Genomic DNA, 69697 nt, shown 5'->3' with positions numbered 1-69697 from the left:
CCAGATCCGTCGGAGGCATTTCATGGTTCCTAGCGCCTGCCCCGTTATTTATTGTTGTTATAAACGCTGCTATTTTCGGCTGCCTCGCACACGAGCGCCGGGCTCAGAGTTCGCCCTGCAGGGATTGGTATTAATGAGAATGGGAGCAGCTCGGGGCGGGGGGAAGCGCTGCTCCGTCTCCTCCAATCCATTCACAAAAAATCAGTGTGGCAGCTCTTAAAGACCGACGGCAGAAATGAAAATTAATCAAACGGAGGGGCTATTAGGGCACAGCACATCAAAGAGAGCTCGAAAAGTCTTCACACCATCAGTGAAGAAAGCTTTTATCTCTTTCTAGCAAATGTTAGAATCCAGACACAGCCCTGATGGGCTCAAAAGATCCATTAGGAGGGTGTGAATAATTATAATTGCCACCCCTAATCACGTCTTTCCTCGATTTCGGGGTACTCCAGGAAGGAATGTCAATACCTGCAACTCTTTTGACACATGGGGAGACTGAGGCACCACAAGGCATCGCAGGGCCTTGATGACGGGTGGGGGAACATGTGCTTTAGTCCTTTTCCCCCCCAAAATTTCTGCTTCACCTTGGGAAATGGTCCCAGTTACCTTTTTTCATGGACTAAGGAGTGGTTTTGTGGACTTTGGAATGAATCTGTTTCCTGGGCTCAGGAATGATGGGCTAAACCTGTCCCAGACGTGGGCACTGACTCAGGGAATCCCCAATTTAAGGGGACCTTAAAGCCCCATCTCATTCCAGCCCCTGCCGTGGGCAGGGACACCTTCCACTGTCCCAGGCTGCTCCAGGCCCTGTCCAACCTGGCCTTGGACACTGCCAGGGGTTCAGGGGCAGCCACAGCTGCTCTGGGCACTCTGGGTCGTGCCTCCTGGCTTTTCCCTGACCCTGATCTGCAGTTCATCTATCTTTAAATGGTGAAGCAGTGTCCAAAATCCAGGTCCAGGACCTTCTGCTGTCCCTGCTCTGTGGCTTTACCGCTGTCCTTGAGTTGGGTGGGTGGAGGAGGTTGTTGCATTTTTGGTCACATCAATTTTGGGCCATTCCTGCAAACTCTGGGGCTCAACCCATCCTTTTACCTCTTTGTTTTAGATTCAGATGAGCAGAGCTCAGCCTCAGGTTCCAATTCCCTGTCTCCTCCACGCTGCAGACTCCAGCAGCCAGAAGCTTTTCTTCCAAGCTCCTGATGATGAAACATCAGCGCGAGGCAGCGCCGTGTCCGCGGTGCCGGGGCTGACACCAGGGCTGGGAGCTACCGTGAATCATCCTCATTAAAAGGCATTTCCAGTTCAGCTGCAGAGACACTTCTCACCCTCTCTGCTGCCATAGCAGAGCTATTAAAAGCTCCCGTGGCAGCAGACGATGGGCACAGGCAGGTACAGCTGCAGCCCTGTGCAGGAGGCAGCGGGTGAAAAACACATTCTCTGACTCATTCCCCGTGTCAGCAGCAGGAGCAGGAGGTGGATGGATCTGCTGGCAGCACCTTCACCTGAAAGGAGATGATTTCTCCACCTGAAAGGAGATGATTTCTCTACCTGAAAGGAGATGATTTCTCCGCCCGAAAGGAGGTTGTAGCAAGATGGGAGTCGGCTGCTTCTCCCAGGCAATGAGCGACAGGATGAGAGGACATGGCCTCAAGTTGTGCCAGAGGAGGCTCAGGTTGGACATCAGCAGGAATTTCCTCGTGGAAAGGGTGGTCAGGCCTTGGCAGGGGCTGCCCAGGGAGGTTTGGAGTCCCCATCCTTGGAGATGTCCAAGAAATGACTGGATGTGGCACTCAGTGCCCTGGGCTGGTGACAAGGTGGGCATCGGGCACAGGTCAGAGTTGATGACCTTGGAGGTTTTTTCCAACCTCAGTGGTTCTGGGATTCTGTGATACTGAAGGAGAACATCAGTGGAGCACATGAATTTCTAATAAAATGCAACAAGGCCAGGGCACGTGGGCTGTACCAGCCATGGTGTGTCCAGCAGGCCCAGGGCAGTGATTGTCCCTCTGCTCTTGGCACTGCTGAGGCCCCACCTCCAACCCTGGGGTCAGTTTTGGGTTTCTCATGACAAGAAGGACATTGAGGGGCTGGAGCATGTCCAGGGAAGGGAACGGAGCTGGGGAAGGGTCTGGAGCCCCAGGAGCTGCTGAGGGAGCTGGGAAAGGGGCTCAGGCTGGAGCAAAGGAGGCTCAGGGGGGACCTTGTGGCTCTGCACAAGTCCCTGACAGGAGGGGGCAGCCGGGGGGGTCGGGCTCTGCTGCCAGGGAACAGGGACAGGAGGAGAGGGAACAGCCTCAGGCTGGGCCAGGGGAGGCTCAGGGTGGACAGCAGCAGGAATTTCTGCATGGAAAGGGTGCTCAGGCCTTGGCAGGGGCTGCCCAGGGAGGTTTGGAGTGCCCATCCCTGGAGGTGCCCAAGGAAGGCGTGGAGGTGGCACTCAGAGCCCTGGGCTGGGGACAAGGCCAACTCACTGTGACTCTGGGATGACAGGGAGGCTCCTTGCTGGGAATGGATGGATCCTTTTGGCACCGGGCTCCCGGGGAAGTCTGTGTACAGGTGGTGGTTGTCACCTGAAAGAGGGTGAATTGGGAAGAAAAGTGTGTGTAGGATGTGTGTAGGGTGTGTGTAGGGTGTGTGTAGGGTGTGTGTAGGGTCTCTGTGGCCAGCAGAGCTTCTGCAGTATCCCAGCATATCTCCAGCCCCACATTATCCCCATGCCCTGGGCTCTGGCACTGCTGCATTCCTGCTGTGCCAGAGGTGGTTCCGTGTGCTGCAGGAGCAGGAGGATTTCGCAGGATTTCCCTGTTGAATCCTGGCTTATGACAACTGTTGAGCAAGGAGGGATTTTTGGGCTGATTTTCTCTAACAGGCTCTGCCACCCTCGTGCATTTCCCAGCCGTGAGTCACAACTCATCCTCTGCTTCTCCCCCTCCCTGGCATCTTCAGGCACCTCCTGAGGGTTTGGAAGATAATAACAATGATAATATCTTGTGCAGGGTTTTCTCTGGCTCGGTGCTGCATGAGGGCTGGGAATTCACCCTCTGAGTGAAAGTGAGGGTCTCCCATCCCTGCTGGGTGACAGGAGCTGGGGGCAGCACAGAGGGAACCCAGCCCACAGCTGGCCACATCTGGCAACAGCAGCATTGCCATGTGTCGGGGGGACCTGGGTGCTCCTCAGGAGGGACCAAATGGAGGAATCAAATGCAGAAATAAATCCTGGCAATTAAAAAGGCATCTCCCAGCTGACTGTTTAGTCACAGAGCTTTGCTGCCCAGAGAGAAGCTGCAGAAGCTTGTCCTGGTGGGGACTTCCACGATATCCCTCCTCCCAGCCACCCCGGGTCCCGCTCCCACCGGCATCTCCATCCTCTGCCTCCCATCACTCGCCGGCCAAAATGACATTACCAGGAGGAAAAGCTGTGAGAAAAAGGCAAAGTCAAGTGATTTCCTCCCTCTAGGCTGTTCTGGATCTCATTTGGTGCTTCCCCAGGAGAAGAAGGGGAACAAAGCTGCAGAGAAATCACCAGATTTACGCTGAGAAGGAAAGCAAGCAGCAAACAGACATAGGGTCAAAGGAAAGGGGACTTTTGGTCATTTTGGGGAAGGTTCCTGTTTTAAGAAGGCCCCTCAGGTTTCCTCCCCTCTCTTGCTGTCTCCTGGCTATTAATCATTCAGTGATTTATATTTGCAGCAAACCCTTCCATCTCAGAGTCCTTTCTGTGTGCAAAGACTCCAGTGAATTAATGGTGGGCACTGCCTCTGGAACCCAAACCCGTTCTGTAACGGAGTGAAACCTCTCCTAGATAGTGGCTGCTACTTTTTTTCCCCCTGGGTTTCCATTTATAATTAAGGTTTCTTAATTCTTTTTTTTTAATGGCAGGGTTAGAGGAAAGGAAGAGCAAGACTCCAGCAATGCTTTCTGTGGAGGGTGAGCTGCACAAGCAAAGCAGGCAGTGAGTCAGCATCCTCTCCTGCCTCTGCCGGCAGCCGAGCTGTTGCTGGGGTGACTGTCACAGGTGACAGAGCGGATCAGCCTTTCCGGTGTCCCCGAGCTGAGCCAGGACATGTTTTTCCGAATATATCAAGGCAAAACCAAAAGGCAGGCTGCAGAAATCCTCCATTCCACCCCCCAAAGCCCCCTAAATTGGTTATTTTGCCATTTGGGGCTTAGAGGAAAGGAAAAAAGGAACGTGGTGGTTTTGGAGGTTGTGTAAGAAAAGTAATGGAGAGAATCTCGTGATTATTGTTTCAGAATTAATTCGTTATTGCTGGCTCTTGTCGGAAAGGACGTGGGTCAGCAAAGAGAACCTGACCTGTGGCACCCATGGGTCACCTCCTGCCTGGACTGTCACCCATCACACCCCTGGTCCCCACAGGAGGATTAAGAAGGCAAAAAACGACTCCTCTGATCCCCCTCACCCCATTTTCAGCCTTGCAGACAGGGGATTTCTGAGCAGGGCTTCAGGGGGTTCCCCCAGAAGTGCTGCAGCTGCCAAGCAGGAAATCTGATTAAAAATAAATCACAGGGTTGAGCTGCAGAGCTTGGGTCTGTGAGTCCTTTGTAGACAAATTCCTTTGCTTCAAATTTTTGCTGGTTTGGGTTTTCCAGCTAGAAATGAAGCCTCTGCTGATGGCTGGGGAGTGTTTGGGAGCTCCAGCTTTACCTGCAGGCTCTGCAGCTCTACCACCATCCAGACGTTGCAGCTAAAGCTGAGGTCCCCACCTGTGTTTGCAAACAAATTCATCTCCCCTGCACAAAATGACCCTTCAATAACAACCTGACAGCTGAGGGAGGGCTTTTTATAACAAACCAGTTCCCAGCACTGGTGATGGAGGGTTAAACTGGCCGTGAAGATGGGGAGGACAGACAGAAGGGTCTTGAGGCAGAAGAGAATTTCCTCTGGATTTCCAGCTGGAAAGGGAATGATGTCAATATTAGACCTGTATTCAGGGTGTGTTTTTTTCTCTCAAAGCACTGCCCAAACATTAACTAATGAACAGAGGCCAGGAAGCTGGGGCTGCACTAATGAGTTTGGCCTGGTGACCTGTGCAGGTTTTAATTTTCTGTTTAGTCACTTCCTTTGAGCCTAAAAGCCCAAGGACAGAGTTGCTGGGGGATCCAGCCCTCAGGAGCATCCTGGTCTCTGTCGTGGCTTTCTCACTGCAGCCAGGCAGAGTCACTCTGTTTCTTGCCATGATTTCATCAAACTCTAATGGAAGTCTGATGGCTTCAGGGTAATTCTACACAGTGACTTTGCTCCTGTGTGTGTTAGAAGGCATAAAAATGTGAACTACAGAGGAGGATTTTCTGTCCCTTCTCGGTTTCCTCCCCCCTGTGTGTTTCCTGCTTTAACCAGCACCAGTTTCACATCGTGCAAAATCCAGTGTGTGATTCTGGTGAAAGGCAGAGTTCCCTTAGCTTGTTTTTTTGTGTTTTATAGTTGCAGGGGGGCTGGGGGTACCCAGAGCTGGGTTGGGCTGCCCAACCCTGTTCATCCTTTGAGATTTGGAGAACAAGCCTTGCTCTCCAAGGGCTGGTTTGTCCCCAGGCTGAAGGTGTTGATGCACAGGTTACCCAGAGAAGCTGTGGCTGTCCCATCCAGGCCAGGCTGGACGGGGCTTGGAGCAACTTGGGATAGTGGAAGGTGTCCCTGCCCATGGCAGGGGGTGGAACGGGATGGGATTTAAGGTCTCTTCCCACCCAAACCACTCTGGGATTCTATAATTCAATAAATGGTGGCTCTTTTCCATCACCACATCCTTGATGGACAAAGTGTCTCACTTGAACACACCACAATGGCAACACCTCATCCCTCATTATTTGCTCCTGGGCTGTGTCAATCAAACTCCTGCAGCCTCAGATCCCATCTCACTCCTCCCTAACACGATGTTCACTGAACGAGCAAACGAAAAGTCACAGAAAAATTGGGAGGATTGCGAAAAGGCTGAAAAATCCAAGAGAAAAACCATGGTTTGAAGGTCCTTGACAGCTGCCAGGCGGCCCCACGGCTGTCACCGGGATCTGTGCCTGGCTGAGACAGCTCCCTGCCCTCCAAAAGTCTCCTCCTCCCCAGCTCCTGTGGATCTCAGTGCTGGCAGGCTCCGGTGCCTGGTGCCAGGCAGAGGAGGGTCGAGGTTGGCTCCAGCCCAGCTGCCCAGCACAGGAAAAATTGCTTCATTTCTCTGATGCAATTTATTTTTCTGAATAAAACTGGCTAAAGAGGGGGGAAAAGGTGGAGAGGGCGTGTTTCAAAAATAAACATCTGAGCCTGCACAAGGGATGCTTTGTGGCACCACGGTGACTTACAGATTCCCCAGGTTTTTTATGGAAAGCAAAACCATTTTCCTTAAAAACAGAGTTGTTTGTGCAGCTGGAGTTAGGCACCAAATCACCCAGAGTGTCTTGAAAGTCCTCGGAGTATTTCAACTTAAAATACTGCTGGAAAGAGACTGAGCCCATATTTTAGGGAAAATTGTTGCAACCACATGGATTTAGAGGGAGATCAGTTGCTGGTTTTGGTTGCGGGGCTGACACCAAGAGCTTTCCCTGCTGTGGGATGGCATCGCTCTGCTAAGGGAGGCTGTGAGGGCTCGTGCCACCTCACTGAGTGACTGTCACCAGCCACAACCAGAAGCAACATCCACGGGATAAATTATTCAGGGGCCAAACAGTCCCCACTGGCCCACACGATGCTTTTTACTGCCAGAAATTGGGGGTTTCACATCTTTACGCTGAGGCTGCCTCTGGCTCAGCACCGATGCTCTTCCAGCATCACCCTGAGTCCCTGAGATGTCCCTGATTTTCCTGCTCCCCTCTCTCAACGCAGCTCATCTTCCCCTCCCGCGGACATTGGTAATGAAAACACCGTTGTCTCCCAGGATTTGTGGTTAAATTGCTTTGTCAATGTAATCTTAGACCTTAATGACCAGATAATGCCCTGCAACAGGAGTCGTTGGGTATCGTTTTGCTGTCATTGTGGAGGCCTTGGAATGTGATCCCCATTCCAGTGGAATTTGCGTTAACGTGGTTTGGCCACCATAATCCCACCCGGTTAATCACATTTTTAGGATATTGAAATAGGTCTAACGCCGTCCTGAGCTGTAACCCCTGGATCCCCAAAGGCTGGACGGGATTTAGCTCCCTTAAAGCCGACGGATGATGGTGATGCTGACTAACTTGGCTGGTCTTTTTTAGCCACCAGAACTTGTTCTTCACTTCCCAAGAAATGCTCTTGCTCAATCCTCAGCTTTCATGGGAAACAGCCCATGAAAAATAGCACTCTCGGTTATTTTGGGGTATCAGTCCAATTTTCACTTCCCCCCCAACATGAGCCTGTTCTCTGAAGGCGTCCAGCAGCCGGAGAGGATCCCAGGGTGTTTGGGGTCCTGCTGTGCCTGGTGCTAAATGTCCTCTTAGAGAGAGGCATCAGTTTTCCCTGTGGAGCTCCCAGTGATGCCTTCCACCTGTGCCGAGGGCTGAGCAAGCTGCAGGATTTGCACAGCACTGGATTTTCCTCCCTCTTCCAAATTTCAGTGTCTTTCTCAACAGAAAAAGAGAAACAACTCTGCAACTCTGAGTGCAGTGAAAAGCTTCTGGTGTAGGATTGAAATAGACTCCAGGTGGGAGGCAAGAAATACTCCCTCAATGTACAGATGAGAAACTGAGGCACGGAGGGATTGAAGGATTCACTCCACGACTGAGCTATACCTGGAGTCTGACTAAGACAGTGACAGGAATAGGAATGGTGTGCTCCAGAGTTAGAGCACGAAATCCATCCTGGGAAATTGGGATTCAGTTCTCATCCCTCCTGCTGCCTCCCTGGATGGCGTTGGTGGAGAATTTGTCTTACCCCAGAGAGGGAAACCTCATTGGATGCTTTTGTGGCTCGGTGAGGAGATGAGATAGGATCCCTGATTTCTGGGAGTGAGATGGCCCCATCTTGGTGTACATTGGGAATAGCATCCCAGTTCTTCTGGAAGGGTGTGAGCCTCAGGGACTGAGGGGATGCTCCCACCTCCTGTCTCTGCAAGGAAGAAGGTGAGGAGGGCAGGACTGGCCAGTGTGGAACCAAGGGTTGTGTTGCTCAGCTTATTCCCTGATTGCTGAGAGCCAGGACAAGGGGAAATGGCCTCAAGTCGTGCTGGGGAGGTCCAGGTTGGATATTAGGGAAAGTTTCTTTCCCAAGATATGGCACTATCACAGTCTCACCAGGGCAGTGGTGGAGTCCCCATCCCTGGAGGGATTTAAAAGACACGTGGATGTGGCACTTGGGGACATGGTTTAGAGTGGCCTTGGCAGTTAGACTCCATCACCTTAGAGGGCTTTTCCAACCTAAACAAGTCCATGGTTCTGAGATCCTGTGATTGCTCCAAGGTAATCTCAGAAGGTTGGGTTGATGCTGAACTGTGCTTGCTGCCAACAGTCCTGCCTGTGATTGGTGACCTGAGCGACAGCCTCGAGCCTTTCTCTGTGATGTTTGTCCATTCTGAGCAGCACAGGAGGGCTCGTGTTTCTGAGAGGAGAAACCTGGAGGGAGTTAAAGCTGCGCTGCCTGGCTGGAGCAGTTGGGGCTTTGCTGCAGGAGGACAGACAATGCATTTGCAGTGCATTAAGGTATTATTGTAACCGCCTTTGGCTGAGAGGTTTCTGATCCTGTGAAATAAAGACGAGCAGATTTGTCCCAGATTTATCAATGGAAGCAGAGTTCCCATCGAAATGGGAGGGAGGGGAGGGAAGGGTGGGTGAGATCCTGCACACAGCTGGGCTGGATTCTGTACGCTCTGCCTGTCTGCTGGTGCTACCAGGGGAGCTTTGGGGGTAGAAGGACAACCCCAAAACACTGCTTGAGAGGTGCTGGGATTCATCAAGAAGGAAGGAAAATTTCAAGGCAGAAGCAGGGTGCTAAGGCAGCCCCATGGCTGGGAATAACTGAGGGTGGGGGTGAAGGTCCCACATGTTTTGTGTAGCTTGTGTCCCCCAGGGGAGGGGTGCTGGGGGAATTGCCCTCGTGGTCTGGGTCTGGCTGTGGGAAGAGGGAAGTTGTTTGTCCCCTCTGCTTGGAAATTTGCCCTGAAAAGGCCATTAAGGGAGGCAAAGAGTGATGCTTGCTCTGCTTCCTCATAGAAACTGCATGTGCTGTTCCAGGGCAGACTGCAGATCATTGCACAGGGGGATTTCTTAAATGGCCGTTAGGAGAGAAATTAAATTTGTTGAGACCAGATGCAGCAGAAGAGATGGATGAAAAAGCAGAAGGAAATTTGCAGAGGGAACACTGGGACATCTCGCGTTAGACAGCAAACCACAGCCTAGAGGAGACGGTTTGGTGCTGCACCGAGTTCCCAGCTTACGGGAAATCTTTGGCCGGGTTGGACACCACGGGGATATCCCTTCCCCTGGGCTTTTATCCCCCTGCCCTTGTGCTCAGACCTCCTGGTTTTGAAGCCTGACCCAGACCACCTCTGTTTCTGCCTGACAAATGCTGGGCTTGCTGCAGCTCCCGGATGCAAACCCCTCCAGAGAACGCGTGTGGGGCTGCCGGGGGCTCACAGGGGAGGTGATGCTGCTGCTGCAACCCCGATGCTGCCCCAAAGCTCGGCTGGGGGACCCAGGGGAAGGCAGGAGCTGAGGGGAAGGGCTGGGGAGGATCTGCCCCTCGGCTGCTCTCTGCCTGCAGCGCTGCTGCTCGCCTGGCACAGCCTAATTGGCTTTGATAGGATTACAGGGAAGCAGCGGAGGAATAAACAGGGCCAGGAGGCCACGACGCGCTGGGGCCGCCGGCTCCCAGAGAAATCCCAGCGCGACTCCCGAGCGGAGCTGCCGGAGCTCAGGGGTTAATGTCTGCTGCTGTGCTGCAGCTATGGGGTAAGGGCTTAATCCTGCTGCTTCGGAAGGAAAGGCTTTTCCAAGCAGCATCCCAAAGGTCTGTGGCTCTCTCGAAAATTCCTGATGGGTTTGCCCCTGACAGATCCAGAGTAAATTATTGCAATTATGGAAGTTACACCTTGTGCCTCGAGCTTTGTGTCCTCAATAAATGTTTATGGTTTGAGGCAGCCTCATTTGTTTGCCTTAGACCAGACGACACTGATTTATTGGCAGAAATCCTAGCAGGGAAAAGGGATGAGCCAGACAAGTTTTTAACTGCTGCACACATACATGTGGTGAAGGCATGATGGTTATTTCGTTTTCATGAAAATAAAGCCTCAGACTTGGGTGTGAGCTGTTGCTTTCAGGGATTTTTCCCAACCTGCAAGCAACAAGGGGAGCTCAAGCGTTAATGGTGCTCCAGGGCTTTGCTTTCTGCCTTGTCTGGGTTTTGGCATGGCTGGGAGATGCTGTGGGGTGGAAGGGAGGAGTGGATGCTCTCACTGGGAGCATGTTGCTGGTCAGCACCATGAACTGCTGCAGGAATGGTGGAGGAGCAACTCCCCAACTCCCTCCTCCCAGGAGATCCACACCCTCAAGAAAAACAGGTCTCAAAAGTGGGGCTTTAAAGCCAAGGATGGAGGTGGCAACAAGGGGCTTGTGTCCAAGTCTGGGGTGGGGTGACGTGGCCTGGAGATGACTGTCCTTGTGGGGCGTGGGTGAACATCCACCTTCCCGTGCCACCTTGCTGTGGCTCGTTCCCTCAGGAATCCTCCTGGGTTTCTGGTGGCAGAGGGGGTTTCCCCTCTGTCAGCAAAGGGGTCGGTGGGCTCAGCTCATCCAGACCCCATCCTCACTCTTCATCTGCCACGCAGAGTCCGGAGCCAGCTCTTGCACCAACATTTATTGTTGTTCCCTCCCCAGATCTGGGTATTTTGGACAGCTTGTTTCTGATTTAAAGTATAAATAAGTTCGATCTTTTCCTCTGTTGTTCTCCCTACCTTCTGGGGGCTGTGCTGCTTAAAAATAAGCGGGATGATGAGCTCAAGTGGGGATGGTGGAGGGGTTTTAACCTCCATCACGGCGGGACCACCTGTCTGGCTCCGGAAGGGAATGTAGCCTCCCTGCTCTCCCCAACCCTCATGGTCGAGCTCTTGGTCCAGTGCAAGGTGTCCCTGCCCATGGTAGGGAGATGGAAGGAGATGAGCTTCAAAATCTCTTTCAACCCAACCCATTCCATTACTTTTCCCAAGCTGGGAGCTCCCTGAATTGCCTAAACCCCCCTTGGCACGTGGCTGGGGATTAAAGTGCTTCTGCTGTTGGAGGGAGTTGGAAAAATGGGGATCTGGGGCAGAGCTGGGGGTGCAGAGATCAGAGGTTGTCCCTGATGCACATCTCTGGGCATGGGGTGTTTTCCAGGGCTGGGCTCCTGCAGAGGAGGTTTTCGCCTGAAAATGTTGCTTTTACTCCCAATTGAACTATTTGCTTAAGAAGATCAATTGAAGGGAGAAATAAAGAAAAAGAAATTGAAGGGGTTTTCATGATGGAAAGTCTGAAATGCAGGTTTGGGTTCAGCCTGAAACCGCCTTGGTAGAGGGCTGGCTCAGCTTCGCTTCTGGGTTTATTTGGGGAGGGGGAAGCACACGGACACACGCAGACACAGACACACACGTGTGCACACACACCCATGCACACGCTCTCCTAGACAGAGAAAAACAATCCCCAGCCTAACCCAGACGCTGATTCAAAACAACTGTTGGTTCTGGCCACGCTGTCGGCTTCCCACTGCCCGCAGCCTCCCACCGCGTGAAACCGTGACTGAAAACCAACCGGCAAACCCCAAAATTCAGAGTCAAAATTGCATTTCACCTGGGGAAGGGCAGAACAACTCTTTCTAGGCAGAGGTTCTGCCAGGAAAAAAACCCTCTCCCTGCTTGCAGCCCGCTGAGCAGCAAAGGATGCTCCCGGGAGGAGACTGAAGCCCCTCGGCGCTGGCTGGGGGATGGATGGGGGTCCCCCAGGTAGGGGCAGGGGAGGGGGTGCCCGCAGCTGGCGGGGGGCTGCGGGCAGGGCCGGGGGGCTGGTGGGTGTCTCCGAGAGCGGTGACTGAGTGAGGCGGTGCCAGGGCTGGGGGCGGATTTTTTGAGAAGAGCCTCAGCTCTTCAGAGCAGCGGCAGCCGCTGGAGGAGTTGGGCGGCTGTTGCTCCCTCTCCGCCCGGAGGAGGAGGAAGAGGAGGAAGAAGAGGCTTCGGCTGCCGCCTCTCCGATCCTCCCTCCCTCCCCCCCCCTCCCCTTCCGCCCCACACCTTTATGGACGAGCGCCGGAGCTTGCTCTACTCTCCGGCCGCCTCCTCCGCCGGCCGGCAGCCGCGGGGCGGCTCGAGCAGCAGCCACCACAACCTGGGCTACACCGAGCAGCCGCCCCCCGCCGCCCCCCAGCCGGCGCCCGAGCAGCAGGAGGAAGAGGGCGAAGAAGGGGAGGAAGGCAGCATGACCGTGGTGGGAGGCGGCGGCGGCGGCGGCGACCCTTTGCTGGAGGAGCCCCAGCATCCCCCTGCGCTGCTCGGGGGGGACCGCTACGATCAGCCCCCGGCGCCGGCCGTGCCCGCCGGGCAGCCCGCGGGCGCGGGGGAGCACGAGTGCTGCGAGCGCGTGGTGATCAACATCTCGGGGCTGCGCTTCGAGACCCAGCTCAAGACCCTGGCACAGTTCCCCGAGACGCTGCTGGGGGACCCCCGGAAGAGGATGCGCTACTTCGACCCCCTGCGCAATGAGTATTTCTTCGACCGTAACCGGCCCAGCTTCGACGCCATCCTCTACTACTACCAGTCGGGCGGGCGCATCCGGCGTCCCGTCAACGTCCCCATCGACATCTTCTCCGAGGAGATCCGCTTCTACCAGCTGGGGGAGGAGGCCATGGAGAAGTTTCGGGAGGACGAGGGTTTCATTCGGGAGGAGCAGCGGCCGCTTCCCGAGAAGGAGTTTCAGCGCCAGGTGTGGCTCCTCTTTGAGTACCCCGAGAGCTCTGGGCCGGCCCGAGGCATTGCCATTGTCTCTGTCCTGGTCATCCTTATCTCTATCGTCATCTTCTGTCTGGAGACCCTGCCTGAATTCAGGGATGACCATGACTATGAGGGAACTGGAGGGACCTTTGGGACAGGCAGTGGCCCTCTCCCACCTGATGCCTTCACCAACTCCTCATCCTCGGCTGTTTCCATGGTGTCATCCTTCACCGACCCTTTCTTTGTGGTGGAGACTTTGTGCATCATCTGGTTCTCCTTTGAGCTGCTGGTCCGTTTCTTTGCCTGCCCCAGCAAGGCCACCTTCTCCAAGAACATCATGAACATCATTGACATTGTGGCCATCATCCCCTACTTCATCACGCTGGGCACGGAGCTGGCTGAGCGGCAAGGCAATGGCCAGCAAGCCATGTCCTTGGCTATCCTCAGAGTCATCCGCCTCGTCAGGGTCTTCCGCATCTTCAAGCTCTCCCGGCACTCCAAGGGGCTGCAGATCCTGGGGCAGACCCTCAAGGCCAGCATGCGGGAGCTGGGCTTGCTCATCTTCTTCCTCTTCATCGGCGTCATCCTCTTCTCCAGCGCCGTTTACTTCGCGGAAGCCGATGACCCCAGCTCGGGGTTCAGTAGCATCCCCGATGCCTTCTGGTGGGCCGTGGTGACCATGACCACCGTGGGCTATGGGGACATGCACCCCATCACCATTGGGGGCAAGATTGTGGGGTCTCTGTGCGCCATCGCGGGGGTGCTGACCATCGCTCTGCCCGTGCCCGTCATCGTCTCCAATTTCAACTATTTCTACCACCGGGAGACGGAAGGTGAGGAACAAGCCCAGTACATGCACGTCGGGAGCTGCCAGCACCTCTCGTCCAGCGAGGAGATGAAGAAGGCTCGCAGCAATTCCACCCTCAGCAAGTCCGAGTACATGGTGATTGAGGAAGGGGCGATCAACCACAGTGCATTCAAACAGGCTGCCTTTAAAGCAGGCAACTGCACAACCACAAACAATCCCAACTGTGTGAACATCAAAAAGATCTTTACGGATGTTTAAAACAAACCCAAACCAAACGAACAGCAGCAAAATCTGAGGATGCGGTGAAACAATACCAATGACAATACCAATAATAATGCAAAGTGACTGTGTGTCGGTGTTGTGTGGAACATGCACCATCGTCGGTCTGTGTGTGCCCTCGTTTTTATACCTTTATTTTTTTAGATCCTTCCTTTCTAAAGATCCAAAAGTAAAAGGATTTAAAATTCTCCGAGGAAGAGGACAGCCAAAGGGTAAAGAGAAGGAAGATGAAGACAAACCACACTCACTGTCAGAACAGGTGTTTGTTCTGCAACGTGTTGCAGGGCTGCTTTGCTTTTTGGGCTTTTGGGGAACCTCTTGCTTTGCTCCCGAATTTCCCCCTCTTTCCCTAAAGGCAGCTTGTAGCCGATCTCCCTTCCATCACGTAAGATCACTTGTTGGATTAACAAACCCGGATTGGGTGGAGGAAGGAGGAAAACATGAGGCAGAGTGTACTGGGAGGGGGCTGGGAGGAAATAACCATTTAATTCTGCAGAGAGTCTCTGTTACCACATCGTTAAATGATGCTTAATATTGAAACATGTGATGTGCCATTACGGGCACATCCCAGATTCCCTTTTTCTCCCCATTAGATCATTCATGAAATTCTAATCTGGTCAGAGACCGAGTGCAATCAATGCTGATTTAAATAGAAAAAAACTCCCTAAGCCCTCGTTTTCTATCCTGAATTCCCTTCCCCTGTAACCTGATGGAATTATTTCCTCCAATGTCAAGTTTGTGGCCGTGCAGCAGGGATGTGTGCGGGGGGAGGGAGGGGAGAGGCAGACTGGAATGGTTTTGGGAGCCGCTGGCTCAGGGAGCGATGTCGGCGTGGAGCAGGATCCGCAACGGGCTCCTGGCCATGGCTGGGAGCCTCCAGCCCACCCAGCCAGAGACAAAGGGATATTTCCTCCTCTTTTTGCAAAGCCTTTGGAAGAGATGCAGCCGCTTATCAGCAGAAGATTAAAGTGGCGAACACGCCTTCCAGCGGAAGTCACTAATTCCGACCGGAGTGATGCAGTTGCCATGGTGACGATGGTTTCCTGGGAAACCCCCAAAGGTTGTCATGGCATCCCTTCTCCCATCCCCCTTGGTCCTTGCTCTTCCCGCAAAAAAACCTTTCCAGATGGTTCCAGCTCCTCCATCCCACAAGACATCGTGGCTCGGCACCCCCTTCCTGGTCCCTGCCCCGCTGCTCCTCCCATGTGCCCAACAAAGCATCCACAGGCAATAAGCACCCCCGGATCCACCTGTCCCTCACCTTGGCACTAAAATCCGGGGATGGAGGTTCATCCTGCTCCACTGAGAACGACCCCAAACCCGGGGGAACTGGTGCCGATCAGCTGCCAGGAAGCTTGGCTGGGGAGCCTCGGCAGCTTTGTGAAACAAGGGGGACAATAAAAAACAGGATTGAAAAATAACCAAAAATCCCGCCGGGAAAAATCACCGGCTTCATCTTCACGTGTGCGCCAGGGACCATGGGACATCTGACAGGATCAGGTGAGCTTTGCACGGAGGAGAGTTCAATGGAGCCATAAAGTAATGTTGGTTTTTTTTGGACAAACCCCATGCTTTTCACTGCTTACTTTTATTCTCCAGCTTATCCTGCCGCTCTCGGGTATTTTTATACACGTTAGATAAAGTGGGATCACATCCTGTAGCTCCTCTGATTGTATTTGCTTTTTAGTACTGTGGGAGGAAGAAAACCCTGCTGCTTCTGTGCAGCTGGATTGCTTCACTTCTGTGCTAAAAAGGTGATTTCCGTGGTTTAGTGCTCCCATCCAGCCCCTGCCATCGGTGAAGGCCAAAGGCAGCTTGGCCTCAAGAGCTTTGACTCCAGCTCTGCTCAATTTTGCTGGATTTTGGGTTAAGAAAAGCCAAATTCCTCCGAGGTAGCACACGGAACAGGGATGCTGTTAAATACCTACAGCAAAGAGAGATTTGGCCCCAGCCTGTGCAAGTCACACCTTTCCCAAGGCTGTGGAGAGGGGGCTTGTCCTGAGAGATGCCAGCCGTGCCAAAATTGGAGTTTAGCTGGGATTTTTCCCAGACTCAGAAGGATCTGGATGGTTTGTAGCACTCTCCCTTAGCCACAGTCAATAAACCCAAGAAAAACAACAGAGCCCCTCCTTGGCTGCTGGGGTGGGATGGTTTTATAGGAGCTACCAGGGGTTTCATCAGCTGAGGGTCCAAGAGATGATCTTTATCAGGGAGATGCTCTGGAACATCATGGGAAGGTACCAACCTGAGATCCCTTGTCCAGGGTAACTGGGATTCCTTGTCTGGGATAACTGGGAACATCCCAGTGTGTCTTTTCCCTAGGCTGCTAGTGGGCTAAAATGTCATTTCTGCCTATGAGCTCTCACTTTTTATTGCTATTCTCTTTTATTGTTATTAAATTTTATTGTTGTTAAAGCTTTCCCACACACCTATTCCTAAAAGGAAGGTTTGAGTTTAAGAGCAGTGGAAACATCTCAGTCAGGAGAGTTGCAGATGAGTTCTGGGTTGGTGTTTTCCCCGTGGCAGCTGCACAGGGTACGGAAACCACATGTTCTCCTGGAAATGGCACAGAACAATTTTCAGTTTCTCTGTCATCTTAAATAAGCAGAGACCTTGCAGGTTGTTGGTTTGTTTTCCTGACTCCTCCCTGCCTGGTTTTGTAGGAGCAGAGTAATTTCAAAGGGATTTTACAAAGGATGCTTTATGGGAGAGGTGACAAGAAAACCACTTCATCCACTGGGGTAAAAGGCAGCTTTGCTCTGGTAGAATCCCAGAATGGTTTGGGTGGGAAGACCTTAAGGACGATCCAGTGCCACCCCTGCCGTGGGCAGGGACACCTTCCACTGTCCCAGGCTGCTCCAGGCCCTGTCCAACCTGGCCTTGGACACTTCCAGGGATCCAGGGGCAGCCACAGCTTCTCTGGGCACCCTGTGCCAGGACCTCCCCACCCTCACAGGGGAGGATTTCTTCCATATATCTGACCTAAATTTTCCCTTTTTGATGTTCAAAAAAATACTTTTCAGTACTGAGCGTTATCACTGAAAAACACAAATTCCCTGCTGCTCTGTCTTTTAGATACCCCTCAAAAATTGAAAGTGGAAAACTGGCAATATCCTTTGGATGTTCTGCCCTGTTTCTCTGCATCTTCCCTCTCTGCTGTCTCATGGGTACCATTCAGTGAGAGAAACTGAGCCACCTGAGCCACCTGCTCTCGAGGAAGGTGTCCCATGGCTGGGAGCTGGAACTGGATGATCTTTAAGATCCGCTCCAACCCAAACCGTTCAATGACTCTGATAAATACCTTCTGTTCCGTGGTCTGACGGCTTCTCTGGAACTGGCTGCTGCACGTGTTGTGCCAGGAATTGGAGAGATCCCTGAAACGCCGGGCTCTCCCCAGCCAGCTGTTACTTAAGTGGCTCTGCTCTCCTGCCGTGTGCCCCATTAGGACACGGCAGTGTCTCAGCAGCCACTGGGGAGTTACAGAGGAGCCTTGGACTCGCCTGTCCCTAATGTGCTTAGAGGGGCAGCATTAGGGGATTAGCATTAGTGGAGCTGCTGTCTGCGAGGCAAAGGGCTTGCCTAGACTCGGCTTATTCCATTAAACGGAGGAAAGGGCATTACCTCCAGCTCCTGCCTGACGGCTCCCAGTACCCCCAGAGCGAGCACAGGGTCCCCGCAGCGCTTGGCAATCCCCGTGTGGTCTCCACGTCCTCCCTGCCCCCCCCCCCGCCCCCGTCCCTTGTCCTTCGTCCCTGTCACCTGAGAGACACAGGGACACTGAAGGATGGCAGCAAGGATGGAAGAGGCAGCTCCCACCCCAGGGATGCAGCCCTGGGAGGCTGGAGCTGCCTCCACGGATGCCCTCAGTTTATCGCAGAAAGCTTTGGGTTGAAAAGAGCCTTAAAGAGCATCTTGTTCCAGCCTCCACCCAGGGGCACTGGGTGCCGTAGAGCCTTGTACCTCCTGTTTTCGGCTTCACAGCCCCCTATCAGGTTCCCTTTCCCTCTGCCTGTATTTTGGGACCTGTCCCCCTGTTTCAGCCCTCGGTGCCGCCTTGAAACACGTCCTTGGTGCTGGGGGTGCAGGGACACGCAGCGGCCGCAACCCTGGCCCCTCCACTCGGTACTTTGACACCGTCACCTTTTTCTCCTGCTCCTTTGCCCTCTTTTTTGTGTGTTTTCAGGCCTGAACTCCTTCAAAAGGTTCTGTTGTTCTCCAGCACAATAGATGCCCTTCGGGTGCTTGGGGTGGCCTGAGCGGAGCAGTATCCATCCCACCCCACGTGTGGACACAGACAAGGGCTGGAGATATCTCTTTCCTCCAGGAGGGTTAAATTTCTTCCCAGGCAATTGTTCCTGTTCTATCCCTTGACAAAAGGAGCCGTTTTTGGTTTTAATCCCCAGTTTATGGGCAATTAAGCAGCGGCAAAGGGCAGACAAGTGCTTTCCCCGGCAGAGTGGAAGGAGCCAGCCAGGGTCATTGCTCCAAAGGGGTCTCTCCTGCAGGGATGTAGCACAAGGAGAGGGTGTTTGGCCGTGGTTGGTGTGTACGGGGAGCGTTGTGTGTAAAATCCGTTTAATTGTGTAGTTTGGAGCCCTCTCCTGCCAAGCTTTTAAAATATGCATATCTTGGTGCGGGCACACGGAGGCTCCACCGCCGCCGGGTGGAAGCAGGGCTTGGTTTTCCCTATTTTTAAACGCTTTAACAAACGATCTCTGGGTAGGCTGCAAATCTGGCAGTGCAAACAGGCAGGCAGGGTTTAACTGCGACTTATTTTGCCCTCCAGTCTCAGTTCTGTGTGTGCCTGGAAGGAGAGCTCAATGCTCCGGCATCCTCGTGCAAGGGCAGTCGTATGGGAGCAGGGAAATAGGGGATTTCTGGAGGTTGTATGACCTTTGTCATAGATGATCGTTGAGGTCCCTTCCAATCCAAAGCATTTGATGATTCGGTGGTTACAGGGGGCTGTGGGCAGGGCCATATCCAAGGAACTGTCTCACTCCTCTGGAGCCGGCGCTGCTCCCCTGCACCGTCCCCGCTGTGGGTCCCACCCGCAGCAGGAATGGGGCTCTCGGCTCGGCTTTGGGAGTGCTGTACAGCTGCAGGATGTGTTAAGGACGGGATGTTGCTGCCTTTCCCCGTTTCCCTGGGTGCTGCTTGCATGGCTGAGGTCCAGGCAATCCCGGTGGGTGCAGGGTGGCATCAGCCCTCTGCCCGTGCCAGAGGTGGGAGTTGGGCGCGGAGCACGGAGGGATGGAGCCATGTGCTTCTTTTCCTTGGAAACAGTCCTGGGGCTGTGGCCGTCACCACTTTGACGAGGACGTTTGGGGGATATTTTGGGTGCCCTGAGGTGCTTTGTCCCATCTGGGAATCACTTGTCCAGCCGTGGAGGCTGCTTGATCCATTTCAAGGGTGGTGAAGACTTAGGTCAGACTGGCACCAGGAGGAGGGTCCAGCCCCAGCCGTGCCTTAGGGAAGAGCCAGCCCCTGGCAGGGACACATTCGCTGCCGGGGGATCCCTGCAGAACAGCCCCAGCCCCATCTCCCAGTCCCTCCCAGCTCTTGCTCCAGCCAAAGCTCTCCCAGCTCTGCTGTGCTTGAGCGTGGGATCCAACCGAGAGCTTTCACTCCCGTGCTTGGCTCCCCGAACAGGCCAGTGAGTGACGGTGTCCCTGTCCCAGGGATGTTTGTCCCCCCGATGGCCGCGTGTTGGCTGCTCCGCGCTGGGAAGGCGTCGGGGCTCCTGCTCTTTGTCACTCAGGGAATCCCAGTTTTTGCTCCTGAGAAGCACCCTGTGTGTGGAAGAGGGATATGTGCGGAGTCCCACACCACCCTCACAGCCGGAGCCCTTTTATCCCCGTTTCTGGCAAAACTCAGCCACAAACACAAGCCCCGTGAGCCTCTCTGTGCTTTTCCTCCCGGGATTCAGGTGCTGCTCTGACACCCGCGGGGTTCAGGGTCCGTCTGTGTCTCATCACCGCTCAGAGCCTGAATTTTCCGTGCTGAGGATGCTCGGCAGCCGGGCAGGGAAACCTCCCCGCATGAACCTCCCCGCAGGGCACCGTCACTTTTCTCCTCCTTATAAACCAAGACATGCTCAAATAAATTAGAACATGTCTCCCATCTCCTTCAGCTTCTCGCTGGAGTCAGGAGGAGCCGGGATGCTCCCTGATCACTGCTCTTCCCTGCTCAGAGCGGGAGCAGCCGTTCCCTGCTGGCTCTGCACACTCATTGCGAGACCCCCGGCTCAGCCGCGCCGACGGCAGCAGGCGCTGCTGGGTTTGTTTGGGAATGATTCATTTCCTTGAGACTCGTAATTCCGATGCTTTTCTGAGCGTGTTGAAGCTCTCTTGCTTTGCTCCAGTGGTTGCACTTCATTTTTAGCATCTCTGAACACCCTGGCTGGGCGGGCTGGGGTTGGATGTGTGGCTTGGGAGAGAAGATGAGCCCGTGGCCCCCTCCACTCGCCCCACCAAGGCTGCAAAGTGCAGTCAGGTTTATTTTGAGGCTGACCAGCACCAGCTGCTTTGCTTTGCTTCCCCCAAAGCACCACCATGCATAGAAAAGGAAAATCCTTTAGGGTTTTATCGTGGTCTGCTCTGCTTCGGTGGAAGCACCGAAGGCTCGGCCGTGGCAGCGGGATCGGGGCGGCTGCGGCAGGGTCTGTGCTTGGGGTGGAGCTAAAGGTTGGGATGGGGGATGGATGGGATGAACACACACTTTGCAAAGTGTTTCCTGCATTTGCAGAGAGCTGAGCTTGCCCTCGGGCTTGGTGCAAGGATGGAGCGGCGTGCAGAGTGGGTGGGGCGTGATGCTGAGCCATCCAGGGAGTTTGGGTTGGAAATCCAGGGAAATGTGTCCTTGCTCCCAGACCTGGGGGGTGCGAGCGCTCTGGGGTTTGCTCCCTGGCTTTGGGCAGGTTGGCTCCTCCGTGCCTCAGTTTCCCCTTCTGTACACGGCACTGAGCAGCCTCGGGAAGCGTTTGCAATGAAACTCCGTGGAAGGAAGGGGCAGTTTTGAAACGCAGAGCAAGAAGCGAGGACTCCTCCAAAGGTTTTATGGGATTCAGCTTTCTTGAAGCTGGACAAGCCTACAGACCCTGTCCTGGGTACCCCAATAATCCCAGTTAGTTCCCTTGGCTGGAGGGAAGCCTGAGTTTTCACACAGCTTCCCAAGCTGCCAGCTCTGCCTTCGGCTCCCCATCAATATCCTCCTTTCCTGTGATTTCTTCACTCTGCATCTTCCCTTTTCCATCCTTCCAGCCCATTTCTCCTGAAATCTCTGTGCACTCAGGGTTGAGAACCCTCTTCTCCCTCCTTGCTGGTCTCTGCTTGGAGCTGCCACTGTGTCTCCTGTGCAATTTAACCTCACGCTGTTGCAGCAGGTCAGAAACCAGACACAAGAAATTTGGGCTTAAAATGGCCCTGGCTGCTGGGAGTTTGAGTTTGCAGGAGGGATGAGGAAGGAGTCGCTGTGAACTGGATGTGGCACTGCAGGTTTGAGGGGTTCTCCACCTCTGCCCGTGCCTCGGTGGGTGCAGGGGCTTGAATGATATTCCACACTTTAAACCCCTTGGAATTAAGGCAGGAAATCTTCTTTGTGCAGCATCAGAAACAAGCCTGGGCTGTTCTGTCCTGGGGCTGGAAATTTTCAGGGATCTTTCTCCCGTCCTGGTTGGAAGATGCTCTAAAAAACCCCAGGGAGCCCGAGGAGGAGCGAGTGGGGAACACGCCCTGGGTCCAGCTGGGTTTCACTTGGGAGATCTCCTGGGAATTTGGCTTTATTGGTTTTCTTAACCCAACAGCCACACAATTCCCTTGAGGAGAGCTTTACACAACACCTTTATCAGCCAAGCGTGGCACTCAGTCAGAGATATCAGTTAATTTGATAAGATCTGTTTTCCCTAACGCTGCATTGATTGGCATCAATTAAATCTTCCTCTTTAATTCTGTCTGAAGACTTCCAGCCATTCCAGCAGTGTTTCAGATCAGTGACAGATGGCCAGACCCGTTGTTTTTGTAGGTCACTTTGTTTGTCCCTTAAGAAACTGTCCCAAACAGGAGCTGTTTCCCAGTCCTCTGGAAGGACTCAGGAGATGCTCAGTACTTGCACTCCCAGGAGCTGCTTTGCCAGCTCTGAGTGTTTAGATAGAAGTTATTTGGCTCAGCCAATTTAAAAACATCTAATTTTTGTGGCTGCTGTTTAATATCCTCTATTTCTCTTGGGATGAGAGGATTTCCTCTCCCCACTACGATGGAAAGACATCTGGATCCCTTCAGGAGCTGGAGCAGTGATAGCTCCTGAGTGCTCCTGACTTCTCACTCCTACTGCTGCTCTCGCTGGATTCAGAGAAATGACAGCGTTGTTAGGCTGAGGAGTTGGCATTTCTTTCTTCACCAGCAAGGATACAGCTTGGAAAGGCTCCAGGTTGCCCCCCCCCCCAAAAAAAATAAAATAAATAAAAAAATAAAATAAAATAAAATAAAATAAAAAAATAAAAAATAAAGCACTGCATTATTTGCCTGGTGGCAATTAAAATCGTTATTTACCACTTCATCTGGCGAGTCCCAACTCCACCATCACCTTCTTGCCCAGCGGCATTTCCTGGGCTGAAGGTGCTGTTTGGGTCTTGCTGGTGTATTTATTTATTTACTGAGTGTGTAATGCTCCAGTGATCCTTGAGGATCCCGGCAGTTTGGAGCCCTTCCCGGCTGGCAGGTGGGAGGGGTTTAATCCTCCAGCAAGCCCAGTCTAATAAAGCAGAAAGCCCTGTCAGCTTTAAGCCCCAGAATGGTCCTGCTGGCAGTTCAGGATAAGCTGTGCTTGAGCAACTGCCTGGGCTGAGATCCTTGCTCGGAGCACTGAGCCCCTCTGGAAGCTCATTTCTCCAGTGCTGCACTGCCTCGCAAGGGGATCTTTGCTCCTGGCAGGGATTCCCATCCCTTTCCTTTCTCTGCTGGATTTTAGCATCCCTGTAGCATTATTGCTACATCCCTACATCCTCATCATCCCTGCAGATGCATTCTCAGCATCCCCAAAACATCCCCATCCCTCCATCCTCACCATCCCTGCAGCTTCATCCCTGCATCCTCATCATCCCTGCAACATCATCCCTGCCACTTCATCATAGCTGCATCTTCCTCATCCCTGCAACTACATCCCTGAATTCTCGTTATCCCTGCACCCTCATCCCTGCAACATCACCATCCCTACATCCTCATCATCCCTGCAACATCACCATCCCTACATCCTCATCATCCCTGCAACTTCATCCCTGCAACTTCATCTGCAATTTCATCATAGCTGCAACATCATTCTCCCTGCATCCTTATCATCCCTGCAACATCATCATTCCTGCATCCCCATTATCCCTGCAACGTCTTCCCTGCATCCTCATCATCCCTGCATCCTCATTATCCCTGCAACTTCATTCCCACATCCTCATTACTGTTGCAGCTTCATCCCTGCATCCCCATCATCCCTGCAACATCCTCCATCCCTACATCCTGATCCCTGCAGCATCCAGAGAGAGGGTCTCTCCCTCCTCACTGCATGGATCCCACCTGGCATATCTCCATCCTGCCTCTCCCTCTGGGGAAAACAGGCTGATTTTGGGGCTGAGCGGGGACCAGGCAGGTCCCAGTGCCTTAGGCCGGGCTCTGAGCTGTGACTGCGGCTCCACCCAACCTTTCCCTCATCACCGGCTGCTGGTGAAGCACCCGGCTCCCAGAGCCTCTTCTGGGGAGCTGGGGTGCTCCAATTGCCACGGTGGGAACTAAAGGCAGAGCACGGATTTTTTGGAAAGTGAGAGGGATAAAAACAGTTGCATTAAATTCTAGAAATTTCAGTGTCTTAAAGACAGAGCAGAGCATCTCCCTGTGTTAAAATAGGAGTCAGGCTGAGTACCTCGAGTGTAGAGCTAAGGATGCAATTCCAGCACTGCAGAGATCAGGGGATTTTGTGGGCCCTTTGCTGGACACCCCTATCCCCACATCAAAATGGGATTTGGGGTTTGTGCTCTGTGGCAGCGACTGCACAGTCCAAGCTCTGGGAGTGGGATCAGCCCTGGCTCCTCGCATCACCTGGGCTGGGTTTATAAAATCAACCAGTTGCTCAATATCTCATGAATTACATCGGGTCAGAACAAACCCAGCTTGATTAAGATAAAAACACAAGGAAAACCCACTTGGCACTAATTATTCTGGGTTTGGAACTTGCTGGTAATGTGAGATAACAGTTAATAACCAGAATATATTTAATGAATCATTTTCCTATCTTTAGCTCACTTTAGACTGTGTGGCATTCAGTCCATTAAAGAATTTTAAATAGCAAATTTTCACTTTTCATTCGTGGGAAGTGGAGATGGGAATTTCTCAGGGGGGACCAAAGTGCGACATCTCTTCCACTTTACTTGAGAAAAGAAAGAACCTGTTCCTGGTTTCCAAAGCAGCCTGTGCATAAAAGTGGTTCTTTGCTCTGCCCAACAGATCACAGAAGAAGTTTTGAAACGAAGACCTTCAGGACTGTGTTGAGAAATAAAACATCTCCAAGGAAAGGACAAACATCCCAAACATGCTGGACACGGTGACCGACGCTGCCGTGGACCCGACTGACAGAGGGCCTGTCCTCCCCAGCTAAACCCAGTTCATATTCCATATATACACATTTCTATTTATATATGGGATGTCTCCCACTTCATCTGTGTTTTCTAACAAGTGCATTATGTAGAAGGGAACATCTTTGGAGCCAGATTATCTTCAACTCATGTGCAATATAACGAGACTGAGCAAAGCCAGGAACAAGGAGGAGGAGAGGTGGAAATCGCTTGGACGTTATTTCAGTCTTTTTAAATTATTATTAAAAAAAAAAAAAAAAACAACAACCAACTCTTGAAAGATTAAGCAACCAGAAAGGAAATGTTAAGCAGAGCTGCTAAAACTCAGCCCAAGTGTTTTGCTCGGGGTGGGAGGGAGTGGGGGGAAATTCGGTTGCTGTCGCTGTTCCCTGGCGAAGGCCACGGGCTGTTCTCAGCTCTTCGGGAATCGTTCCTGTTCCATTTTTCTCACTTTCCTGGAAATGCCCTTTATAAGTAGCTCTGTGCTGTACCAAAGGCTGTGATTTACTTTAAGTCCTTATTTAAGGAAGGAACATCTCTGCTGGTGCTGAGGAAAAGGGTGTTGAACAGTTGTGCCTTGCTATCAGGATCACTCCACGAAAAACTAAGGACAAATTGAAATTCCGAGGTGGAAAAGGTCTAAAAACCAAATTCTTGGCTGACCATGCTCCTGCTTCATTCCATGAGAGCCTCTCTGCCCTTGTCTGCACTTCCACAGTACTCCAGAATTGTGGGAATATTATAGGGTTGCCTTGCTAATTCCACAATAATCGAGAATTCCATCCCTCCTTGGCCTGTTGCTGTTTCATTTTGCACACTGAGGTTCTTGCTGGCAGGTTAAGAGCTCTGGGTTGCCCATACTGGGCTGGGAAGCTCTTAAAGCTGAGCTTTCTGTAACCTCACTGCTTTTCCCGGGGCTGCATGGATCAATATTATCCTGGTGCCACGGGATAAACAGTCTGCAAAGGGATAAATGCAAATGGCAAAGGGGTTGATGGTCTCTCTTGCTTCTGACTCCCCCTTTTCCCCCTCCCCAGCCTCATCCACCTCCTCACGCTGCCTCCATCCCTGCTTGGAGATTGAAACCCTCCCAGCACAGCCTCCGTTGGAGGAGCAGAGCGAAACTCGGAACAGCGTTGGATTTAAGGGTGAAAATGATGTTGGAGGGACTCGGACGAGCACAGGAACCTCTTTGTCTGCATTGCAATAATTCCCTGGGAATGGTTTGGGAATGTTAATTTGGACTGGACAGAATCAAGTGAGCCAAAGCTTCCTCTGAAGCAGAGGCTGCTCAGGGGGAGGTAACAGGAACCGAAATCATTGTGTGCAAAACAGACCCTTGAGCTGATGCTGCTGATTGTCCTTGGTGCCCACGGACAAGCCTTGAGGTCCCCAGCACACACCTGGAAGGTGGAGCAAGGCAAAACCTGGATCCTTCCCCCAGGGGAGCTTTTACCTGCCTTTCACACAGAACATCTAAAGGAGACACACGTGGGGTCCTTCGAGGCACAGCGAGGATGAACTTAAACCAACCCCTCCCTGGAAGGAAGGCTGAGAAATGGGAAAACTCGGGAATACTCAAGGCAAAGCAGCCAACTGCACCACGTTTCTGTCTTGCAGGAGAGCTTTGAAGGTGAACAAGAACCCTGCACACAAACGTCAGCTGAAATTTGGATTGAGAAATTCCCTTAACGCTGGGAGAGGATGTGATTCTTACAAGGAATGTGTCGATTTTGGTGAGGTCTCATTTATTCTGTTTGTTTTTTGAACATGGATGAGTTCTTGGCTGGAATTCCTCCTCCTGCCATGGCAGGGGCACCACTGGTGGTGGAGACTTTGCTCATGGCAGAAGGGCTTGGGGGGCCCAAACACAGAAGTCTGACACTCTACACAGGCACAGGTTGGGCAGAATGGGCTGAGATGGTGAGAAAAGAAGCAAAAGTTGTTAAACCCAGCAGTTTTAGCCAATTTAATCAGCTGGAGAATGAAGAGCAAATACGGATCTGGCTCTCAGTGGGACATTGCTCCTCTTGCATTTATTCCCAGCATGGTAGAACCCCTGTGGTCACTGGAGCTGTGGGCAAACGCAGGAGAAAGGGCCGGTGCTGCTGGCACCTGCATCTGTCACGGCTTTAACAGCACGAGGTACAGGGGGAGATGGGGATCGGGGACCGGGATTGCTGGAAGAGCACATGGAGCAGGTCCCTGAGCCCACGGAGATGAGCAGGGGGTGCCAAGGCTCGACAGGGATGCCGGGGAAGCGCGGAGGTGAAACAACCCGCGGTGTGAAATCGATGCGGTGCGAAAGCCGCCTGCACAAATTAGAGCTAATTAGGCAGCGGCTCTCATTAACCTGGTTCGGCCGTGCCCTGCCCGGAGGCCAGCCCGTGGTGGGGGCGGGGAGAGGGAGCTTCTCCATGGGATCTTCCAGCAAATTGCTCCGCCGGCAAATCCCTGCGGCTGTGGCAGCAGCCGGGGCGCTCTGAGCGGGGCTCATTTGTGCCCCTGGCACAGCCAAGCGCCCTCCAGGCGCCCCTCCCCTGTCCCCGCACAGAGCAGCGGTGTCCCCCTGCCCGCCCCACCCCAGCGCGGAAATGAATTACTGCTCGGACCAGAAACATCTCGGAGACCTTAAACGACCCTTGTAAGGAGAGCAGGAAAAGTGCCCGGTGTTCGGGGCTGAGGCTGAGCCGTTCCCGTCGCTGGGAACTCCCAAGCGCTCGCTCTTCCCCATTGGAGGAAGCTGCCGGCAGGCCGGGGGAGATGGAGCAGGGCTTTTTTGGGACATCTCACCTCCCAAACCCCTAAGGAGCTGCAAAACACATTTGTTTGCAGCCTCCCTGCAGCGTGACAGGTTCGCAGTGTGCTCTTGAGCCTGCAGAGGAGACTGAACAAAGCTTTAGCAGCTCTGAAATCGTGAGAGACTGACCCCAAACCCACTTTTCCGCCGCGCTGATGGGTTTGGGCTGCAAACAGCCGCAGGTCCCCATGAGAGGAGGGGGGCCCAGGCTGCCCACAGAGGTAAGGGCACATTAACAGGAGGAGAATTGATTTTCTGGATTGCAGCACAGACCTGGATCTTGGGAAGCCCTGGTCCCAAAGGTGTTATATTTAGTTTCTTTTGGAACATGATCTAGTAGCCCTTAAAATGGGGGATAGAATGTATCAGTACTAAAGTGATTTTTATTTTTCACTGGTGTTACAGAGAGCTTTTTTATGGCGCGCGCGCGCGCGCGTGTGTGTGTGTGTGTGTGTGTAACATAATGATACCTCATCTGTTTCCGGTAGCCACTCGTTACAGCGTCTCTCTGTTAGGGCTCAAAACTGTATTTTGATTATTAAAGTGGTGGGAAAAACCATATCCCTTCACCCGGTGGGGTTGGTGGGTCCCACCCACCCCCCGGCCGTCTCACACCGATGATGACAATCTTGCCAAATGCCACCTCCCCTCGGTGTTGTGCGTTCTGGCGCTCCGTGCTCTTGGGTTCCTCGTGCTTGGTCGCTGAGCCAGCTGGTTGTTAATGTGCTTTTCCACGATAAATTGAGAGTTCGATAGTCTTTACCTGTCAGTCCAGTGTATTAATCCGTGTTGCCACCACTCCGAGCCCGGCCTCGTGCGTGTCACCCGTCGTGCCGGGACAGCCGTGTGCAAACGGCAGCGGCAGCGCAGGGCTGCGTTTGGCAAGGGAAGCCAAATTAAAAATGTATCCAGTCGATTAAAAAAACAAAAAAAGAGAGCGATTTAATGATGGCTGACATCAAGAGAAGATCCAAAAAATAGCGTGCTTTGATTCCCATAATCATCCCGAGGCAGGCTGCTCATCTTTATTCATAGCCCTTCAAAGCCGTGCTCCCAGACGCCGGAGCAGCTCGGAGCTGTCGTGCTCAGACGCAGCTCTTCAGACGCGGAACACGTCGGCATCTCTGCTCTGTGCCCAGCCCAGCGCCGTGCACCAACTCTTCCCCTTTTAATTTTAGGGTGCAATTAAAGTGATGAGAGCTCCGCTGTTGGCTCCGTGCTGGCGGAGAGGCAGGAAAAGCGGATCTGGGGAGCCGGGCTGGCGTGGGGTCACGTAAAGCTGCTTCTTTTAGTGACGTGTTTTAAGCTGTTTTAAGAAGGCAGCAAAATTAGAAAGCAAAAGATCTCCAAAACTGTTTCAGGGCACTAACGAAGGCTCAGGGGACGTGGCAAAGGGACAGGGTTTAACAGCAGGGCTGGAAGGGGCTGTCAGAGGCAGTGAGGGAATACTGGAAAGCTGCTCTGCCCTGCTGGATTTGGGGGAAAAGTCAGGATTTGGTGAGGCCCTGGCCCAGGTTGCCCAGAAAAGCTGTGGCTGCCCCATCCCTGGAAGTGTCCAAGGCCAGGCTGGATGGAGCTTGGAATAGCCTGGGATAGTGGAAGGTGTCCCTGCCCATGGAAACAGGATGAGCTGTCCCTTCCAACCCAAACCACTCTGGGATTCCATTAATTTGTGATTCTGTGATTCCTGCAGTCCCATCCCAGCCTCTTTCCACAGGCAAAGCCCTGCAGGATTGACATCTCAGAAACCAGCCTCGAGCACGCCGGAGGCTTCATTACCTCTCACACTTGGGTGTTTTCTGAGCCAGGTGTTCAAATGCTGTTATTGCTACTGAATCCTTTTAAAATTAAGGAGTTTCTGAGGTAGAGTTTTTCTTCCCCGAGTGTTCCCCACTCTCCTGCATTGCACAAATCCAGCTGGAAGTCTGTCTCTCAACCTGAGATTAAAGCCAAGTAGCATCTCTGAGTGAATTAAATTTCACATTCTAGTCCCCATATTTTCCACCAGCCTCTGATACAGGTAAATTATGTTTCTTTTTCCCATTTTTCCTGGTTTGTCCAAGATGATGTCATCAACGCACCTTTAAAGGGAATGGTCTGAGATGGTTCTGACTGGTGCTGTCCAGAACACATCTCTGACCGTTGCAAGGCCAGGCACTGCTGCTGGGCTTGAAATGCATCATTCCTATTCCAGAGGATGATTTCGGAGCAGGACAATTTGCCTGGCAACACACAAGTCATGGACAGAGCTGGAAGTGTGAATCAAAAGGTGTTAGGTGGAAATGTAGTCAGAAAGTGCCTGAAATAGCAGAGTTTTAATGCAAAACTCTGTTGGCTGCCACGTCCCTTGTGCTGCCGTTGGGGCACTGGAATTAGATTTGGTCATTCCAATTGCTCAGGTCTTGCAGGAAAATCCCCCTCGCTGCTGGAGGTCAGGGGTTCCGTGGCTGAATTTGGCACGTTGCAAGGAGAACAGGCTCTTAATTCATCACCTGAGACCCCAAAATGTGGCAGAAGGGAGGTGTTGCATTGACTTCCAGCACAGGAGCAGCTCACGTTTCTTAATTTCCCATCCTTTACTATGCAACTGGTTTTCACGGAATCTTCCCGGGATGGAGGCGGCTGGATATAATTTTGACTTTGCTTTCCTTCCTTCACACGTGTGCAAGTGGGTGATGCAGAAGTGTTTCCACTACTGTCTCACCTGGGACGTGCACTGGGTCTGTGAACAGGGAAATATTGGGAAATTCTGTGCATCCGACTGGAAATCTGAACTCATCCCTAAAATCCTGACTGATCAGGTGCCACAGGAGCGATGCAATTTTGGACTGGAGATGTTAAACGCAGTCTTGTTCCTCTGAGTTTATTTTAAAGTCTGGTTTTGCCACTGAGCTGTGTTGCAACTGTTTAAAACTTGTTTTTTTTGAAACGAGTCTGATGCTAAAACCAGCTGCTGCATCCCCTCGTCCTGGTGACTCCACCGTGGTGTGGGCCTCGTGTTCAGTTCCCGGTAAAAAAAGTGATTTTTTTTCGGTTGTGTGATTTTTTTACCTGACGTTGAATTTATTTTTTTAATGTTTTTTTTTTTTCTCATTAGAACTTGAAACTGTTCTTTCATATGCAAAGTTCAATAAAACGGCTGAACCGCAGCGTGTGGTGTTTGATACTGAAGTGGGTGGAGAGGAAGTGTGGGGATGGAAAGGGTGGTGTGAGGATGAGGTTTGAGGAGGGTCCTCTAATGTGAACTCGTTTCTCAGGATGAAATAATCTGAAATTTAATGCCCTTCACAGGAGTCAGAATTTCCCCTGCTAGAGAAATAAAACCCTGGGGCAAAATCTGCACGTTTCCAGCATCCCACCCAGCCACCTGGACTGAGGGAGCTCCAGGAAAACCCTTAAAATTTTGGGGGTGTGTCACAAGAAGGGAGGTCACTGACGGTGCTCGGGCACACGAACGCAGGCGGAGGGGTCTGACCCACCCGCTCCCATCAGAGCTGGAAATCCCTCAAAAGGAGCTCAGAAGCTCATTTGAGAACCTTGTTCTTGGCTTCAAACCACGTCTGTGAGCTTCACCCAAAAGTGAATGTGGCCAAAGAGTGTCAAAATTTTGGTTTAGGTTTTTGGTTGCCTTTAAAATATTGAAGTTGTTTCTCCTCTGTTGCTCAGAGAAGCTGTGACTGCCCCATCCCTGGGAGTGTCTGAGGCCAGGCTGGAGAAATCTGGGCTGGTGGAAGGTGATTTCACCCATGGCAGAGGGTGAGACAAGATGAGCTTTAAGGTCCCTTCCCACCCAAACCATTCCAGGATTCCACGGCTCGATGATTCCATGATAAAATCACTTGAGCTGTGCATACAAGTGCTGTGTCCCATGGCCAGAGGCCCCAGGCTCCTGCAAGGGGATTTTATCTCAGTGCTCACTGAGCCAGGACACCCGGACTATTATCCCAAGTGACTTGGTTATTTTCGCAAATCCCAGTTCCGGGGCTGAAATCCTGGAGGAAATTCTGCAAGAGGCTTCAGGTGCTGAGCTGGGGGCTCAGGTCTGGGAGCAGAGCAGCAGCCACGTGTGCCCACAGCCACCCCGGGAAGGGTCACACCAAAGGAATTCAGCAGCAGTGGAGAACCTCAAGTTCCTGAAGTTTACAAAACATCTTGATCCTGTTGGCCTCGGGAATTGTGACAGGGACAAAGTTCCTAGAAAAGCAGCACTGAGTGCTGGAACTGGTCTGGGTGGTTTCATCTGTCTCTGCTCTCGAGGTTTGCTGTGAGCACCAGCTCTGCTGGGGGAGGACGATCCATGGTGAGCAAAGTCAGCTCCAGCTCCAGCACTCCCAAATCCTCTCATCCAGCCGTGCTGGATGGCACCACAGCAACTCCTGGCTGGTGTGGGTGGCAGGGCAGATTTTGAGCTGGCTCAGGGCTCTCTGAGGTGGGTTTTAGCAGCTCTTGCTGCTTCGTTCTCTGCTGTGACCTCAATCTCTGTAGCAGCTCCCCGGAGGGTTGTGGAGTTTCCAGCTGCAGTTTTTGGTTGACATGTGGTTACCTGGGGGGTGCTTGAACATCCGGGAAAAGCAGGATGTGGCAAGCTCTGAGATGCAGATGGGGCACGAATGGCACCAGCCAAAACCAGGCCTGGTTAGGAAGGACAGGTCCGGCGGGTCTGGCACCATGTGGCACCGGGATTGCCTGAGGAGCCACAGGAAACACCTTCCACACCCCACTGATGAGGGGAGGGCAATGATCCCATACCCAGTCCAGGAGGAACCTTGGCTTGAGGCCCTCCCCAGCCCCTGTGGGGTTTGCAGGGTTTGCAGCCCGTCCCTGGGGTGGTCAGTGTGTGGAGAAGGTGCTGTACGAGGAGCTGCAGAGGCACAGGACGTGGTCAGTGCCAGCAGCTCCTCTGCCCCGGGCCAGGCTGTATTTGCCAGGTTCTAGAGGGAAGAGCTGATGGGCAGAGAGGCTGGTGAGGGCACGGAATCATTCCAGGGTGGAGTTTCCTGCTGCATGCCCAGAGGTTATGAAGGGTAAATGCCCCCGAGGCAGTCCCGCAGTGCTGGGTGCTCAGAGCCAGCCCTGGAGCGAGCCCTGGTGCTGCCGGGCTTTGCCACGGAGAAATTCAGCTGAAATAAGGCTCTGGAGGGACCTGGCTGTGCACAGGGTGGTTTCTGCTGCCTTTTGGCTCCTGCTGTGCTCTACCCGAGTGTGGGCATCCCCTCGGAGGGCTGGTGGCCGTGGCAGCTCCAGCAGCACATCCCTGCACAGCGACGGAGCGGCGCCGTAAATCCTTCCCCGGCTGCCTTGAGATTTCCCGCTCGGGAATTTCCCTGGGAGCCATGTCCTCCCCGCATTATGAAGAAATATCAATCCATCATCCCCTGCCCAGCACCTCAGCACCGTGCAGGATTTTAATGACCTGTGTCCTGTCCCTCTTTCCAAGCCAGAGCATCCAGATCTTCCAACCGTGACTTTCCCAGGATGTAGAGGGGCTCTTCCAGCTCGGAGTCGGGCTCCTCCAGGTATTTCCCTGCTCCTCAAACCACGCCGTGCTAAGGAACCCTTGCCTTGGATATTTTTGAGTGGATGGTGGTATCCAAAGGATCTCCCTTTGTGTTACAACCAGGCCTGGCATCCTTCTACAAGGGGTGCTGTCCGCCCCTCCGCTCTCATAGTTACCCATGGGAATGCTGAGGTTGTAACTTCCCCTGTGGAATTCTCCGTTACTTGACAGCACCTTGTCCAGGCTTTTTGTTATCATTCAATTTATTGATAGACTCTTGATTTTGTTCTCCCAGTGCTGCATTTCCAGCCCCTCACTTCACCCTGATGCCGAGGATTTGTGTGGTGCTTCTGCTCTGTCGGTATTTGGGAAGGGTGGAAGGGGCTTTGTCTCCTGCTCTGTCAGGTGTTAAGAGTCACCTCTTGGTTTATCCTGACAGCAGGAAAGGAAGTATTCCTCTGGCTTCCCAGGGCTGTGGGATCACAGAGGGTGCTGCAGGGACAGTCATTCCAAAGAGTGAAGGGGTTTTGGATGCTCCCAGGACCCTCCTGCAAACGCCAGCACTTTCTTTGTACACCAATATTCCACAGCCCCAGAGGGTTTCAGCACAAGTCAAGGGAACCCCTGGGATCTGGACCATGGATCTGAGCTGCTCTTGCCTAGCCCAAGTCACCGGCCATGGGGGTGATTCCACGACTCCCAGGGGTGCTCAGGGGTGCCTGGTGGGTGCTGGAAAAACGTGAGCTGGAAGCAGAGTGTGGGGAGGGGGAGAAGGGGAAGCCGTGGTTAAAAATAGCTATTTTTGAAAGAAAGAGATGAAAACCTCTTTGAAGAAATGAGGGGAGAGGGGGAGTGTTTCCATGGAAACGGGGAAGTCTGTCTCTTCCCAAAAGAGGGGGTGGGAGATGAAGAAATAGTAAATACAGCAGAGGAATGACGGGGAAGAGGATGCTGCCTGTCAGTGGCATTCCCCATGGATCCCGCTGGCATTCCCCATGGATTCTGGGCAGGGGGCTCTGGGTCCTGGTAGGAGCAGATGGGGCTCTGGCATTGCCTGCCCACACAGCCTTGGAAGTGTCACTTTGCATCCTCCCTGTGCCACCTGCAGCCCTGGATCTGTCACCTGCCCAGGTCACCAGAGAGAGCAGCGACCCAGAGCTGCTGGGGACACGTTCCCAGGGCAGGTCGGTGTCACCACGATGGGGCATCCCCAGCCGCTCCTGGCAGCTCAGCAGGGACAGTAAATAACGAGTGTCCTCCAAAAGCCTGGGAAATGGACATCAAATCTTGGCTTTTTTCTTCCAGGAATTTCCCACCATGGCAGAGCCGTTTCCAGGGAAGGGAATTGTGCTGGGCAGCAGAGACGTGGCGGGGCTTGGCCACAGGGTGAGGGCAGCTGGGGGCTTCTGGAGAGATTGAGGCCGGGTGGAGTGGGCTGGGCTGGGCTGGAATTTGGCACAGCTCCCAAACTGGCACCATCCACAGTTTGGCCGGGTGTGGCTCACATCTTGGCACAGCTCATGGTTTGGCACAGCTCACAGCCTGGCACAGCCAGGTTTGGCATGACCCAGGACTTTAACTAAAAGAGGTCAATTTAGATTTGATACAAGGATGAAATTCCTCTCTGTGAGGGTGGAGAGGCCCTGGAACAGGGTGCCCAGAGCAGCCATGGCTGCCCCATCCCTGGCAGTGTCCAAGGCCAGGCCGGACAGGGCTTGGAGCAGCCTGGGACAGTGGGAGGTGTCCCTGCCCGTGGCAGGGGGTGGAAGTGGATGGTCTTCAAGCTCCCTCCCCACTGAAACCATTCTGTGATTCCATGATTTGGCAGAGCTCCCCATCAGGGATGGCCATGGGGCTGGAATATCCTGTAACAGCCCCAGGCTTGGGCCAGCTCTGTGGCCATTCCACTCGGGGCCAGCTCGGTGCCACCATGCGCAGGCCGTGGGGAAGGCACTCCCAGCCTGAGCCGGTGGCTTCTCCTCCCTGCAGCAGCCCTGCGTGGGAGGAAGAGAAGAGGGAAATCATCCTCTCAAACCACTTTTCCTCCCAGCTTGTTTGCAGTCCTGCAGCTCCTGAGGAGGGATGAAAGTTTGGGGTGATGGGAACATCTCACCCCACTCCGTGGCTCAGATCTGCCCTTCAGCAGCTCTTGGCCCCCTCCCAGCACCACCAGGCACTCGGGCTGAGACCCACAGGCTCTAAAAACGGCATCTGCAGGGCTGCTCATCCCATCTGTGCCGTGAGGGAGATGTTTTCACCCTGAGCAGCACCCGCGTGGGGAGCCAGTCCCAGGGCTGATGGCTGGAGGGAGTGGTGTCCCACCAGGGCAGTGCAGAGGGGACCCTGAGGTCACCTACAGCTCACCCCAGGGGAAGGAGCTCTGTCTGCAGACACTGGTCATGTCCAGCTGAGGCTTTGGCCATTTCCAGCAGAGTCATCTCCCCTGCAGGTTTCTCCCATCTCTCCTTGCTCTTCTATTCCCTAATCTCAACAACCAGAAAGTTTCAACTTTTGGCCCAATTTCCCTGTTTCTTAGTGAGCACCAACTCCTGGAGTGAGAGAAAAGCCCCCCAGAACTGGAGGAACAGGGATGTCCCATGGGGAGATGGGCATGGGCTGCTCCAGGCCTGAGGAAGAAGAAATGAAGATGTTCATCACCTCTCCTTTGTCTTGGGGTGCCACGACCAGCGCTGGCTCAGCAAAGCAGGTGTTGAATTGGCACCATGGGTAAAGGTTTGGGCAATTTGGAGCCCTGAGGTGACCCTGTCCTCGGTCCCTTTGGAGCAGCAGGGCTGGGAGGACAGAGGGACGTGGCTGGGTCCCCTTGGGAGGAGGTGGTGGCCCAGAGCAGCCTGTGGGACACAGGGGCTCAGGTGACACCGGCAATAAGGCCCCAGGGATGCTGGGGGGGATCTGTCAGGGTGATGTCCAGGCCTGTGAGCTGTGGCTCCTTCCAGACCTGGAATTCCTCGCTGCTGGCTGGAAGGAGGCTCTGGTTCCTTTTCCCTTGCTGAATTTGCCTTGTCCTGCTGTGCAAGTGAAACCAAGCAGCTCTGAGAGCCTTTCAGCCGGAGTGGCAGCAGCAGTCCAGGTGGGAGACACCCTCCAGGCCCAGTGCCCACCCCACGGCAGCCCAGGCCTGTCAGGGGCAGCCTGGCAGGAAATATTCACAGTCACCCCCAGGCCTGAAGCTCTTTGCCGTGTTTTGGTTGAGCTACAAGATTTTTATTTCAATGAGCAGTGCCCAGTTCCTCTCCAGACCAGCCCCCCAGGCTGGTGGAGCAGCTTCGGAGGCAAAGTGGCAACTCAGCCGTCCTGACAAATTGAGAATTCAGACTGGAGCCCAAAGGAGCTGTTTTTAAAATAATGGGATATTTTATTATGAAAAACACCCTGGAGGATTTCAGAGGGATGTGTTTACTGTTAACTTTGCAGAGAGGTGATTTTTGCTGTTTTCCCTTCAGCAGCTGTGCCTTTCCAGGGACCAGGAGAACCACAGAGGACCCAAGAGAATCTCCCAGGGACCCAGAGATCTGTTCAGAAACCAGGAGATTCTCCCAGGGTTTAGGAGTTACTCCCAGGATCCAGGAGGTTCTCCTGGGGTGCAGGAGGTTCTCCCAGGGACAAGGAGCCCTGCCCAGCACCCCTCTTTGCTCTGCTCCTCCTTTCCCACATCACTCCAGGCAAAGCCCTGATCCCTCCCCATCTCCCTGCCTCGGGGAAGCCGCTCTGACCTATCTCACCACGGTATTTTGGGATTCACCAGCAGCATCTGCCGTGGGAGAGCAGAGCCTGCTCCGTGGGGCCGTGTCACCGTGTTCCCGGGCTCTGTTCATTTTTAGGTGTCTCCTGGCATCCCCTCCTCTTGCCACCACCCACTGCAGGGGGGTGAGGAGGGGCTGGGGGTCCAGGAGCTCCATCCTCTGACGTCAGCAGCGGGTGGGAGGTCGGATGCTTTCCCTGGAGGATGAATCACAGTCCTGGGAACTCGCTTACAGCTTTCACAGCTCCCAAAATGACACAAGGCCCAGTTATGTCAACACCTTCAGCTGGAAAACCGTGGCTCAGAGGGAGATGGGGCTTAGTGCTCTGCCCTGTCCAGCCCCTCTGCTGGGCTCCAGCTTGGATCCTCTTCCCAGAACGGCTGTTGGGATTTGCTCCAGCCCTCAAAGTCCCTCTGGCTTTGCAGGAGGTGGGACAGGGTCCCCAGGAGGGACACCACAGAGAGCTGCCATTGCCTGAGGCTGTGCAGGAGGTGTGAAGGTGGTGGCACAGGGTCCGTGCTCTTCAGAGAGCTTCTCTCACCCCTTCCCTGGCTTGGCATATGCAGGTGCCCACCCTGGGTGTCCTAAGCAGTGGGGCTGGGTGTGGGTTGGGCTTTCCAATCACCCTGGGACTTGAATTCAGCTGTTCTGGATGAGGCCAGGCCTGGGAATAGCCCTGCCCTGTGGCTTCCACCCATCCCTCACAGCACTACTTCTTGGGGTGTCTCCCAGACCCACTGCCAGCAGGATACCAGGGAAAAAAGTGAGGAAAAGCACATTTTTTGCTATTTGTATGGCTGCCTACAAACAAACCCACAAACAGAGGGTCTGAACAGCCCTTGGGGGCTTCCATGGGAATAAAGGAAACGAGGGAAGATCACCCTGGCCACAGGATTGCCTCATTCCTGGAACATCCTCCCACCAAGTGCTTTTCCCAGCACCACTCACACACACGGGGTAAGAATTCCAGTTTGGGTGTCTATAAAATCCATTGAGATAAGAGAAATAATTCAGGAGGAAATTATTATTTAATAATAGTATTGAGCAAAGGCGTCATCTTGTTAAATCCTTGTGAAACAGCCAAGTGGGTGCAGAGCTCAGCTCGTCTGGTTCTCCGAGAGGCTGGGATGCGTCTGGAGCTGTCAGCGCGGCTGAGGGAGGCGAGCGCAGACACACAGATGATAATAATAGCTCACAATTAGGGTAGTAAATCAGGAGAGAGCATCACTCAATTCAGAGAAATTCCCCTGATTTGCTGGAGACGGGAGTTTGGCTCTTTGTACGGAGCTGGTGCTGTTTGGATGACAAATCCCCCTGGTTCTGCAGAACCTTCGCAAGGCGGCAGCAGGAGGAGCGCGTTGGAAACTCAGCTCCACTTGGATTGTTCCCTGCCCAGCCTCAGTTTCTACAGATTGCATAAGGATCAGCCTCGGGCAAATCGTTTTCTGGGTTCGACCCACCCTGCCGTGGCAGATCCACCTCCAGAGAAGGCTAAAATGGTGCTGATGACATTAAAAACCCTCGCCCAGAGCGGCCTCCTGCCAAGCTGGATGCGTGCAGGAAGAAAACCCAGAGTGCAAGGGCCGGTCATGAAGGATTCCCAGTTTTCCTATAGGGTTAGACATTAATTTTCAGTATTGGGATCTGGCTGGGGCTTGGGAAAATACAATTTTTGTTTCAAGATGAAGAGGGGTGTCGGGAGGAGCAGCAGGTGATCACATCCCCCAATGCCGCACCCGCTCTGTGTCTGTGCCACCCACTGCTGCGGGCACCTCGGGGAGCTAAAATCCTGTGGTTTACCCCCCCCATGTCCCCACATCCCCCTGGGTGACTGGGCACTACACTGAGCACCGATTTTCTCAGGTATTCAGGGTGTTCCAGGCCCTCCATCCCACCTCAGGGTATCCTTGGAGCGATCCCCACTGGCACCAGTAACTCCACACAAATTTGATCACTGTATATGGGAATAAAAATATTTCCCATCGCCTCCTCCAGCACTTGTGCTTTGGGTGCCAGGAGCCTTGTGGGACTTGTTGCTTCCTTGGTGCTCCTTTTGGGGCCATGGGGGGATGTCAGAGAGGTCCAAACCTCGTTCCTGAAGGCAGGGGTTGATCCATAGGTGTTATACGTTTGTAGGAGCTTGGCCATCGCCTTCCTTTGGGGTGGGAAAAGCCTCCTCATGAAGGGACCTCAGTAAACGCAAAGTGATATTAAAATGCTTGCTTTCCACATGCTCACCCCAGCCAAGGGCAGCCCCTGCAAGTCCAATCCTGCCCCATCTCCTTCCCCAGAGCTGCAGGGAGCGCTCCATCCCCCAGATCTCCCCGAGCAGATCCAGGCTATTACCAAGAATATGGGATGGATCGGAGCCGCATGGCAAGGCAGCATCATGTATCCAGGGATATGATTATTTCCCAGTGGTTGGAATCTAGGTCTCCTGCTTGGGAGGAGGGGTGCGGGAGGAGGTGGGGGGGGGGGGGAAGACACTCATATTAATCTTATGAATATTCATGGAGAAGCTGAGCTGCCTTCGGAGGTTGACTCCGGGGTACGAGTTTGGGGGGCTGTAGGTGAGAGGTGCCGGCAGCGGCGGGAGCAGAGCAGCTGCTTGTGCATTCTCCGCATGCCTGACTGCAGAGCCAAGTGTAAGTTGGTGCCTTTTTCTCTCCTCCCCATCCCTGCATCCTTCCCCCTCTTCCCGCTGCTCCCCTGCTTAAACACAGCCTGGCCAGGAACGGTGCAAAGCGAGGGAGTCGTGCTTTAGTCGCAAAACACGACCCCAAACCGTGTGACTCCCGCCTGCAGTGCTCAGTTCGGGCTGAGAACAAAGTGAGGGGCTTTGGGCAAATCTTCACCTCCTCCATTCTCCCCCTTCAGCCCCCAAATTTGCATGAATTAACCCTAAAGATGCTTGAGGGGGGGCGGAGGTTGTTTGCCAGGAAAACGGGCTGTGGGGAGAAAGTAGGAGAAACTGAGTGCTGGGATGGGTGATGTCAACTGAGATGATGCCGTAACCCTCTCCGCCAAGCACCGAGCATCAGCGCTTGGCTTGGGAGTCGGAGGAAGAAGCCCAGAGCCCACGCCAAATAAAAATCAACGTGTTAAATAAAAACAAAGTAAATTTCTGTGCCGTTAAACAAATCCGGGGTGTTCGGGGAAGGGAGAAAGGGGAGGAGAGTGTTTATGGGCAGGAGGAAAACTGCGTGTTTATTAAAAAAAAATAAATAAAACATTGAAGATTGGTTGATTTTTGGTGAGATGGGGGTTTGTGGCTGCCAGATCTTTGCTGCGGCAGCAGAAAGATGGTGTTTGTGGTGTTCTGGCGTGATGCTTGGAGGAGCCAGGGAAGGTCAAATCCAGCTGAACTCCTTGGCGAGTCGCTGAGGAGCGAGCAGTGGGGAGAAAATGCAGGAAAAGGATAAAAACTGGGACAAATGAGACCTGCTCTCCTCTGGGCCTGGCAGAAAAGGGTTAAGAGAAGCGGTTGAATGCTGCAAGCCTCGTCAGGGTTGTACTATTTTTTCTAGTGCATAAGGAGAAGGGAGAGGAGGGTTGCACGGAAAAGGGAAATTTCCAAGAAAAGAGGGATCTGCGGCAATATCAGCACCTCGGGGGATGAAGAGAGGAACCAACAGGCATAAATGGCCTGGAGATGGCTGAAATCTTTGCCGAGGAGATTGGGACCGCGGGGTTATTTTCCACCTGCCTCCCCTGCCCGGTTCTGTAATCCTGGCTCAAAGTAGACAAGTCGAGTTGGAGCTGAAGAAGGGAGGTTAGAGGGGTTTTTATTTCGTTTGGGAGGGAAAAAAAAAAAAAAAAAAGGCAAAAAATGAGAGGTTGGTTGGCCCTCTCCGGGCTGAGCATCTCCATGGTGCGAGGCAATGCAGGATGATCCGAGGGAGCGCTCGTCGGGAGCAGGGATGCTGAGAACCCGGCACCCACCGGGAACGTGAACCTCAACATCCCCACGAGAAATTTCACCCAGCGGAGTCGAATTCCCACGGGGGTGGGTCGGCCGGGGGGTTGGCTCTCGGGAGGATGGGGAGGGCGGATGCAGGTCGCGTGGGTCCGCGGTGCTCGTGGGTCCTTGGAGCCATCGGCGGGGGGACAGAGAGGGGCCGGCGGGGGGATCGGTCTGGGGGATGAAGCCGGAGCCTCCCGAATCAGCGGGGAACGCCGCGGAACGGCCGCGGGTGCTGCGCCCGGTGGGTGACACCGACTCCCGGTGCTGGGAACCCTCGGTGGCTTTGCAGAGCCTCGGCTGCCGGGGGGGCTGCGTCGTTCCCCCCCCGCTCCTCCGGCTGGCACGGGCTCGGCGGGCAGCCGGCCCCGCTGGGCTGAGCAGAGCGCAGGGACACGGGGCTCTGTTTTTTTCCGCCTCGGCGCTGGCGCTCTCGCCCTCCTCTCTCTCGTGTTGCAGTGCAGGTTGGGCGGGCAGCGGGCGAACAGCTCGCGGCCGGGGAAACGGGGTGCCCGGAGGAGCCGGGGCTTTGCGGATGCTCCTCGCGAACCCCCACAGCTTGCTACCTTCTCGGTGTTTTTTCCAGGCGATGCCACACCTCCCGAGGACACTGGGGACATCGGGTTTTGCTGAGCTTAGCAGCTTTTCACCGTCGTACCGAAGGCATCAGACAGACGCTCATCTGCCCTGAAGTGCAGATCCGCAACAGCTCCCGGGAAGACTCTGTCTCTCTGTCTCTCTGTCTCTCTTTCTCTCTCTCTCCAGTCCAAACCATTACAAGACCTGACTTCCACCATCTGGGAATCTAACCCCTCTTATGTCCCTTCTCCTTTCTCTACGATGACTCACCATTATTTTTAACTTTGAAGAGAGAGGAAATTATGGGGATCTTGGAAGCCTGTATTTCTCTCTAGGATTTCCCCAGGGTCAGATAATCGGTGTTACTAAGAGACACTAAGATTTGGCTTCTCCAGGTAATGTGATTTGTTTTCTGTGTGCCATGGTGGTTTGCAGAGAATGACAGGAGCCGGGACACCAGCGGCCGAGGAGGGGGACTGCGGTGGTCCGCGGGGCAGCTGGAAGCACATTCCGGCAGCCGCAGAGCTTGGCTGCAGGCAGGGAGGGCAGCATGTCACCAGGGAAAGAGGATTGGGAAGGTGTTAAACTTAAAAGCGGAGTTGGCGCTTTCCTGAAGGGTAGATTGCCTGAGATCGCACGGTTAAATGTTAATTAACCCTTAGCTGCATGCCTGGAAATGAGCTGAGCCCGGCACCCCGCGGGGTCCTGTCGCCACCTCAGGGCTGGATGGGGTTATTTTTCCTCCTTCCTTTCTCTTCCCTTCCCCCTCTTTACTATTTTTAACTGGAATTTTTGTTTTTAGCCAAAAAATAAGCCCTGGTTTGCCAATGCCAGTTTTTCCACGCTGGTTTTGAACAGGTGACGGTTCCTCAGGTGTTTTCTCTGTTCCACCTAATGGGTTTAGATGGGAGTTGTTGAACTCTGTCCCAAGGAAGGCAAATTAACCCCTCCAGGAAGGGGATAGACGTGTTAGAGAAGGGATCTGCTCTCCTCCCCCCAACTTTATTCCATCTCTCTCTTTCTCAGCAGGGGCGATTTTCTTTCTTCTTCTTTTTTTTTTTTTTTTCCTCCTTTTTTTTTTTTTTGTTTTTATCTCATCCCTTCGCCTTTTCATGAGACTCTTCCAAACCTACGTACCTGTCCTTCTGCAGGATAGTAGCCCTGCCCCGACCCCGATCCCACCACCGGGCGCTGGGAAGAGTTTAGCATAAGGATTTCTTTTAAAGCCCAATATGACAGTTGCTACTGGAGATCCTGCAGATGAAGCTGCAGCTCTTCCCGGTCACCCGCAGGACACGTACAACCCTGAGACCGACCATGAGTGCTGTGAGAGGGTGGTCATTAACATCTCGGGGCTGCGCTTCGAGACGCAGCTCAAGACACTTGCCCAGTTTCCAGAGACCTTACTAGGGGATCCTAAAAAGAGGATGAGATATTTCGACCCTCTCCGGAACGAGTATTTCTTTGACCGGAACAGACCCAGCTTCGATGCGATTTTGTACTACTACCAGTCCGGGGGGAGGTTGCGGCGGCCGGTCAACGTGCCCTTAGACATCTTCTCCGAAGAGATCCGCTTCTACGAACTGGGGGAAGAAGCCATGGAGATGTTTCGGGAGGATGAAGGCTACATCAAGGAAGAGGAGAGGCCGCTGCCCGAGAATGAGTTTCAGAGACAAGTGTGGTTGCTCTTTGAGTACCCCGAGAGCTCAGGCCCTGCCAGGATTATAGCTATTGTCTCCGTCATGGTGATTTTAATCTCCATCGTCAGCTTTTGCCTGGAAACGTTGCCCATTTTTCGGGATGAGAACGAAGACATGCACGGCAGCGGGCTGAGCCATCCGCCCTACTCCAACAGCAGCATGGGGTACCAGCAGTCCACTTCTTTCACAGACCCCTTCTTCATCGTGGAGACACTTTGCATCATCTGGTTCTCCTTCGAGTTCTTGGTGAGGTTTTTCGCCTGCCCCAGCAAGGCTGGTTTTTTTACCAACATCATGAACATTATAGACATCGTAGCCATCATTCCCTATTTCATCACCTTAGGGACGGAGCTGGCCGAGAAGCCAGAGGATGGTCAGCAGGGCCAGCAAGCCATGTCCTTGGCCATCCTTCGAGTCATCCGCTTGGTGCGGGTCTTCAGGATCTTCAAGCTCTCCCGGCACTCCAAGGGGCTGCAGATCCTGGGACAGACTCTCAAGGCCAGCATGCGGGAGCTGGGCCTCTTGATATTTTTCCTCTTCATCGGCGTCATCCTCTTCTCCAGCGCCGTCTACTTTGCCGAGGCCGACGAGAGCGAGTCCCAGTTCCCGAGCATCCCCGATGCCTTCTGGTGGGCTGTGGTTTCCATGACGACTGTTGGCTACGGAGACATGGTCCCCACGACCATCGGGGGGAAAATAGTGGGCTCCTTGTGTGCCATCGCTGGCGTATTAACGATTGCCTTACCCGTGCCCGTCATAGTGTCTAACTTCAATTACTTCTACCACCGGGAGACCGAGGGAGAGGAGCAGGCTCAATATTTGCAAGTAACCAGCTGCCCAAAGATCCCCTCTTCCCCTGACCTAAAGAAAAGCAGAAGTGCCTCTACTATTAGTAAGTCTGATTATATGGAGATTCAGGAAGGTGTAAACAATAGCAATGAGGATTTTAGGGAGGAGAACTTGAAGACAGCCAATTGCACCCTAGCTAACACAAACTATGTGAATATCACCAAAATGCTAACCGATGTCTAGTCGCTAAAATCTAGTCCCGTATTTAAAGCTGAAGTGGAACAATTGCAGATATTGAGTGCTGCTCTGCATTGTAGTTAATACAGTATTTTCTACGGTGTATATTTGGTTCTGCATGGGAAGCAATAGCTGTGTAAGTGACTTTTAATCTTTGATTTCCACACCGAATAAGCGTCCGTGCAAAAAAAACCCAACAAACCCAAACCATTTTGTTGCCCTTCTCCCATCCCAGGCTCGTGGGTTTCCAAAGATACGGAGGGGACGGGCACTTCGAGCAGCGGGATGGGGATGCGAGGGGCAGGTCCGGGCCATCCCAGGGTGCCACGAATCCCGGTCCCTGTCCTGGGTGACAGCCAGCTTCTAGGCACGGGGAACAGCTGGGAAAGGTCAGGCAGAGCTTCCTGAAGGGCCGCTGCAGGCGTGGGGCCGGATTGCTGGAGGGCTCGAGTTCCTGCCCCGGGAAAGCCAAGCGCGAACGCGTCGCCCGGCTCGTGTTTCATAACTGAAATGCTGCATGCTGCAATAGTTTCAGCCACTGCAGTGTGCCAGTGTGAGGCCCAGGGGAGGGATAATTAGTGTGACGGCACATTATTTATTAAGTCTTAAATTTTCTATGCGAGGCATCGGGAGGGACGAGTAAATAAATCAAGAGCTTGGAATTTATTTATTTATTTAGATGACACTTCCATCATCAATATTTCCAGGATCACCAAAGACACCTCCACTGACACATTGAAAATGAGTTGGAAAAAGCATCTTTTTTTATATCTATATATAAAACTGGAGCAACTATGCTGTGGCCTATAATATATTTATACTGCAGTGAAATTTAACCAGTAATACAGTACAGCTGCATGGATATTTGTTGCATGAATCTGAATATTTAATACACACACAAATATATATTTTCTTAGTAGACTATACAGTATTCATGTTTATAGTGTTTATAGATTCTCCGGTGGCTCGAAGGAGATTCATGGGAGTTTAAAAAACCTCCAGTACAGTTAAAAACCGGATGGGGAAGGCGTGTGCTGACAACAGTTGGATAGATAACAGGGCAAAGCCTGAGAGATAACAAGGCAAAGCCTGAGTGTCCGAGCATCCAGACACAAGAGCCAACAAATGCAAGCCAGGGAAGGTGAGCTGGAAGTTAAACACCTGCGCTCATTATGGGGCGAGTAATTAGTCATTAATCCTGGTGTCAGGAGCAGAAACCGCAGCGGATCGGAGAGGGCACGAGGAGCAGGTGGAATAGCAGGTTCCAGCTTTCCTGACTTGTTTGTTCAGCAGTTTTCAGCCTTTCCCATAGAATTCCCGTGTGTGTGTGTGTATAGATATTTAGAGAGCGACTACAGGGCCGAATCCTCAGCAAACAGAGCGCTCGGGGCATCGAGGACTCCCTGGCTCAGGGCTGCTGGGATGGTGGGACATGGGCTGGAGCAGGGTGACCTGCCCCTGGAGCCCGTGGCATCCCCAGGGCAAGGTGCATTTTGGGCTTGAAAGCTCCTTTTCAACCACATAGAGCCTCAGGGCTGGGGGTTTATTCCTTTCTGATGGAGCGGGCACGTGCTGAGGTGGGCTGGATCTGAGCTGGCACCTCTGAGCCTTTGCTTTGCCTTCTTCCAGGGTGTATAGAGCGGTGGGTCGAGGTGCAGAGAGCCCGAGGTTCTCCCTCTTCTTCATCCCCGGTGTTATCTGGGGATGGGCGAGAGCTGTTGATCCATGGGGAATCTCACCTGCTTTCCCCATCCCTCTGTGGGTTTCCTTCTGTTTTCCCCATTGCTGACAATCCCCAGGGAGGGGTGCCCTGTTCCTCTTCCAGGTCAAGGGAGACGGATGAAAATCCCTGCCAAGGTCATGGTGGAGCAAAGCCTCCCTGGGCTGTGGAATGGGGTTCAGTCGGGGTGAATTTGGGCTGAACCAGGGCACGATCAGCCCTGAAACATTGCAGAAAGGGTGAGCACAAAGAGCTTGGCGAGGGGTCAGCCAGACCCTTCCTTCCTCAGAGAGGAAACCCCCGCTCCTGACAATAATCCAATCGGTGCTAAAGTATCTACAGCAATGGCTCCAAATGCTGCTCCAGGGCAGGATCCATCTTGTGCTGATGGGGCTCCTCTGGGCCAGGTGGAATCACTCCTCACTTTTATTTGATTGATTCATTGATTAACTGATTCAGGCCTGGCTATCATTATTTCCAAGTGTCCATGGTTTGTGCATGGCAGTCCCTGCTTCTGCGTGGGGCAGAGGACCAGCAGCACCCATGTGCTGGGGTTCAGGGGTGCTCAGGTCCCCCACCTGTCTTTAATTGGATCTCGTTAATTGGGAGCCCTGCACTCCCACTTTGCTGTGGCAGCTTGGGAATGGGAGACACTGAAGCCCCTTCACGCACACACACAAAGAAGCCAGCACAACCAAAAGCAATAAATCTTGAGTTCTGAAGCTCATCCCGTTGGACGGGACAGGGCTGGCGAGAGTCGCTGGCTCGGGCACGATTCCCAGGGCTGTCATCCAACTTCCATGGATCCGGCTCGTAGTGGGTCCGTGGGGACATGAGCTCACATGGGGGAGCTGCCTGATGTGCTGGGATGCTGCTCGCCCACCTCTGGGCGCCCTTTGCACCAGGGGATCCCATTCCCGCTCAGGGTTGAGGTGTTTTGCTGGTGGTTTTGCTGCAGGTGTTGTGGAGGGTGCTGGCGCTCGGTGACACTTTGCGAAGTGCCCGGTTGTTTAACGCCCGTGGGCTTGGGGTGTTTTGGGGGAACGTTGGCCAAAGCATTGGGTGGGTGTTGTCGTGGTTTGGTGAGGAGGAAGGTGGGGTTTTGTGGGGTTCTGGGCATGGTGTTCCTGTGGCCAGGCAGGAGGGGAGAGCGGATCCGTGAGCAGGATCCAAACTTCCAAACCCACTCTCCAAGCTGGGGGGGTCCTGGCTGCCTTGGGAAGCTCCACAGTCGCTCAGCAGGGGCTGAAGAGCGAGAGGCCACACTCCTGATGTCACCGACGTGAGGCGATGCCTGTCCCCATGGCAGTCCCGTCCTTAGGACAGATCGGGCACCTCCTGCACTGACCCTGGCGGATGCTCCTGGGGAAAACGAGCTCCGGTGGGAGAGTGGCTCTGGGCTGCCCTTGTTTGGGGCACAAGGAAAATGCCCAGGATCACTGCTCAGGTGTTTGGCTCAGGGTGGGAAGGGTCAGCGAGGGCCGTGCCTGGGAGGGATCTGTGAGCCCCCACGGAGCAGAAGGGCCCAGATTTCTGCCTCGCACAGAGAAATGGTTCCCCTATAGCTTTTAATGGGATTTGTGCCTGCAGGTCGGAGCTCTAGTGCTATTTCTAGCTTTGCTTCTGACTCACTGATGTGATCTTGAACCAGTTTTTCAGGAGGAGACTGTGATATTTTTTCTTTTTTTTTCTTAATTTTTTCTTGAGGAATTTGGTTTGAGAGACTCTGGGCCTGTTTCTGTGGAGATGCTGAGCATCCCAATCTCCTCCTGCCTCTGAAAGGTGCAAAAATGAGCTGCAAAGTGGCTCAGACTGGGGATGCTAAATTAGGGACTGGGGAAGGGGAGGGTCCCAGAACTGTGCTGGATTTCATCAGACCTCTAAACAGAGGTAGTCTGGTTCCTTTCCTCCTCATGAGGAGCCATTTCCCTTTCTCCAAGGCTGGAATGGAGGACTGGAGCTCTCTGGTCTGTGGAGGTGCTCCTGGCTCGGCACCCGGAGGAGGCAGCGCCTCTATTTTAGTTTTAGCCACTGTGCCACAGTTTTGGAGAGATGGAAAGCTGTGATTACAGGGCGGGTTGTCTTCTAACACCCAACCTCGTGCCCAAGCCTGCAGGCCGCCCATCAGCCCTTTCAAATCTTCCAGAATATCTGCTGAGGGCAATGGGGTGAGGCTCATGTACCAGCTGGATGCTTCCAAGTGATTAGGAAAAAATTATCTCTCTGGAGCACTGTGTTTTATTGGGAAAATTAATCTCTGCAGCGACTGTGTCAGAGTCCCACAGATTTGAATACTGAGCTATAAGAAGAAAAGGATCTCTGGATTGGCGTTATGAGAGTGTGGCACGTGGGTGTATAAATATGGGCATATTTGTGCATAAATACACAGAAGGAGAGAAAAAGACAGAGGAGGAGGAGGCATTTCAGGAAGGACCTCGCTTTGTTATCAGATAATTCCTGGGTCAGCCCTCGAAACTGCTGCCAAAGTCTTGTAGCTTTTCCAGAGCTTGCAATACGCTCGGGGATGGGTCCAAGCAGAGGAGATCTGGATCTCGCCTTGGGAGCAGGAGCATCCTGAGGGACTGCTGGCATTCAGCTCCTCGCACCCCCTGCGAATGGCAGCTCTGCAGTGTCTCTGTTCCCAGCCCCAGGTCCCGGCTTGGGCCAGTCACGGCCATTTCTGTGACTGTGCAGGGAAGGCCAAGCAGAAGTTGAAGGGATTTGGTGGAGATGCAGGTGCTGTGCTGCACCGAGTGGGGTTTGGGGTTACCGTTTGTAATGGTTGGATTTTAGGTCTCTTAAATGATGGTGACTTTTGGGTCCCAGTGTGGCAGGTCCTGTTCTGGAGCCAGGGTAGGTTTATCACAGAATCCTGGAATGGTTTGGGTTGAAGGGACCTTAAAGCTCACCTTGTTCCACCCCTGCCGTGGGCAGGGACACCTTCCACTATCCCAGCTTGCTCCAAGCCCTGTCCAACCTGGCCTTGAAACCTTATCTCAAGATCTTTACCGTGAGACCTCATCCCAAGGTCTGCATCCCTGGGGGTAGTTATCTGTGGGAGTTATCCATGGTGGTCACCCATGGGAGTTGGTCACTGTGCTGCCAGGGTGAAGAGGCCTGAGGAAAGACAGAGTTGAGTCAACCCCAAACCATTTTGGTTTGCACTCACATTAAGGCTGTGGCTCTGTCCTCACACCCCTTGCAGTATTTGACCTCTGTGTGACACATCCCTTGGTCCCTCCTGTTGGGGACCAGCCCCTGCCAGGGGCCCCATGGGGGGACAAGGGTTCCCCCCAAGCACCAGCCACTGCTCCACCCTTCCCCAGCCCTGCCAGCACCCCCAGCCTCGATGTCCCCACGATGTTTCTGCATTTGGCTGCCCAAAGTTCACCCCCCTGCTCAGACCTGGCAGCTCCGACCCTGCTGCATCCCGTCAGGGGAAGAGGGCCCAGCCCAGGGGTGAAGCAGCCTTTGGAGCACAGCACTGATTTACACCCCGGGGACAGGATCCCCCAGCCCAGTTGTGTATGATGAGAGATAAATCCCTTATTCATGTTTCTCCTCCAGAGAGGGGGTGGTTTGGCTTGTAGGAGCTGCTGGACATTGTGTAACCACACCAGGTCCACGCACATGGACCCACCACATCTCCTCCCCAGCCCTGCCTGGCTGTCCTGAGCTTAGGGTTGGTCTTCTGGGGTTTGGTTTTTTGATGATGATTTTTTTTTTTTTCTGCTGCCTATAAGGTGTAATTATCCATTTGCACTTGCTCCCTCATTGTTTGAGACCGTGCTCTTGTCCTCCAATGTCATCCCCGAAGGGCAAGGGGAAAAAATGGGTATTGGATCAACCCTGCATGTGGTGCCTAATTTGAGCAAATCAATAGGAAGAGGAAATCCAAGAAGGACTCATCCTAAGGATGCTGGAGCTGAACCTTTTGTTTCCATGGTTACGGGAGAAATGGGACCAGGAATGGAGAGAGGCCTATAAACTGTTAAAGGAGGACTCGTGGGAATTTCAAGTCATTTAACCATGCGTTTGCTAGACACAACTTTAGACACCAGCTGGATCCGAATTGCACAGTGTTTATAGAAATTCCTGCTTTATTGACGGCCGGGGGGTGCGTGGGAAGGGGCAGGGGGCCCCCGAGTCAATAAGGCTGCCCGTTGTATATAGATATACAGAGCTGTGTACATACATCTCCAAATGAGCATTTGCTGTCTGGTTTATCATCAGTGTATATAATTTATTCTTCACAGAGTATCACAATTTTTGTAAATATCGGCACTAATTAAGAGAAAATAAATATGTATATTATTGAGGAGTTATTTTGATATCAGTTCTGTGGAGGGTGGGAGAGGAAAAAGACAAGTAATTATGTTTTTGGTATGTTTTTCTCTACAACTAAACCCTCTGTGAGAAGAGAAAGAAACAGCCTGAACCAGGGGAAACCAGTTTGTGCTCCACCATCAGGGGCAGAGTCCCAAAAACCCCTGGGAGGAGGAGCTGATGGGTCTCAGTGATGGACATCGGACACGCTGCGTGGTGTGTACGGCATTCCCATGGGAGTTGCTCCCAAAAGGCTCCAGCAGCAACGCCAGTGGAGGGGAAGAGGCTGGAACCCGGGTCAAGCCCATGTTCCCCATAGTTCCCCACTCCTCCAGCTTGGATATCGGCCACATCCACGCAGGTAACAGGGAGTGGGTGCTGCTGCGGGATCAACCTGCTCTTGGAAAACTTGTGGGCACCCAGTGGATGGTTTTCAAAGTAAGTGATCCCTCTTGGAAGAGGGAGAAGCAAACAGGCAGGGATGGTGCTGGTAGCACATCATCCGTGGGATTGTATCCCTGGAGATGTCTCCTGGTAGGATCTCCAGAAGGAAACGGGGATGGGATCCCTGGGATGGCTTCGGCTGTCCTTGCAGAGGAAGGGTTGGTTTGTCCATCCCCAGGGAACAACTGCAACAATATTTTCTCTTGCTCTTTCATCTCCTCTCCCACGAGCACCTTGGGGCAGCAAAGAGCAGGGAAGGTGTTCGGGGCCCTTGGTTCTTGTGGTTTGGGGTTTGCCCCTTTGCTTGGTGGCTTTCACAGGCAGCGTGGCTGCTGCTCTGGGCTTCCCTTCTCACAGGGAGAACCCGCTCTGTGCTCAGAGGATGGAGGTGAAATGCAAGGAGAGCAAAGAGATTCTCCTTCTCCCATGGATGGGTTGGTCCTGCTCGGCTCTGGGACGTGGCACCACGTGGTAACTCAGGGGTTAGTGCCAAACCTCCTTCTCAACCACCCCAAACCCCTCGTACTGGTCATGGAGGAGCCCCTGGTGTGGGGCTCAGAGTCAAGTCTTGGGTTCAAGCATCACTGTGTGAGCCAGGGGATGTCATGTCCCATTCCGTGCCTCAGTTTCCCTGTCTGTAACACAGTTTGCTAAGCCGGACCCAGCAAATTGCAAATCTTAATTCTATGTTAGGACAGTGAAAATGCTCAAATGGGTGGCTGAACCCATGGATGGGTCTTGTTGGGGGCAGAAGAGGTGTTCAAGAGCAGCCACTTATGAACATTTACGTGTGGAAAGCCATCGGAGTGCACAAAAGGTAACAGAAGTATTTATGAGTGATGCACCCTGAGGGAAGTGTCACACCCTGAGCTGTAGAGCTGAGTGGAGGCAATCCCCAAACTGGGCCACTCTGTGCTCCTCAGCCCCGTTTCCAAGCCCAGGAGAGGCTCCAGCTGGCTCTGGCAGATGCTGAACCCTTCCCTTATCGGAGTCCTGTTGGCTTGTGGGCTCATAAATATCTAAGCACAAAGTGGTACAAGGAGTTTGCAGCAGAGGCTGCTCTGCACGGGCTCTCAGGGCGATGTTAGCGGAGGCTGCGAGGCAGACACCGTAATTATTTTAAATTGCCGGGCTGTCAGCATGCGGCACCAGCCCAGCCGCGCTCCGAGGGCCATCAGGGGTGTGCATCCTCCCCCAGCCGAGCTGCTTGGGCTTTTACACCGTTCAAAGAGGCCAGGAGAGGCTGGGAGAATCACCCAGCGAGGTGGAGACCTCCCCGCTCCCAGACAGCTCTTTCCCCCCCAGATCGGCGTCTCCCTGCTCGTGATCCTGACTGTGGCGAGCGGCCGGTCCCTGCCGAGCGCAGCCTGGCTGGTTCTGCTGTGCTCACTGACCTACTTTCTGCCACTTTCCTTGCTGAGTGTCGCCTCTCTGGCAGCCAAAACCCCACAAAACCTCTCACGGATCCGCTCCGGAGCTCACAGAGACCCCCGAGGTGGGCACGGGGTGCTCCCCACCGCGCATTTTGCAGGAGCTCCTCTCCCTGCCGAGCGGCTCAAGCCCTCCAAATCCTGCCCATTTCCATCGAGGAAGTGCAGGACTCAAGTGCCAAGAAAGCACTACCTCTGCTGCTTCTCCTGGAAAGCTCGGGATGCTCAAACCCCATTACAGCCCATTGTGTGTGCCCCAGGGACCAGCAGGAATTTTTAGCCCTCCTGACAGCCTGTGAGCAAATCTGCTTCCATTTGGCAAAGTGGACACTCGGATCCTGAAAGCAGCTCCAGGGCCGGAGCTGGGAGGAGGCCATTAACTAAATGCTGAGAGTGGGAAAGGGAAAGTGATCCCAGAGCCAGGGATGCTGCCGCCCTCCCGGTGGTGCTCTGGGGCTTTCTGGGGTGGTGGGGCTCAGGTGGGAGCTGGTGCTGAGTTGAACCATCACTGCTGCAGTGCTGGTGATTCCAAAGAGCCTTAACCAGGCAGCTGGGTACAAAACATTCGCAAGGGTGGGCGTGTGAAGCGGGGCCCCCACAGTCTATCTTTAGGTAACCTCTAGGCAAAGGTTCGGAGCTTGCACGGCTCTGAGATGAACGTTTATCCTGCAGCTCTGGAAATCAGGCCAGGTCTCTCTTTCTCCTTCCCACTTCCTCCTTGCTCCTTCTTCTCCCTCCTTTGCATTTGTACTGGGTGTTGAAAAACCTATTCCTGGGAGCAGCTCTCTCATCTGCACCTCAGCACGGTGTCCAGAGCGGGAGAAGGGGGGCTTAGGCAAGGGAGAGCAATATTTGGGTGTATTAAATATGAACCTGTGCTTTTACAGAGTCAGAATTGGGTCTGCTGGGGCCCCACACCCACAAAGCATTAGGGCAGACAAGTAAGACCCAAGGACTAAAGCCAGGTCTACCCAAATATTAGAGCTCCCCCAGTACTGAGGCTCCTTGTAATGTCACCCCAATCTCATGGAGAAGGCACTTGGTGCCATCCTCAGCCCGGACTGCCTGAGGTCCTGCTTGGACATCACGGTGCCCTGAGCCTTCCTGTGCTGGGAACAAGCCACGGTGAGACTGCCTCAGCTTTTTAATCTAAAAAAAATAGCGGGCCCAGGGGATCTGGGAAGTTTTTCCCAAAGGCTCAGCAGAAGGTTTACCCCTCTCCTGCTCTCTCTGGCTGCTGTTGCTGGGCAAAGCTCGCTCACCACCCTGGGTGGGCACATGAGCTGTGGGCGTTGATCCATCCCAGAATTCCATGATGTTCCACAGATGAGTCTTTGGGAGGTTGTTGGTTTAAAGGATGCCTTGCTGAGTTCACAGGGACCCAAGGGGAGGGGGCTGCAGCCCCCGGGTTTGCAGAGAAACCCTGGGGCTGGCGAGAGCTCAGAGTTTGTTTTGCTGCTTCTTTAATGCAGCCGAAACCGGCTCCTGGCAAGAGCCACGTGGGGGTTTGGGGAGCTGGAGATGCCAAGGTCACCCTGCTCCTCACATCCTCACGAGCCCAGCCCGGCACAGCCCCCCCCTGCCCCTGCAGCTGCCGTGACCTCCCTTCCCCGAGCACCTCTGGGGCCGCAGGCACAGGGCAGGGTCAGGCCCTGGGGATGTGGTTTTACCCAGCGAGAGGTGAAGGTTTGGGGCGGGCAAGGGAAGCAGAACAAATCTCTTCTGCCAGGCACCTGCTCCCTGCCTCCGCAGAAGTGCCAACGGCGCAGCGTTTGAGAGCGGAGCCTTTTCCGCTTAGGAGCGGGGTTGTCTTCCACTGTCCTTTTATCCTTGGCTAATTAAAGGCAAATCTGAGCCGAAGGAACGCAGTTCTTCATAGCTGAGCTTTAATAACTAGAAAGTGGCTGCAAATGCTTGGAGGCAGCTGCAGAAATCCTGGGCAGAAATAGCATTTTTATCTTGCAGCTTACCAGCTTTGGCTCCGGGGATAATAAATTTCTGAGTTGTAGAAGGAGGCAACAGCGGATACAGCCCCGTATTGTCCGAGTTTACAAAAGCATCAGTTGGATGGATCAGCTAAACTCCCAAGTCCTCCCTGAGCAGGACAGCAGAGATCCCGTGGCAGGGGACTGGAACAAGGTGACCTTTAAGGTCCCTTCCATCCCAAACCGTCCTGTGACTCCATGAGATTACGAGGCCATGGTGAGGTGCCACCAGTCCCTGGGGGTGCTGTGGGGAAGGGCTGGAGTGAATCCTGTCCCAGCAAACAAAGGTGTCTGCTGCTCCCTGGGCAGCTGGTTCTGGATCCAAGTCCTCTGATCCCAAGGAGGTGTCTGCAGGCAGCTGGATCCCATCTGGGACGAGCACCACCCAGCTCCAGCTGTTGCAGGGGAAGGTGAGGGAGGCTGGTCCCATGTCCCAGATGTTGGGTGAAATGTTTTAAATGGATCCTGTGGAGCTTAAAACCAGGCTGGAAGGTGGAAAATGTGAAGGGAAGATGGATCATGGCTCTTGCCTTCCCCTTTTGCTGCAGCTGCTCTCTGCCCCCTGCCAGCCCTGCACGGTGGGAGGGCTTTGCTCCAAACCTCGTGTTTTATCCCTGCGGGAGGACTGGGCAGCACCAGCAGGAAGAAGCAGGGCTGGAAGTTGATTTTGCAGCTTCAGATATCCAAACCCAAGCAGTCTGATCTGCTGGGGTCACCTGGGGCTCAGTGTGCTCCATGGAGAGACTGGCACCTCGGAGGGATGGAGGGATGAGGCTCCCCTTGGCTGTTGGCCTCCCTCCAGCAACTGCACAGATGGCTGCAACTTCTTCCACTCCCAGACTAGTCTGATCCATGCTCTTGAACATTCACATGCTGGTTATTTCCACTCTGTAAAAGGCAGAAGGAGAATTTAACCCTGAAGGACCTCCATCAAATCAGGAAGAAGGATGCCCTGCACTTGTATAACATCTCCCAGGCAGGCAGCCCACAGCACTTTACTCACAAATGTTTTTAAAGGTTTTGGGTTACTGTAATGCCCTGAAATCCTTAAGGATGAAAAAAGCCCCACAGCAATGGAACATTTGGCATAGCGGGGCATAATTTCGTGAAGACAGACCCCGAGAAAAGGGATGTGGCATCCAGTAAGGCTGGCAAGGAGCAGGCACGGAGAGTAACTATTATTATTCTGATGCTGATGTTGCGTGGCTCTTACACAGTGCTTTTCATTAGGAGCTCTAAAGTGCTTTAGGAAAGAAGAGACTCAGATGTCTGGGCCGTCTGCAGTGATTTCAGCAGCGGAGGGCAGGCGATGGTCTGATGCAGAAGCTCTCACTGCAGTTCACTGGTTGCAGGGCAAGGTCCTCCTCTGCTCAGCTCCTCACGGCATTTTAGTTATTCTCCAAGCTTCCAGAAGTCTCCCTGTGCTCCACACAGGGCTGTGGTCCTGACAAACCAGTGCAGAGCTGGGGGACACCCTCCTCACGAGCACCCCCCTCCCCTCCACGCCCCCAGCATTCCCATTCCACCTGCAATGGATGCAGCCGACGTGCTAAAATCCCGGCATTCCTGATCGTTGGAACCGCAGCCTTCCCATAGCGGGAGGAGACACGAGGTCCCTGGGGGAGGACACTTGGTGCGCCACCCCAGAGGGGTTTGTGCTGCGCAAGGACGGAGAGAAAGGGCATCACAAGAGCTCCTGGCACTGCTCTGCGGCACAAATTCTCCTCTGGATTTCCTCCCCGCTCTGGCCGGGGGCCAGCAGGTAACAGGAGCTGCCCTCCACCGTGGCCCTGCGGCTGCCTGGCTCCCAGGCACCCTCGCCCATCCCTGCAGCAGCAGCAGCTCCAGCCTCGCAGCCTCCTCGGGGCAGCTCCGTCCTCGCATTCCCGCTGCCTGCAGCACCCGAGGGCAGGGAGGAGCTGCTGGAGGAGAGCTGGATTCCTGTCCTGGCTGAGGGGGAAATACTGCTTGGAAAAGAACAGAAGCCCATTCCGGAGTGCTCCTGGGTGCTGCTGATGTCCAGCCTGCGGGGGAAGGAGCCTGCATTTGACGTGGGGCAGCACCGGAACTGCCGACACTGTCGAGGGGGTTTGCAGTGAGCTCAGCCTTGGCCTGGCCTCCCCCACCTGCGGGGACCGAGGGCTGGGGCTGCCTTTGCCCTTTGGCTCCTTAAGCACTGCACTGTTTGGGGGGGGGGGGGGGTACCCCAGACCACGCCACATCCATGGGACGTGTACAGGACGCACTCCCGTATGCAGGGACATGAAAATACCCCCATTAAATCCCAGTGAGCACTGGTTTGAGATCCCTCCCTTCTCTAGTTCAGCCTTAGCGATGATGCTGAAGGGGAAAACAACCCGTGGGTTTAGCTCAAGAGGTTCCCAGGTGGGATAGGGGCACCGTGGCCATGGTGGGGATTGTCACAGCGAGAAAACGATCCCTGTCAGCTCCAGAAAGAGAAGCCAAGACACTTTTGGCCACATTACTTTGGATAAGTGGAATGGCAGTGGGATGTCCTGCTGGTGGGAAAGGGTTTGCTCAGGTGCCTTCTCCCTGGCAGGGGCTGTTCAGGGAAGGCTTGATTCGGCTCTGTGGCGAGATGTGGCTCCCAGGAGCTCGTCCTGTCCCTCCCCAGCAGCATCCCAGGAACTCGTCCTCTCCCTCCGCAGCAGCAGCCGCAGAAGCGCCGGCTCAGCACGGCGCTGCGGCTCCAGGCTCGAGGATTAGCCACTCATTTGCCATAAATAGAAAATGGGGGAATGTGGTTTAGCCTATGAAATACACCCCGAGAGGCCGCTGATGCGCAGGAAGATGAGTGTGTCCTGTCGATCCCTGTCCTCACCCCGCTCCCAGCATCCCTCCCTCCCCGCAGAGGTGACCCTCTCACCCTGTGCTGACCCCGCGGCCTGACCCTGTGCTGGGAGCGGGGCATTTATCCCCGTGGTGGTGCTCCTCGGCAGGGAGGAGCCCTGGAGCCGGGCTCCCCACCGGGCTGGTCCCCCGGGACACGTCTCCTGCTCATGGAAGCATTCCCAGGAGAACCTCTCCGATCGGTCTCAGTATTGGAAGCCCCGTTACGGTCAGCAGAGAGAAACTCCTCCGCATGATTCATCCAGCTTAATTTAGCCGTTTGCCTCGGGGTAAGAAGAGGAAAGCCTGAAAAGAACCTGGTTTTCTGTATTTGTGGTGGAAGGAGTCAGGGAAACAAGCCCAGATGGACCATAGATGCCCACTCCTGGTGCAAGGGATGCCACTCGGATTTCCAGGGTGTCAGTGCCTGGAAGACCCTTATTAAGACCTAACTGTGTGAGATGGGATGACTTTGATATATCCAGGCAGAGCAGAGCTGAGATGTGGAGTTTCCATGACTGTAACTGCTTCCCATCAGCAGCTCCATGCCTGGATCCATATTTTCACGGTGGAGCCATAAGGACATTTCCCTCCACACTCTCAGCCAGTGCCTTTCATGCCTACAGAGAAGAGAGGAGACCCCTCTGGATGCTCCTTTCTGGGCTGCGTGCCTTTGGCGTGCTGGGATGTGCTTTCCCGGCTGCCTGTGCTCCCTCCGTCTGCCGCGGTGGCACCGCGCCCGCCCGCGCTCGGCCCGATGCGTTTCCAAGGAGAGCTCCTGCCAAGCCAGGATGGGCTGAATGGGCAACCAGCACAACACTGCGGGTGCCACAGGCCTCAGTGCGGGCTTGGGACGCGGGGTTTGGGAGACAACAAAGTCCTTGTGTGGCTCTGCAGGGTGGCACCTCTTGCACCAACATCCATGAACCAGCTGGGCTTGTTTCCCTGGATCCTTTCCCCAGGAGCACACAAAACCAGGTCTTGTCAGGGCTTTGCTGCTGTGAGTGCACGGCTTTCCCGTGTCTGAATTGAGCTGGGGGGTTGATGTGGAGAAAGGCCTCTGTCTCTCCACTGCCCACAATGGTGCTCTTGGCAGCAGGACCCGATGAAGTTCTCCTGGGAATGCCCCTGTGTGTGAGAGATGAAGGCATGAGTCAAGGGCTCTGTGCTCTCATCTTTCCCCACCCCACATAGATGTCATCTTCTCGTATCCTCGAGTCATCCCTGCCCGAGCAGCATTTCTGGTGCTGAAGAGAAACCCAGAGGAGCACCAAGGTCCCACCCACGGCAGTGTGAGGGTCAGCAGGGCTTTGGGACACCTCAGCGCTGCATTTCTGGGCTACTGAGCTCATTCAAGCACACAGCTCAGACTGCCTTTGGTTCCCAGCACCCCTCTGCTGCCATTCCGGTGTTCCAACCCTGCACATGTCCCTGGATTTACTCCAATTTTATGCCTGATGAGGCTCAGGCCTTACGCTACCAGTTAATGGACCTTAAAAGGCCTGGAGATCCCGGCCCTGCTTCCCTGGCTTCATCGAGGGTGGAGTTCTGCTGCAGGGGAGTGATGGTGGGAGTGTAGGTGCCCAAATCCCATTGGGATGCTCGGTCCTTTGGATCCCCTGGGAGTGGGGAGGCTCTTCCCTCTGGGTCCCATGGGAGAGCCCAGGCTCTCCCTGGAGGTGAATATCTTGCACACATTTCCATGCAGGCTCCTAAGCAGGAGCCACAGGATGTCCTTCCTCAGGGTATCCCACTCCTTGTTCTCAGAATGTTGGCTGAAGCCCGTGCCCGTGGGATTGGCCTCATGGCCACACATTCCCAAGCCAAGGTGTGTCCTCTCCACCAGATCTGCCTACGAGAGGATTTCTGCATCCAGCAGAGGAGGAAAAGACATTGCAAGGGATCTGATGAGGCATCTGCAGGGAAATCAGGCTGAATCCAAGAGTCTCAGGAGTGAGGAATGTCCTTCTCAGCATGTCCTGGTGATGTTTCCACCCTGGAGCAAAGCCATCCATTTTTAGTGACTTCCTGCTTAGGTTTTAAAAGTGTTGGGAAGGATGGGCAGATTTTCAGTGGCCTTGGGAGAGACAAGAAGTCTCACATGGTTCTTCTTCCTATTGATCCAGCCCTCCAGATTATTTTGCCTTGGCTGGCCATTTTTCCTCCCAGAGCCTCCTGCAAGGACGTGGCTCCAGCAGTTCTGCTCACCTCCCATCTGCTGTTTCCATCAATAAAGGATGAGGGGATGGATCAGTCACTTCCCTCCAACTCCAGCCCTCTCACCCCTGACCATTTGTTGGCTTAAATGGAAACTTCTCCAAACTCTCCTGGATGATACCGGAGTGCAGCTCCCCTTGGGACACAGCGGGAAAATCTCTCCTTCCCCTTCAATCTCACCTTGGCTTTGACATGGGGCTGGTTTTACCCTTGCTCGCTCACCTACCCATGGGATCCCATTCCAGTCCCTGGAGGTCTGGGGTCCCCCCTGTCAGGACTTGGCCAGGGTTGGGGCTATGCTAAGGCTGCAGGAATGGAGCTTCTGCCTCTTTTCCTTCCCCTGGAAGGTCTTGGACAAGTTCCCTCAGCACAAATCCTCAGAGAAAAAGGACTTGGTGTGCTGGGAGGCTTTAAAACCCCACCCCTGAGGCGAGTCACTGCCTGGGGGTGGGCAGGGGCCTTTCCTGGGGGGGTGGCCCCCCAGCAACCCCTCCAGATGTGATTGCTGGTGGGGGAAGGAGGACGGGGCCAGGCCAGCAGCCCCAGACTCTGTGCCCCGTCCCCCTGCGTCAGCCTTGCACCGCTCGCCGTGGTTCATGTGCTGCATCTTCCTATTTAGAGGAAATCTATAAACCACTGAGAACAGAGCGAACCCTCCGAGGCCTTCTGCGGACAATTGATCAGCCAAGGCTTTCAGCTCCGTGATTTCTTTTTTTTGCCCCTTTTCTCTGTCTTCCTCTGTTCTTCTGAAGCCACCTGGGCTCCCCTCGGGCTCCATCCTGCCCCACCTCCTGTGCAGGGTTACAAAGGCCCACAGCTCATGTCCCTGTGCCCAGCGGGCTCTGCCCATCAGTCCTGGGATTTTGGGGACAGCTGGAGCCTGCTCAGCAGCCAAGGTGCCACGGAATGGGGATCTGAGCTGCTGCTGGGCTCTGCAGCACCTGATGCCATCTCTGGGCCCAAAGCTGGTGAGGTGTCCCCGTGGGATGCCTCAACCCACACAGGCTGGTCAAATCTCCCCGGTGCCCCAACTTTTCCCTCCCTGTTCATTTCCAGAGGTGGGAGAGCAACCAAGAGCTGGGAAACCACTCCCAGCTGCCCAGCACTTCTGTGCTTAGTCCATCTGCACTCTCCTTCTCCTTGGCAGGCTCCAAAATCTCTGTGGAAGGGTGGAATAAGCCAAGAGGGCAAAGCCCACCATGCCCCAAGGGTTGGAGGTGTTGCCACCAACCTCAGAGGGAGGAGGAAACCCTGCCCAGACAGCCTGGACCTGCTCCTACACCCAGGAAACCTCCACATCTGGCTTGGACCTGCCACAGCTGCTTCAGCTGCAGGGGCTGGTGCAGAGATTTGAGCCATCCCTGAGCAGGGAATTGGGAAAATGTTTATTTTTCTTCACAGAAAAATGATGACTCATTGACTCAAAGCCTTTTGTTGCTGTTGCTGTTGTGGGAAACATATTGTTTTGATTAATATCTTGGCTTGGGAATGGAGATGAGGAAAAAGAGATTTGAAGTTATCAAAGCATCCTATCGGGAAAAAAAAAATCTCTTTTGTTTCAGGTGTTAAGTTGGTTGAGAAAAGGCTTTTAAAAGGTTAAACTGAGTTAAAAGCTTGGCTTAAGAGTAACAGTCATTCAAATATCCAAACTGCAAATTTTTTGGTGTCCCAAAGTCTTCATTTACTCTGATTCCAGCGGGATCAGAGCCCCCGGAGGTGGGAAAGGTGTTTCATGGAATCCCAGAATGGTTTGGGTTGGAGGGGACCTTAACACTCATCCCATTCCACTGCCTGACGTGGGCAGGGACACCTTCCACTGTCCCAGCCTGCTCCAAGCCCCATCCAGCCTGGCCTTGGACACTTCCAGGGATCCAGGGGCAGCCACAGCTTCTCTGGGCACCCTGTGCCAGGGCCTGCCCGCCCCCACAGGGAGGAATTTCTTCTTAATATCTCACCTAAACCTACTCTCTCTCAGTTTAAAACCATTCCCCTTTGTTTCCAGACCAGAAGTTGTGTTTTAAAAAGGATTGAAGGCTCAGGCTCTGTCGAGGTACCTTGGACCTGTGGTTTTTATCCAAGGATGGCATCAAAGCCTCTGCAGTGATGGAGCTGTAGATCACAGGGCTGGCATGGGCAGGAGTTGCTGGTGCTGCCTGGGCCCTCCTGCTCTGGTGACAGCTCTGGTGATGGCTGTGGGCCGAGGGCAAAACCCCTCCTGGATTTAATTTGGCCTTTCAGTGGAGGATGATGAAGGAGTTTGCAGCCAGAGTCTCTTGGGGAGGAGGACCAAGAGCACCACGAGCACGTTTTCATGTGCTGGTGCAGGGAGGCACGGCAGAGTGAAGAGCACTTGGCACATTTCAAACTGCTCTTGCAAAGCTGGAAACCCCCAGTCCTGGTGAAACCCACTGAAATCCCCAGGAGGGAAATCCCAGAGCTCCAGCAGCTGAGCACATCCCCAGAGGGGCTCAAAGCAGAGCCCTGGGGAGACGTGGAGGTGGGGAGGACGAGGTGGCTGTGGGACACATCAGCTTGGGACCAGGAGTCCCCATCTCTGTAGCCACACTGGCAATAACTGCTCCAGCAGTGATTTGGGAAGGGTTGTGTGACACCGAAGTGATGCTGAAGCAGGAGGAGACGCAGCCACTCAGCAGCTGCCCGTGACCATGCTGTTCTCCCACACACTGCGAACAAAACCAGCACAAACCCACTGCTGGGATGGGGTTTGTCCCTGGAGGGGGTTCCTGATTCCTGCAGTGAGCTCCCAGGTGTTCCCAACCCATTGGGATTGGGTAAATAACTCGTGTCCAGGCTGGATGCTGCACCAGGAGCTGGGAGACAGCCCAGGACCACACGTGGTCGTTTTAATGTCAGGTGTTGTTTTCTTGTTTTCCAGGTGGAGAGCAGAGCGCAGGGAGCTGCAGACCAGAGGAGACAGAATTTGCTGATCTTTTTTTTTGGCACTCACAAATTCGAGTGAAATTCCACTGAGGTTTTGAGCCAGGGGAAGGCAGCAGAGGAGAGGGGAGGAGAGTTGAACCATGTCCTTCGGACACTCCTGTATCCTACAGTGGGAATACGTTCCTGTCTGAACTGCCTTTTGGGGGGGGGGAAGGGCAGAAAGACTTCCAGATTTGCTCCTTATGGAGATATAAATCAGTTTCTCCCCCCTGGAGCTCTCTTGTCCCTTCCCCAGTGTCCGCGGAGCCAAAGAAATATCCCCACGGCATCTGCCACCCTCCTTGTGCTCCATCCCCAGCTCATCCCCCTCCGTGGTGCTGCTCCCTGAGCCGGAGGCTCTGCTCAGGTTCATCCTCCCCAAGTTCAGCTCTAGACATCTTGGAGCTATTTAAATATTTACAGCAGACGGTGGTAAAAAAGATTGAACCATGAATTATTCACAGCTTCGCTTTTATCTTGGCAGGGGCTGTTGTGTTGAGCAGGGAGGATCCCTCTGCCGAGGGATGGGAATGTGGGGAGGGAGGGAGGGTCTTGGGGTGGGCGAGGGGAAACCGGATGGGCACGGTCAGGCCATGGTGAGATGAAGCTGGCACCGATGCCAGAGGGATTTTTCCCTCCTTCCCTGTCTCTCGGCCCAGGGCTGGCGCACGGGAGGACACGCTGGGGCCCCGCTGAGGTTCGGGAGCACGTCAGGGGTGTCTGGCTGTGGCAGAGGCTGCTGGGACCGATGCAAATCCTGCTCCAGGCTTGTCCCTCAGCCTGCGTGGCCCTGAGCAAGGAGGTGACTTCCACATGGTTTATATCCCACTGAGCTGCCGTGGCTTTGGGCATCCCTGGCACCAGGCGGGCTTGGAACTCACCTGTGTGGCTCGAAGTGCCGCGATTTCTGCGGGCGACGCTGCCCTGGGGAATGTGCTGCAAATCCCTCCCTGTTCCTGCTCACTCCCGAGCAATTTTCCCAAAGGATGCTCACAGAAAGCGTCACAGAAGCCCCTGCAAGACACTTTTTTTCTGGGGCCTCAAGGGCTTCAATTACACCCTTGAGGCAGAAATAAGTGTTCCAAAGCTCGGCTGCAAAAGGGGGCTGAAAAATCCTCCGTGCCTTTCTGTGCCTGGCAGCCTCTCCCCATCATCAGGGCTGACTCCCACCAGCCTGCAGATGGATTTTGACACCATTCCGGATCTCAAGAGGAGCAGGTGACATAAAACAGTTTTTGGAGGGGAGGAGTGGGGGTGAAACACATTGGAAAAGAAAACCCACAATCCTGCGTCTCTCCTCTCGCTGCGATCACGGCTTGCTCTCAAACTGGTGGCATCTTATTTGCACCCAAATAAGCCTGAGCCTGGGGCCAGAGCAGCCTCGCCAGTGTGGAAGAACCCAGGAGCGCGTCCCGCTGCGATGGCAGAGCGCGGCCCTGCATCCCAGAAATTCCCGGTGCGGAGAGAGGGAGGGAGGGAGGGAAGGAGGGAGGGACGGCAGCGCCCGTCTGGCCGTGCCGGCTGCGGCACTGCGGTGCTCTGGAACACGCAGGGCATCCCCGTCCCTCGGCCCGCACCGCGGGAGCATCCAGCCCGCTCCGCTTCCCCGGCGGCAGCGCGTTCCCAGCCGGCAGCGGCAGGGGCGGAGCGCGGCTCTTGGAGTTGCGGCTCTGTTTCCTCCGCCAGCCCCGGCGAGAGCAAAATTAAAACGGGGTTTCAGAGCTCCTGCGCCCCCGCGGAGGCTGCAAATCCTCCCCGGAGCAGCACGAGGAGGAGTGGGCAGCCGGCAGCTGCTCGTGATGCGGCTCGGGGCCGAGCTCCGGAGGCGCTTTCCCGTTGTTCATCCTAAAAACTCCCCTCGAAGTCATCCCCGCCCTGGGAGCCAGCCCAGCTCACCGGGATCCCCCAGGTGTGTCTGTGGGGATTGGAGCCCGTGACTCCGCTCCCGCCTGTCCCGGGAGAAGGAGCCCCGCCGTGCCTCAGTTTCCCCGTGTCCAAAGCAGACGCCATCCAAAACTCTGCGGGATTAGGTTTGGAACTGATGGTGACACGGGATTTTTTAGCTTTTCCGGGGAGGGTGTTTCCCCCCAGGAGCAAATTAAAGGTTAGAGGAGGGAGAATTTGGTTGCCTGCATCCCAAAATCTGGGGATTCTTAGGGAGCAGCACCATTTCCACTCATGGTGAGCACCATCAGCCTGGAAGTGAAGCCTGGATTTTTGCAGATAGGAAAAGCTGACTTTCCCTGTTTGTGCACGAGTGGGCACATCCCACCTCTGGGGCTTCCCTAAGAGGTTATTCAGCCCTAAAAATAATAATAATAATAAAAAAAGTGGAATGATTCTGCGTCGTTAATCCCATGGAGATATCCCAGCGAGGGCTGCGTCGAGCCAGCGGGGTGGGAGAGAGGGATCACTCCTGCTTAGCAGATGGAGGGATGAGGTGTCAGGAGCTCATTGGAGGAGGAGAGAAATTCCAGAGGTTACTCTGAGGGTTTGCCCAGCCTCGCAATGAAGGGCTGGCCGTCCCTTCCCTGGGAAAAACCCGCAATTATTTCCTTGCTCCCAGAGGAGAATTAGTCATTGCTGGCTCAAAAAAAAAAAAAAAAAGAAGAAAAAAAATCTTATTTTAACTTTTAATTCCAGTGAGGATGGGGGGAACCCACACCAGGAGCTGTCCCTGTGTCCAAACCAGTTTGATGTGGGATTTCAAGGGGGTTTCCCCCTGTGGCCCCCCCTAAGTCAACCTCTGACTTCCCAAATTTCAGAAACTTGTCCCACTTGGCATTTACTGCGGGAATAGCTTTAATATTTTGCTTAAAATCTTTTCCAAAAAGCCTCCTGGAGCTGGAGGGCTGGGGGCAGGTTGCAGGGTTGAGTCAGGACACAGACTGACATCGGGGCAGGGTTAAAAAGGATGAAAATGAGGGTTTCTCCCTAATCCCGGCAGGATTATTTCTCAGGGAGCCATTTCCCACTTGGGAATTGCCTCTGGAGGGTCCCCGGGTTCAGCTCTCCAGGGGTGCAGCACATCTGGCTGGGTTATGGGGGCAAACAGAGGCTCCTGTAGCCCCGGAGCCCCCAGGAATGACCCTGGGGCTGCCCGTGGAGGAGAACAGGGATGGAATGGTATCTCCAGACCTTTTCCAGGTCACATCCCTAGGAACGTGTGCCCTGGGGCCCGTGCTGCAGAGCCCTGCCTGCTTCTGCAGAAATTGATGGGGCAGAGATGATGGGCCCACCTCAAGAGATGATCCAGCACCTCCATGGATGATCCAGCATCTCCATCCAGCATCTCCATGGATGCTCCAGCATCTCCATCATTCCTTTTCACCCTCCCTGTGGAGCCATGGGCAATGGGAAGGGACAATGCTGCAACCAGCCCCAGGCCTGGGCTCAAACTGCCAGCCCAGCCCCATCACTTTTTCCTTCCTATTTCCTACCCAATTCCTAGATTTTCACCCAGGTTTTTACCCGACCAGCAGGAAAACCTGCTCATTTGCATTATCAGGGAATCTGGAGCCTTCCAGGCCGGGTTAGTTGGGCACCTGAGGAATGAGGTTGATAATCTGGTGAGCAGCTCCACCTGCCTGAGGTTGGGAAAGGACCTTTGGCAAAGGGAAACCAGTTTGGGAGCATCCCGGGGGCTTCTGGTCTTACTGGGACAGCCAGGAATGTCCTGGTCTTGGGGCGGAGCAGGTGAGTGAGGCCAGGCCGAGCTTAGAGGGAGCAGGGGGTGGGTTTAGGTGGTGAGGCAGGAACAAAGCCGGGATGTGGCTGTCGGATCCGCGTGTCGCAGGCAGCGGTGCCGGGGATGTTGTGACAGCTCCCTGGCAGCTCCTGTCTCATCGTCCTCCCCTGCGGGATCCCGGGAGGGGGAAGAAGGATTGTTAATGGAAGGGATGAGGAGAGGTGGGCTCCTGTGGGTTGGTTTGTTTTACACCAGTGAATTTCGCTGTCTCGTTTCAGGGCGCACGCCGGGGAGTTGAGGGTGGTGCTGCCTGCGGAGCTGGCAGGAGCAGGAGGAGGGGTGGGGGGCTGGAGGGGAAGTTTGGGAGCAGCAAGGAAGAACCAGCCCCTCAGGAGCCACCTGCAGTTAGGGAAAATTCTGAAAGTTTCCTTTTTCCAAATGCTTATTTTAAGGTATTTTACCCCAGGAAGTCTGTGGGGTGGCAAGGCCGCTGGGGTGATGGATATATCAGTGTCCAAGAGCTCCTGAGGATTTATCTGTGTTCAAATGTCACCTCTACAGCCCAGGGGACTGCCCAAAGGGGCTGAGTGAGTGGCTTTTCCTGTTTTTCCTCCCAAAAGAATAAATTTTACAGAGGACCCTTGTCCCCCCTTAACTGCTGGGAGCAGCCCTGCACCGGGGCAGGTTTGCACCAGCAAAGGGCAGGTTTGAAACACCACGCTGGGGATGAAGAAGGAGGGGAGGGCTGAAGGAGGGCGGAGGGGCTCCGTCTGTCAGGACTCTTCCCATCTCTCGTGCTCATCGGAGCGCGCGGAGGTCGGGGCTGACGGAGCGGGATGTGACAGCTCGTCACGAGGATGTGCCGAGCTTGGGGAGTCCTCTCGGCTTCTGCATCGCAGCAGCGGCACTTGGGGAAAGAAAGCAGCTTTTTGGGACAATGCTGGGAAGCCTCATCTCCACCGAGAGCCTTCCTGAACTGGATCTTCGCCCTTTGCATCCGTCTCCGTGGCAAGAGGGAAGTTCAGTGAGCTCTGGAGCAGCAGAACAGGGAGGGTTTGGAGCACGTGAGCAGCTTGAGGGGCAAGTGGGACCTTCCCAGTTCCTGCAGCATCCAAACATTGCTGTCTGCCACCAAGAGCCCCCTCTCCCTCTGCTCCCGAGGAGTGGGGCAGACAAAACCCCTCTTACGGGGCAATTCTGGCTTTCCATCTCGGGGTGAAGGATTTTTAGAGAAACAAATACAGATTTGAGGTTCAGCCTATGAAAGAGCTGTGAATCAGTGTCTCACTGCAGCACCTGAGAGCTGGTGCCAAATCCCTGGGACATTTTGATCCTGGATCCCTAAATCTGGTGATTTTTGGCAGCAGAAGGGTCTCTCCCTGTGTTTCCACAGAGAAAGGTCTCTCCCTGTGTTTCCTGTTCTCTGCCTTCCTCCCCAGAGCAGGAGCACAACGGGACCCTGGTGTGTGGGTGGGTCCTGGCAGGTTTCCAGCTCTGCTTTCACTTTAATCCTCATTTTCCTTAACTCCAAGCAAGAAATTACCCCTACAGCCCATGCCAGCTCCTCTGCCATGGGCAGCTCTCCCCTTTGGGGTCAGTTTGGGGTTAGGAAAATATGTTGGGATGCAGGGAACAGCTTGAATACCTGTTCCTGTGCAGTTATAGGATATTTATATATGTATCAACATGCACAGAAATGTCATATTTAAATTCACATTGATGAGTGGGTGCTTCCATTCTCTTTGTCTCTGCCCATGTGCAGGAAGAGGGATATTTATGTCCATGCCCATTATTTATCTCTTCCCCAGGGAGTGATGGCACCAGCTGAAGCAGCTCCCTCCTCACCTTTTCCATCAGCCCAGTGAGTCCTGATTTATCTGAGGCAAAAATTTTCCCCAAAAAGATGAATTCTCTACGTCCTCAGGTTCAATCTTTGTCGCAGTATCTCCCTGCTCCCTCCCAGCAGCCAGAGCCAAGCCCTGCCGCAGCTGAGGTCCCCTCGAGCACCTCTGCACCCACAGCTGGGTGGGTTTTGTCCCTGGGAATAGCCTGGACCCCCTCAGAGCCCGGGTGAGTGTTGGAGAGGGATTTTAACAGCAAACAGGGAACCGGAGCCTTTCAATCCCTCGCAGTACCACCCTGAATAAAACACAGGCACCACTGTCCTCTTCTGGCTGGAGCTGTTATATCACAGCCAACATCTCCAGGAGCCTTTTTTGGGGTGAATTTTCCCTGTTCCCTCCCTGCCCCCTGCAGAGGATGGGGTGGGGAGGCCCCAATTCCTCAGCAGCACAGCCCTGCCTTGGGGCTGGATGCAGATCCTGGAGAACACGGGGAGCGTCTTGGGCTGTCCCCAGTGCTGATGAGGTTTAAATGGTTTTTGTGGTGCGCTGTGCAACTGCTCCTGGATGCAGCTGCTGTATTCCCATCCCCCAGACAGCGGCACTGTTGGATTTAATTCCTGCTACGAATTATTTTGGTCTTTTTTTTTTCGTTTACGGTCCACTAAATCTGCTCCGTGAGGGGCACAAATTGCCCTGCAAGGTGAATTTAAGATTACTGACAGTAACTTTAATTTTCTTGGTCATTTTTTCAGAGTCACCCGTGGCCAACAAGACCCAGCAAGCACCGAGCAGACAGAAACTGCTGCTTTGGAGACACCAGCAAACACCCTGGGATGCTACCAGGCTTCAGCTGCTGCAGGGAACTGATTTGGAGACTCAGCTGGAGAAACCTGAACAGGCAGAGCTGCTCCCTCAGGCTGGGGATGGGGAGAGGAGTAAAGGGAGCAAAACCTGCTCCTCCCTTGCCCCGTGGGAGGGGGTGTTTGGCAGCTCAAGCCTCTTGTGCCTCAGTTTCCCCACCCATACCCTCGCTTTGGACAGGATTTGGTGACCATGAAGTGGTGACGTGATTGGCCTTATGCCTCCACAAAGTAGGAATATCCCCTCGGGGTGGATGTTGGCTCAGTCTGGTATCCTGCACCTCATGGGAGGGAATTTTCCCCTCCAGCGATGTTGGTTCCAGTGAGGGCCCCAGAGCCTCCCCCTCGCCTTCCTCCGGCCTGACCCCAGCAAGTGCAGGGAGAAGAAAGGATGCAGCAGAGATCCCAATTTCCCATTTTCCTCCTCGCTCCTCCATCTTCCCCTGGATTTCAGGGGCACCAAAGGGAAAGCATTTAATTACCACCTTGCTCCAGCATTTTATTTTCCATCTGTGACTTTTTGCTGCCTTGGTTATCTGAAAAGAAACCATTTCCATCTCCTTTCCTTCAGTCCAGAGCAGCTGTGGCTTCCCCAGCCCTAGAAGTGTCCAAGGCCAGGTTGGATGGGACAGTGGAAGGTGTCCCTGCCCACGGCAGGGGATTGGAGATGGGCTTTGAGCTCCCTCCCAGCCCAAATTATTTTGTGATTCCACATCCTTTGACTGATAAAAAACGGACAAGCAACACCCCCTCAGGGAGGAGACTGTGGTGGGGATTAAACTAGGGCTGGAGATGGACGCTGTGATGTCATCCCCGGTGGATACTGGGGTGAGAGGCTGCTCTCCCCAGGGAGCGAGCAGCGGCAGGAGCAGACACGAGCTCTGGTCAGAGGTGCTGGGAGTTTCCTATTACTGATACAGAATAGCCCGATTTTGGTGACCAGGAGCTGCTGTGACGCGGGTTGGGGTTATCCAAACCCGGCAAGAAGGTGGCGGGCACGGAAAAGGAGCCTGTCCGGAGCTGGAGCAGCAGCGAGTCGGGCACTGAGTCCCAGAAGCTGAGGGTCAGTGCCGGGCCCGGGTGGTTGGTGACGGTGTTTGCAGACAGTCTGCTGAGGGGGTGGGGATCAGATTGCCCAACCCCACCCCGGCACGAGGGATAGCATAGCCCGGCCCGTGAAATCAGAGCGGGCAGAGAAAGTGAGAATGGAAGATTAGAGAAGGGGGAGTGCTGGGGGAAGGGGCCTCAGGGCACAGGGACCATCGTCCTCCGGCTGAGGAGCTGGGCCGGCGGCTGGGATGGTGCTCCTGGCTCTGCCCTGAATGCGCTTCACCTCCTCTGCGCTTTGGGGTCGTGGCTGTGCCTCAGACCTCTCCGAGATCCCCAGCTCCGAGCAACAGCGGAGAGCTCACCCGTGGGAGCATCCCGCACTTCCCGTGCTGCTGCGGCTGCCGGGGGCCAGCCCGAGGCACAGCGGTGGTGGGATGCGAGCTGGCTGACAGAA

General features: G+C 54.0%; 2 protein-coding genes across 2 annotated transcripts; both read left to right on the top strand.

The window, feature by feature from the left end:
• The first annotated feature begins 12171 nt into the window (after positions 1-12171).
• Positions 12172-30495, top strand: KCNA3 (potassium voltage-gated channel subfamily A member 3). The gene is made up of 2 exons (XM_068995847.1): positions 12172-15450; positions 24435-30495. Exon 1 carries the CDS (start codon positions 12172-12174, stop codon positions 13927-13929), a length of 1758 nt encoding a protein of 585 aa, XP_068851948.1. The 3' UTR covers positions 13930-15450; positions 24435-30495.
• An 11900-nt stretch (positions 30496-42395) lies between these two features.
• KCNA2 (potassium voltage-gated channel subfamily A member 2) lies at positions 42396-43895 on the top strand. Its single transcript, XM_068995775.1, has one exon. The coding sequence runs from the start codon at positions 42396-42398 to the stop codon at positions 43893-43895; it is 1500 nt and encodes a 499-aa protein (XP_068851876.1).
• Positions 43896-69697: the final 25802 nt, after the last annotated feature.

This window comes from Aphelocoma coerulescens, chromosome 26 (genome assembly GCF_041296385.1).
Source record: "Aphelocoma coerulescens isolate FSJ_1873_10779 chromosome 26, UR_Acoe_1.0, whole genome shotgun sequence".
In the NCBI taxonomy this organism is placed as follows: domain Eukaryota; kingdom Metazoa; phylum Chordata; class Aves; order Passeriformes; family Corvidae; genus Aphelocoma; species Aphelocoma coerulescens.
Note: the sequence above shows the minus strand (reverse complement) of the source record. Positions and strands in the feature narration are given on the sequence as shown.

Excerpts from the sequence above, each read along its gene's own strand:
- KCNA3 (XM_068995847.1), top strand. The coding sequence starts at position 12,172 with ATGGACGAGCGCCGGAGCTTGCTCTACTCTCCGGCCGCCTCCTCCGCC.
- KCNA2 (XM_068995775.1), top strand. The coding sequence starts at position 42,396 with ATGACAGTTGCTACTGGAGATCCTGCAGATGAAGCTGCAGCTCTTCCC.